Source organism: Salmo salar, chromosome 27 (genome assembly GCF_965601325.2).
Source record: "Salmo salar chromosome 27, fSalSal1, whole genome shotgun sequence".
In the NCBI taxonomy this organism is placed as follows: domain Eukaryota; kingdom Metazoa; phylum Chordata; class Actinopteri; order Salmoniformes; family Salmonidae; genus Salmo; species Salmo salar.
The window spans coordinates 8102861-8174949 of record NC_138317.1 but is presented as its reverse complement, the minus strand read 5'-3'; the positions used below and the strand labels follow the sequence as shown (position 1 = coordinate 8174949).

The 72089-nt window shown below is 42.1% G+C and overlaps 1 protein-coding gene across 2 annotated transcripts; it reads left to right on the top strand.

Annotated features, from left to right (window-relative positions):
• Positions 1 to 14084: 14084 nt before the first annotated feature.
• angpt1 (angiopoietin 1) lies at positions 14085 to 69398 on the top strand. 2 transcript variants are annotated; one of them, XM_014177605.3, is made up of 9 exons: positions 14085 to 15200; positions 38152 to 38307; positions 39863 to 39984; positions 41269 to 41501; positions 46250 to 46374; positions 47364 to 47465; positions 49750 to 49916; positions 61253 to 61383; positions 66917 to 69398. In XM_014177605.3, the coding sequence occupies exons 1-9, from the start codon at positions 14778 to 14780 to the stop codon at positions 67078 to 67080; spliced, it is 1623 nt and encodes a 540-aa protein (XP_014033080.3). In that variant the 5' UTR covers positions 14085 to 14777; the 3' UTR covers positions 67081 to 69398. The 2 variants fall into 2 exon arrangements, with proteins under 2 accessions (XP_014033080.3, XP_014033078.3); XM_014177603.3 differs by having other exon boundaries at positions 14094 to 15200; positions 46247 to 46374.
• The last annotated feature ends 2691 nt before the right edge of the window (positions 69399 to 72089 follow it).

The window sequence follows — 72089 nt, the reverse complement described above, 5'->3', positions numbered from 1 at the left end:
GTGAGAAGGTGACAACATTTGGTGCAATTATTCGCAAATGGAAGAAACACAAAAGAACTGTCAATATCCCTCGGTCTGGGGCTCCATGCAAGATCTCACCTGCAATGATCGTGAGAACGGTGAGGAATCAGCCCAGAACTACACGGGAGGATCTTGTCAATGATCTCAAGGCAGCTGGGATCATAGTCACCAAGAAAACAATTGGTAACACACAACGCCGTGAAGGACTGAAACCCTGCAGCGCCCGCAAGGTCCCCCTGCTGAAGAATACATATACATGTCCGTCTGAAGTTTGCCAATGAACATCTGAATGATTCAGAGGACAACTGGTGAAAGTGTTGTGGTCAGATGAGACCAAAATGGAGCTCTTTGGCATCAACTCAACTTGCCGTGTTTGGAGGAGGAGGAATGCTGCCTATGACCCCAAGATCACCATCTCCACCGTCAAACATGGAGGTGGAAACATTATGCTTTGGAGTGTTTTTCTGCTATGGGGACAGGACAACTTCACCGCATCAAAGGGACGATGTACGGGGCCATGTACCGTCAAATCTTGGGTGAGAACCTCAGCCAGGGCATTGAAAATGGGTCGTGGATGGGTATTCTAGCATGACAATGACCCAAAACACACGGCCAAGGAAACAAAGGAGTGGCTCAAGAAGAAGCACATTAAGGTCCTGGAGTGGCCTAGCCAGTCTCCAGACCTTAATCCCATATAAAATCTGTGGAGGGAGCTGAAGGTTCGAGTTGCCTCGAAACCTTAATGACTTGGAGAAGATCTACAAAGAGGAGTGGGACAAAATCCCTCTTGAGATGTGTGCAAACCTGGTGGCCAACTACAAGAAACGGCTGACCTCTGTGATTGCCAACAAGGGTTTTGCCACCAAGTACTAAGTCATGTTTTGCAGAGGGGTCAAATACTTATTTCCCTCATTAAAATGCAAATAATTTTATAACATTTTTGACATGCGTTTTTCTGGATTTTTTTGTTATTCTGTCTCTCACGGTTCAAATAAACCTACATTTAAATTATAGACTGATCATTTCTTTGTAAGTGGGCAAACGTACAAAATCAGCAGGGGATCAAATACTTTTTACCCCTACTGTAGGTGTCTGGTTAGACTATAAACTCTCCTTCCAGACTCAATCAAACATCTCCAATCCAAAATCAAATCTAGAATCGGCTTTCTATTTCGCAACAAAGCCTCCTTCACTCATGCCGCCAAACTTACCCTAGTAAAACTGACTATCCTAACGATCCTCAACTTCGGCGATGTCATCTACAAAAAAGCTTCCAATACTCTACTCAGCAAATTGGATGCAGTCTATCACAGTGCCATCCGTTTTGTTACCAAAGCGCCTTATACCACCCATCACTGCGACCTGTATGCTCTAGTCGGCTGGCCCTCGCTACATATGAAGCATAGCGGTGGCAGCATCGTGCTGTGGGGATGTGTTTCAGCAGCAGGGACTGGGAGATGAGTCAGGATCGAGGGAAAGATGAATGGTGCAAAATACAGAGAGATCCTTGATGAAAACCTGCTCCAGAGTGCTCAGGACCTCAGACTGGGTCAAAGGTTCACTTTCCAACAGGACAACGACCCTAAGCACACAGCCAAGACAACGTAGGAGTGGCTTCAGGACAAGTCTCTGAATGTCCTTGAGTGGCCCAGCCAAAGCCCGGACTTTAACCAGATCGTACATCTCTGGAGAGACCTGAAAATCACTGTGCAGCGACGCTCCCCATCCAACCTGACAGAGCTTGAGAGGATCTGCCGAGAAGAGTGGGAGAAACTCCTCAAATACAGGTGTGCCAAGCTTGTAACATACCCAAGAAGACTCAAGGCTGTAATCACTGCCAAAGGTGCTTCAAGAAAGTATTGTGTAAAGGGTCTGAATAATTATGTAAATGTGATATTTCTGTTGTTTATTTGTAATTAATTAGCAAAATAATCGAAAAAATGTTTTTGCTTTGTCATTATGGGATATTGTGTGTAGATTGATAAGTAAAAAAAAACAATATAATACATTTTAGAATAAGGCTGTAACGTAACAAAATGTGGAAAAAGTCAAGGGGTCTGAATACTTTCCGAATGCACTGTACATGTGCGATTGCCATTTTTTTGCAGAGAACAAATGTGTACATTTTCAGCACATAAAACATGATATAAAATAGCAGTTTGTGGTTAGCGTTTTTTTTAGATGTATTACAAGTCACTCCACAGGTGTTTGTTTTTTAAATGGGCTTTCATAAGGGATTTCTAGTTCAATAGTGAAAAGGGTTTGTGTAAAATTGTCTAAATGGCCCTTTTTTTCTTTTCTTTTTTTCCACACAGAAGTGAACTACAGTGGCTAGAAAAAGTATGTGAACCCTTTGGATTTACCTGGATTTCTGCATAAATTGGTCATAAAATTTGATCTTCATCTCAGTCACAACAATAGACAAACACAGTCTGCTTAAAGTAATAGCACACAAATTATAAAATGTTTCTTGCCTACATTGAATACATCATTAAAACATTCACAGTGTAGCTTGGAAAAAGTATGTGAACCCCTAGGCTAATGACTTCTCCAAAAGCACATTGGAGTCAGGAGTCAGCTAACCTGGAGTCCAATCAATGAGACGAGATTGGAGATGTTGGTTAGAGCTGCCCTGCCGTATAAAAAACACTCACAAAATTTGAGATTGCTATTCACAAGAAGCATTGCTTGATGTAAACCATGCCTCGAACAAAAGAGATCTCAGAAGACCTAAGATTAAGAATGGTTGACTTGCATAAAGCTGGAAAGGTTTACAAAAGTATCTCTAAAAGCCTTGACGTTCATCAGTCCATGACAAGACAAATTGTCTATAAATGGAGAAAGTTCAGCACTGTTGCTACTCTCCCTAGGAGTGGCCGTCCTGCAAAGATGACTGCAAGAGCACAACGCAGAATGCTCAATGAGGTTAAGAAGAATCCTAGAGTTTCAGCTAAAGACTTAAAGAAATCTCTGGAACATGCTAACATCTCTGTTGACGAGTGTACGATATGTAAAACACTAAACAAGAATGGTGTTTACTGCTATCCAAATAAAAACATTGCTGCATGTCGGAAGTTCACAAAAGAGCACCTGGATATTCCTAAAATATTATTTGGACAGATTACACTAAAGTTGAGTTATTTGGAAAGAACATACAACACCTTGTGTGGAGAAAAAAAGGCACATACCAACATCAAAACCTCATCCCAACTGTAATGTATGGTGGAGGGAGCATCATGGTTTGGCGCTGCTTTGCTGCCTCGGGGACTGGACAGCTTGCTAGCATCTACGGAAAAATGAATTCCCAAGTTTATCAAGACATTTTGCAGGAGAATATAAGGCTACCTGTCCACCAATTGAAGCTCAAAAGAAGTTGGGTGATGCAACAAATCAACAACAGAATTGCTTCAACAGAAGAAAATACGCCTTCTGGAGTGGCCCAGTCAGAGTCCTGACCTCAACCCGATTGAGATGCTGTGGCATGACATCAAGAGAGCAGTTCACACCAGACATCCAAAGAATATTGATGAACTGAAACAGTTTTGTTAAGAGGAATGGTCCAAAATTCCTCCTGACCGCAACTACAGAAAACGTTTGGTTGAGGTTATTGCTGCCAAAGGAGGGTCAACCAGTTATTAAATCCAATGGTTCACATACTTTTTCCACCCTGCACTGTGAATGTTTACACGGTGTGTTCAACAAAGACATGAAAATGTATAATTGTTTGTGTTTTATTAGTTTAATAGATTATGTTTGTCTATTGTCGGGACTTAGATGAAGATCAGATTAAATTGTATGACAAATGTATGCAGGAATCCAGGTAATTCCAAAAGGTTCACATACTTTTTCTTGCCACTGTATGTTTTCATAAATGAGGGGCTTTGTAAATGAATGATGTTTTAGGAAGCCTTAACTCGCAGCTTTTCAAGTAAACGTTTATTGATGAACAACATAACCCCAGAAGATGGATAGGATGGATATCATAGCCCTTTAGAAACATTTAATCACATGAGAAGAACAAGGCTGGAACATCTTGCATATTAACTTCATGGCCTTGCTACAAGAACGACATTATCTAAGTAGCATATATGTTTTATCAGATCCAAACAGATCTACAGCAACATAACCTGTATAGTTGTTACATCAACCACAGTTAAGTAAGATGCGTCTGTTGTACATGAGTCCTCATATTGTACGTTTCCCGACATTGTGAACATTTATGGGCTCCCATTACCCCATTAAAGGATTACCATGGTGACAGAATCAAGAAAAAAAAACATGCTCTGTCTGGTGTTGGCTGCATCTTACGTCATGATATCTGCAAACAGCCCCTAATAGGTGATGGCTGGAGCAGACCGAGAAACAGACAGGCTCTGCCTTGCTCAAGGCCTTATCAGATTTTCTACCGCCATCATTCATGTGTTGGAAGCCAAAGAAGGGGAGTGTACTGTAAGTAAACCTGAGATTTACCCATCCCTATTCCTATTAATCTCAGGGGGTTGATAGACCACCATGTATCATCCTGCTTCTCTGAGTGTGTTACGAAAACACATGCATGCTCTGCCAAGAAAACCAAGGCTTGGGAGAACTAGAAGAGGATGAACACGCACATGAACTCTATCTGTGGCTAATTGTGTGTGACTTCCATGTTTCAGCACCACTTCAGTGCTTTCATATCCCAGTAAGTGAACCTGATAGGGAACTACATTTGAGTCCGAAATGGTTGGATACTGATTGAATAGACGAAAGGCAAAGTGCTATAGGTGGACACATTTATTGCTCTCGCGTAGGTGATCTCATCCACCCTCCCACACACTCTTTGACTTGATATGTGTTGTTGTTGTTCCATAGGTAGTGTGAGTCAAGAAAATAACCATGTGATGATGTCATGCTCTTTTCCCATGTTAGAACGACCAGTCCCATTAGTGCAGAAGAAAATACAACATGACAAATGGCAGCATGGTGGCTGCATTCGAGATTAAGAGTGCAAACACAGCTTTCCAATGGGGAAATTAGGAGAGTAAGTAGAAAGATACCTTGGCTTGCTACGTCCGTCTGATGAACACGTTGGCCAATGCATCAGAGGCTGACAATGACAAAAAGCTTCCCGACAGTGACTTTGGGGCACACACATCATGACTTGTGTCAAACAATGGTCCAAGAAGCCAGCTAAATGAGTTAGGGCTAATTACGGCTGCATTGCTATCTATTCCCCATAGTGGATCAGGTTGCAGGGTTGATAATGTTGTGGAAGGCTGACAAACACTAGGGACAAAGAGTAGTAGGCTATATAGACAATCACACAGAATAATCTCGGTGTATTGATGAAGTGGATGAATGAAATACTAAAATTAAGGGGCTACAATTAAGATTTCTTTGTTAGAATATTTTTTTTACAGGTAAAGGAAGTCTGATATCAACAGGTATCAGCTTTCAGCAGGTGCCAGTTGCACTTCGTGCATGCAGTCCATTGCTATAATCATGGAGATGTCTTACCCAAAATGTCCCTTAAATGTGACATTAACTCAATGCAGAGGTATGAGGTGGGGTCCTCTTGAAGCAGACCTAGACTATTGAAGTGTAATCTCTAGAGATCGTCTTTATGGCCGGTGTATGAGGTAGGTCGGCATTGGTTTAGGCACTGCCCACTGGGCACAGACGTCAGTTCAACGTCTAGTTTTGATTTACATTTGGTTGAGCTGTCAGTTAACGTGAATTCAACACGAAATCCCCCCCCAAAATCCCCCCGTCAAAAAGTTGGGTGAAAAAAAGACGACATTCCCTTAAAGTTGATGACTTTTTGCAAATCCAATCAGTTTTCCACATTGATTCAACGTCATCACATTTAATTTTTGGTTAAAATGACGTGGAAACAAGTTGATGCAACCAGTTTTTGCCCAGTAGGAACCGGAAGTGGAACTGGAAGTAAAATCTAGGGGGACATTAGTTGCCTTGTTAGGTGTATGATCTTCTGTAAACACATCTGAAGGCTCCCTCCACCCTTTGCCGAGATAACTGCATTGCAGCACCGGCCACTTGTTTAAATACAAGCCAGATCAAGCAGATTACAGAAGCTAACGGCCAATGGGGGATCTAAAACAAGTTTGCTCTGGAAACCCAATCACCCTGGAAATGCAGTGATTGTCCACACTTCAGTGAACCACCTGGAACCTTCTCCGGCCAGGCTAACCTGCAGACAAACATTGTTTAGTGTTGACTCTGCTTTCCAAATTATGGAGGAAAGAGTAGCTGTATGACATGGCAGATATCTCTAAGTAGCGCCAAATTCTACTTGCCTCGCAACAAGCAGCAAAGATCATATTCTTTGTTTACGCATTTGTTTGCGCACGGGGTCAGTCAACCTGTTGATTGCAAATTAAAAGCCAGGCTCGTGTTACATAATGTAAACTGCTATGTGACAATCCTGATCAAATTGATTTGTAAAGAGTCCTATGAATGCTGCAGAAGTCTAAGTCTTCAGAGATAGGCTTTAGTGCGCTACAGTATGTACATGCTTTGTATTGTGAGGCTACAGAGCACATGTTTGTGTTATGTGTACAGGTGCTGTAACAAGGTATTTGCAGAATTATAGCTGAACTGACATGTTAGCATCAGCATGCAAAATACTGTAGACTTTTGTATCTTCTTAGTCCTGAAGATGAATGACTACTTGAACTTTCAGTTTGCTTTAGCTACAATGCTAAACTGGTGAGTTGTAGGGGAAAGTACTCATGAGGTCTACTCATTCCATGGTTTTTCTTTATTTTTACTATGTTCTGCATTTTAGAATAATAGTGAAGACATCATAACCATTGAATAACACATATGGAATCATGTAGTAACCAAAAAAAGGATGTATTTTATATTTGAGATTCCTCAAAGTAGCCATCATTTGCCTTGATGACAGCTTTTCACACTCTCGGCATTCTCTAAACCAGCTTCATGAGGTGCAGTTCAAGAAAGAGTTAAGAAAATATTTATAAAAAAATGTGTTTGAGCCAATCAGCTATGTTGTGACAAGGTAGAGGTGTTATACAGAAGATAGCCCTATTTGGTAAAAGACCAAATCCATATTATGGCAAGAACAGAACAAATAAGCAATGAGAAACGACGTGAAGGTCAGTCAATTCTGAAAATGTAAAAAACGTTTAAAGTTTCTTCAAGTGCAGTCGCAAAATGGCGCTAAGCCACAGCTAATGGAGCTACGGGTGGGTTTCCCCGTTGACTGTTATTCTCTCATACCTTACATTCCTCCTGTGACACTGCCACATCTGGGCACCACCAATGACAACGAGAGGAACTAAGGTCTCAATCAAGAATTACAATAAAAGAGCGCTTTGTAAAAATTGACAGGCAGGGACTTTTTACCTTTCTGTAAACTTGACCTGAACTTTGCCATCCGAGGAGGATCGGGGAGATCCGGCTGCTTTGACACGGGACAGAGCCCAGTGCCGGTGTTGAGTTTGGGCTCAAGAGTGGAGGGGATAACTAGGAATGGCAGCACGTTTGAGTTAATGGCTTGGGGGAGTCACTCGTCGGGTCGTCTCACCCTGATGACATCATCCCTCCAGGCAAGTGCCACGTTGGGCTGTTTAAAGAATCAATCAAGTCATCTGCTGCAGCGGGAATTAGTCCAAGGTGCTATGAGGCAGACTAAACATGTCTGTCTGTCTGTCTGTCTGTTTGTCACTCTCCTCTGGGGACATGTTATCCATGGTGCAGGCCCAACCTGTGACAAGATGCCCGCTTTGTCTCTCGGCTGTTCTTTTCTTTCTCGTGTGTTGAGTAAACGACTTCTATCCTTCCTTAAGTCGTTTATATGCATTCCCTTGCAAGTAAATCCATGAGAGATTGAGTCGCTTCATTTGTTGCCTCAAGGATTTTGAGCTTACATTGTGAGCTCATTGTACTGTAGGCCTTGTTGAAGTACCCTTATGGATTTAGTTACAGTTGAACAGCTCTCCTCTCTCAGCATACCACCCTGCATACCACTGCTTGCTTGCCTCTAAAGCTAAGTAGGGTTGGTCCCTGGATGGGAGACCAGATGCTGCTGGAAGTGGTGTTGGAGCTCCAGTAGGGGTCACTCTTCCCTCTGGTCTTAAGATTGAATCCCAATGCCCCAGGGCAGTGAAGTGGAAATTGCCCTGCGCAGGGTGCCGTCTTCAAGATGGGATGTTAAACGGGTGTCCTGACTCTCTGTCAGTAAAAATCTCATGGCACTTATTGCAAGAGTATAGGGGTATTAACCCCATTGTCCTGGCTAAATTCTCAACCTGTACCTATTTCCATCATGGACACCTAAATATTATTGTTATTATATACTCAAACACATAGCTACTCACATTCACACCAAGACAAACACACACACATCTTCATTCCTTAATTCTCACCTTACAACCGTCAAGTGTGAAAAGTGAAGTCTGCACGCGGAGTCCTGTTAACACAGCCATTGTGTGTATGCTTTACGGCCTCCTGAGACCACGGAGGGACTCGACTGTGGGTATTTCAGTAGGAGAATATGTAGAGCTCACAGGTCTGCCCTGGACTCAGAACTCCAAACAGGAGAATAATACACTGTTATGACCCGCATTAGCACTTGCAATGAATGGTATGGACGCTGGCGCAGGTTCAGCGTTGCCATGACAAACCTGAGGATTAGGGGCTAAAGCCTCTTCTCTGTCCTCATAGTGTCAGCACCACAGTGGAACTCTGACTGGATTGCACAACTATGTAATTCATTCAAATATGCCTCGTTAAAGGAGCAGGTAAGTACGAAGGGTCTTAAGCTATTGAAGTGGGTACGAATTAGTTGCTTAAGTCTCTATTGGGAGATAACCCTGAGTTAAGTTCAACTCACTTTGTGCATTTTGTAACAGTTTTCTTTCTTCCATAATATGAAAAGACAACAATGTGCTATTCATGTAGGAGGCAAATGTGATGTATAGTTGTCATCTGGAGAAAATGTAATATGACAATTGAAACTTGTCTTTCATGTGTAACAATACTTTTTTAATGACATTTTATCTTTTAAAATCTTACTATTTAAAGACAATTCAGCAGTCTCAATTTGAATTGTCTTACATTTACAGTTGAAGTCGGAAGTTTACATACACCTTCGCCAAATACATTTAAACTCAGTTTTTCACAATTCCTGACATTTAATCCTAGTAAAGATTCCCTGTTTTAGGTCTGTTAGGATCACCAGTTTATTTTAAGAATGTGAAATGTCAGAATAATAGTAGAGAGAATTATTTATTTCAGCTTTTATTTCTTTCATCACATTCCCAGTGGGTCAGAAGTTTACATACACTCAATTAGTATTTGGTAGCATTGCCTTTAAATTGTTTAACTTGGGTCAAACGTTTCGGGTAGCCTTCCACAAGCTTCCGACAACAAGCTGGGTGAATTTTGGCCCATTCCTCCTTAGAGTGCTGGTGTAATTGGGTCAGGTTTGTAGGCCTCCTTGCTCGCACACGCTTTTTCAGTTTTGCCCACAAATTTTCTATAGGATTGAGGTCAGGGTTTTGTGATGGCCACTCCAATACCTTGACTTTGTTGTCCTTAAGCCATTTTGCCACAACTTTGGAAGTATGCTTGGGGTCATTGTCCATTTGGAAGACCTATTTGCGACCAAGCTTTAACATCCTGACTGATGTCTTGAGATGTTGCTTCAATATATCCACATAATTTTCCATCCTCATGATGCCATCTATTTTGTGAAGTGCACTAGTCCCTCATGCAGCAAAGCACCCCCAAAACATGATGCTGCCACCCCCGTGCTTCACGGTTGGGATGGTGTTCTTTGGCTTGCAAGCCTCCCCTTTTTCCTCCAAACATAACGATGGTCATTATGGCCAAACAGTTCTATTTCTGTTTCATCAGACCAGAGGGCATTTCTCCAAAAAGTACGATCTTTGTTCCCATATGCAGTTGCAAACCGTAGTCTGGCTTTTTTATGGCGGTTTGGAGCAGAGGCTTCTTCCTTGCTGAGTGGCCTTTCAGGTTAGGGCGATATAGGACTCATTTTACTGTGGATATAGATCCTTTTGTACCTGTTTACTCCAGCATCTTCCCAAGGTCCTTCACTGTTGTTCTGGGATTGATTTGCACTTTTCACACCAAAGTATGTTCATCTCTAGGAGACAGAATGCGTCTCCTTCCTGAGCGGTATGATGGCTGCGTGGTCCCATGGTGTACATACTTGCGAACTATTGTTTGTACAGATGAACGTGGTACCTTCTGGCATTTGGAAATTGCTCCCAAGGATGAACCAGACTTGTGGAGGTCTTGGCTGATTTCTTTTGATTTTCCCATGATGTCAAGCAAGAGGCACTGAGTTTGATGGTATGCCTTGAAATACATCTACAGGTACACCTCCAATTGACTCAAATTATGGCAATTAGCCTATCAGAAGCTTCTAAAGCCATGACATCATTTTCTGGAATTTTCCAAGCTGTTTAAAGGCACAGTCAACTTAGTGTATGTAAACTTCTGACCCACTGGAATTGTGATACACTGAATTATACGTGAAATAATCTGTCTGTAAACAATTGTTGGAAGAATTACATGTGTCATGCACAAAGTAGATGTCCTAACCGACTTGCCAAAACTATAGTTTGTTAACAAGAAATGTGTGGAGTGGTTGAAAAACAAGTTTTAATGACTCCAATCCAAGTGTATGTAAACTTCCGACTTCAAATGTATATTTGGCTTGTATATGTACACATACATTGATAAAATCAACTGACAACCAAATAAATGTTGCTCATTTCTTTTTCAAAAGCACAACATGAGCCAGATACTGATTTAGAACAGCTGTATTCGGCCTTGAAAAACTGACACAATCCATTCTGTGCTTCATTGCCATAAGTCAGCCATTTTGTCAAAGAAAGTGTTATGGCGAAAGACCAACTTGGGACCTCAACAGTTAAAAAAATGACGGTAGTAGCTTTGAAACCGCGTTTGTTTTCTCAATAATGTTTAATGTTTACATTCCTATGAGAATTAAGATCTGAGATTACACAACTCAATTAAGATGATGTAAATACGAACAGCTTGTGTATTATGGAAAGGCAGACTATGCCAATACAAGCTGGAATAAAAGGAAGTTGTTTCTGATATGACCATTTCTACATCGTAATTTTATAGAGTACACATGTATTGGCATGTAGGCCAATGACTGCATGGCCGCGCACGAATCCAACACCATCATTAAAGTTGCTACACAGGATTTATTTATATTTTTGCACATCGTAATTTCAGAAAATGTCTGTAATATATCTGCTGTAATAGTGGAATGATATTGTTTCATATTATTACAGTATTGCTACTTATTCACCCACTGATTTCTCCTGCCGGAGTGGCATCTGTGGCTATGTTATCTAGTGGAAATTGCTGTGTAATTTCCTGGTTGCAAAAATTCGACACGGTTTGCTCAACTTCAGTTTATGTGAGAAAAGAAGCACTGAATATTGTAGAGAATCATTGTACCATCTAAATCGTTGTAAATATATATTCAATAACAAAACGTTTTATTTCTACAGCTGTTTGAAGCTGCTGGACCAAAACCATTGTCTTAAGGTGGTGGACCAAAACAAAGTCAGAACAGCTTTCCCATTTTGACAACAGATGACTATCCGGTGGGAGAAACCATTGGGCAAATATCACACCCAATCCCAACACTGCTGGATAAGTAATACTATGAAACATTATCATTCCACTATTACTGGCAGATATATTATGTACACTTTCTGACAATGCAAAATGTCCCAAAAATTCTATGTGTAGCACCTTTAAGTTAGCTGATGACACGACGGTGGTTGGCCAGATCACCAACGACGATGAGACAGCCTATAGGGAAGAGGTCAGTGACCTGGCAGTGTGGCGCCAGGACAACAACCTCTCCCTCAATGTCAGCAAGACAAAGGAGCTGATCGTGGGGTACAGGATACGGAGGGCTGAGCACGCCCCCATCCACATTGACAGGGCTGTAGTGGAGAGGGTTGAGATCTTCAAGTTCCTCGGTGTCCACATCACTAAGGAATTATCATGGTCCCCACACACCATCACAGTCTTGAAGAGGGCACGACAATGCCTCTTCTCCCTCAGAAGGCTGAAAAGAGTCAGCATGGGCCCTCAGATCCTCAAAAAGTTATACAGCTGCAACATTGAGAGCATCTTAACTGGCTACATCACTGCTTGGTATGGCAATTGCTTTGCATCTGACCCCAAGGTGCTACAGAGGGTATTGCTTACAGCCTAGTACATCACTGGGGTCGAGCTCCCTGCCATGCAGGACCTATACGACAGGCGGTGTCAGAGGAAGGCCCTAAAAATTGTCACCCAAGTCATAGACTGTTCTCTCTGCAACCGCATAGCAAGTGGTACTCATCCACCAAGTCTGGAACCAACAGGACCCTGAACAGCTTCTACCCCCAAGCCAGAAGACAGCTCAATAATTAGTTAAATAGTTAAACCAAATAGCTACCAGGACTATATACATTGACCCTTTTTGCAATGTCTTTTGAGTCATCACATACGCTGCTGCTACTGTTTATTATCTATCCTGTTGCCTAGTCACTTTATCCCTACCTATTGTATATGTACATATCTACCTCAATCACCTCGTACCCCTGCACATTGACTCGGTGCTGTTACCCTGTGTATATAGCCACGTTATCGTTACTCATTGTGTATTTATAACTTATATTATTATTTTTCTATTATTTCTCTTTTTTTCTTTATGCATTGTTGGGAAGGGCCATTAAGTAAGCATTTCACTGTTAGTCTACACATGTTGTTTATGAACTGTGACAAGTAAGCATTTCACTGTTAGTCTACACCTGTTGTTTAGGAAATGTGACAAATACATTTGATTTGAGAGTGAAAATTTAGAAAATTCCTACATTTTGTAACTTTTGAGATATATAGTTTCTCCTTTTCAGTTTATTGAGAAGTCATTGAAAATAGACGGCCTTTTTTCAATAATTGAATTGGAATTTCAGTTTACTTCCTGAATTGACTTCCTTCCATTCAAATTGAGCCCAACTCTGGGCTGTGGACTGTTTGATTGTATATCTTATTTGACAGCATGGCATTTAAGCTAATGTGTATGGCAGTGCTAGTAGTTTTGATTTAATACACTCAAGGACTCTCTGGTTCATTTGGACTTCGTAACAGGCACCCATGTTTTAGGACACCAGCGAAGTACATCAACTGTACCCAGTTTTCCCAGAAATGTTTGCACATGCTTTGTGTCTTGGGTAGCCAGGGTTTGTTATCTTGGGTCTCCTCCATGCATTAACTCACACACCCCTCCTTCTCCCACACTGTGAGCCCAACATTAGGTTGTATCAGCTATCACAGAATACACACACTTTATCACACACACATCAGGGTGGTTTGGACCACAGTGAAGTGATGAGGGCCTGGTCATTTCTATCTGTTGATAGCCTTCCCTGAATCATAGGGATGTCAGGACACTGTCCATAATAGGGACTTGACCTTTGACCCTGGGCCTTTCACCACACTATTCCCTTGGCTTCCCTCGCTGGCTGCCGATGAAGACATTCCTCGGTCTACTCTTGGATTTCGGTTTTGTTTTCCTTAAAACACGGAGAGCTCTCCCGGATTGGTATTTTGACAGCTTTCGCAGAGTTTCGCACCATGTTGTGGCTATTTTTGGTGAGAGGAGAAGAATTACATTAGATATGATATATCACTTCACTCAATATGATAAAGTATGTAAACATTGAATTCTATTACCACCTAAATGGGATAAAACTCGATTTACTAAAAACCATGGAAATACAACACAGCATTGTGAACCCCTGTGTTATATAGTTGAGTGGTGGACAGTGAGAATCCTGTGGCATCTGCTGTGTACTGTAGCGCAGGGGAGACGGGAACAGACTGAGTGTGTACAGGGGCAGGGCTACCACACAAGCCTCAGGTCAGAGAGCGTGTAAACCAATCCTCGCAGTCTGAGCACATCCTCTGTGCTTGGGGTCCCTCTCTGCCTTACACACACACACACACACACACACACACACACACACACACACACACACACACACACACACACACACACACACACACACACACACACACACACACACACACACACACGAGAGAGAGAGAGAGACTTGTCCATAAACACACATTCCTCTGCAGTCTCTGTGAGGGGCAGGCTCAGAGTGTGCTGGAAGCCTGGTGCTGTTCTTTAGTGAGCCTCGCTCCAGTTGTTTAGTCACACAGGGAAACCAGAGCAGAGACGGAGGAGGAAGAGCAGAGCAGTCACACAAGAGGAGGTCTGACGACACTATCCGTATGCACTGACCCTTGTATTTAACACATGTAGACATACATGCACACGCGCATGCTGCATTGATACAGTGTAAACAAGGACCATCTATATAAACACACAAGCTGTCACGGTGCAACACGTGTATGCGGCGAGCCCTGGACAACTGGACTTCTGGCTGACTTCTGACCGGACACATAGCGCTCCAGCAGCCCATTACAAGAGTGTGTGTGTAAGTGTGTGTGAGCACACCGGAGATGCCCTCCAGACCTTCTCACAGTAGGAGGTCCAGCACGGGGATGGATGACACATGTTCTACATCGACTGGGATCCTTACAGCATTCTGATCCACTAAAGGAAATACTGGCCCAAGACTGACCGCTAAACAGAAGAAAAGTCATCCAGAAGCCAACGATAAAAGGACTTTACTTTTCAACCTTTCCCCCAGGCTGGAATGATGTTGTGGAACAAGTTTGCCTACCACTTGCTTTCGTTGGCAGCCCTACTGGTGGCAGTGGGCTGCAGCGGAGGGGAGCATAGAAAAGGGACAGATGGCAGTGCCAGCAGCACAGGACAGGGCAGCACAGGTGGCAGCACGGGTAGCAGTAGCAGCAGTAGTAGTAGTAGTAGTGAAATTAGTAGCAGCAGTAATCGGAGGTACCACAGAGTCCAGCATGGACAGTGCACCTACACTTTTATCCTACCTGAGGGCGATGGCAGCGGAGGGAACTCGTGCCGACAAGGGAAAGCAGCGACGCAGTTTAACAGCGCCAATGCGCTGCAGAGAGACGCTCCACCACTGGAAGAGGACTTCGCTTCCCAGAAGATCCAACACCTGGAGCACGTCATGGAAAACTACACTCAGTGGCTGCAGAAGGTAAGGGAGAACTGGTCACACTGTCATAAGCAATGCAATGCAGTGACTGGAGTCATAGTTGAAAGCTTGTGCAGGTGGTCTTTTATGTTTACTTTCTGAGTATGCATTGAAGCTGTCTGTGTTTATGCAAAGGGCTGTGTTGTGTCTGGCTCTGATGGTTTTTTTGTGACCCCTTTAAATGTATGTGTGTTTGAGAATGATGTTCTCTGGCTTTCAGTTGGAGTTTCCTTGTGGTTGTCTTAATGAAAGTTCTTACAGTATTGTCAGGGATACATCTGTGTGCTGTACGGCTGGAGCTGTGTTCTACGACTCTGGTATTCATGGTTTAAGATCTTGGAGAGGATCTTGAATTGATGAATGATTATTATGACAAATGTAAAACTGTGAACAAATCTCATGAGGAATCTAGTTAAAAGCCTTTGTACGGCTGTCCCATACCGACAAATAACCAACATCCATAAACAATTTACATCCACAAAGCTGTTTCATTACGTAACTGTATATATTAACCATTGATCTATTTGTGTAAGATCAGTACTCGGTACTTCTTCGAAAAACTCTGTGCTCCCTGAGCAAGTTCCACAGATGTCAAGTTACGTTCCACGCTGCGTCCGTCCCAATGCGTTCTCGTTATATGTCAGTCCTCCAGAGTTCTCCAGTTTGCTGTCTCTTTAATGACAGGAAGCCTATAAGGACCACTGCTAGAGTGTGACGGAAGAATGCTCCCTCTATGTACTGCTCCCCAGGACTTTCCATTAGTCCACACTCTAGCTTTAGAATATAAAGAAAGCAAGTTAATAGAATCATCAGATATTTTCTAAGTAAAGGACGTACTAACATGAAAGACATACTTTTTTATGTGAAAACGTACTGATTATTGGGAATAGACTAGTTAAAGGGAATAGATCTTGCATTTTCTGTTCTGTATCTTTTGCCTTGCAAAAATGTGTATAAACCTTTATTTAAATAAATGTCAAAGCTCTGTATATTTTGCATGGGTAACCTTCAAATTGGATATTCAACAGGCAAGGGCAGTTGAAGTTTTAATACTTAATGTGACTTTACAATTGGGTAAGGTACAGTATTGCGGGAAACAGAAATAATGATTTTGCAATGCGGTGCTCATTGAATTCAACTGGGAATACAATCAACCAACAAATGTACTTGTCGATAGGCTTGCCAAGAATTGTAGGCAAGGGAACTAAGCAAATGTACTCTCTATCAGGGGTTTAAGAGACAGATGCCTGTGGTGCATACGACTCCGTCACATCCTTTTCCTCCAACTTGTAAAGCCAGTCAGGTGTTTAGGACCAGGAATATGGTTTCACTGTGACATTAATGAATTGTGAGGCCATCACTGATACCACTTGGCAACTGAATTGTTAATCTTAGCTTTGAGACTCCTTATCGCTGAAAAGATAAACTATCTCTCTGAAATGAATACATGAGTCAAATAAACAAACTCTAAATTCGGGAAAAGCAGCTCTGCTGTACTTTTCACAATAATGTGACTTTACAAGGAGATTAGGACGGCCAATCTATGATGAATTGCTTAAACACACAATCGTTTATTTTTGTCTGTAAAATGTTGGCACAAAGCGAACAAATAATTGCACGTAATGCACAATAGATTTGATAGTTTACTCTGGAATTGTGGTATTCATTTAACTGAACATCATCAATATCCGTTAGCATGCTGTGCTCTCTGCTCACTAGTAATTGGAGCACCGTCTTAAAAGGTATTGGGGCAAGTTTCTCAACAGTATAACTGCTTTTCATCTACCTCCGAAATGTATTCTTTCCACTTCTTTGGTTGTGAGAAATGGTCGTTCTTTATAAATGACCCAACATTTCATTCCAATGAACTGTTGATTGAGTTTGTAGTTAGGAAAGTAGTAGAGATATTATTCCTTCTTACTGTATGTTGTATCTCACACTAGTAAAGCACAAACATAGAAGTATGTACATATCAATTCCCAAATAAATGGTTGGCTTTTGCTCAGAAACTACACACATCACCATACATCACTCGGTTTATCTCGTATCTGGGAAGAGGAATTTCCATGGTAAAAACTGCTCTAAAACGTGAGATAAGCTGTGGGCTGTAAATGGTTGTGGGAATGATGACCTATATAGATTAAGAAAAACTATTGGCATGCAAAAGATTGTTCAGTGGAGAAAAATTACATCACATAATGAGGACCATGACTATACATTGTAAAAAAAAAAAAAAAAAAAAATGTTGATTCAATGTACAATGTAAGTCAACCAGCTGCATTAGGATTGTGAGTTTGCTCAACATTTGGGCACATTTGGCCTTATAGCTGAACCAACTTTGAGAAGAGTTTGAGTACATAGCTCAAATTCTTGTCCTTTTGAAGTCCAATCAACTCGCGGAATAAGGCTGATTAAGCAAGTTGGCTTTTTTACAGTGTAGGACTACTGTAAGGTCACCCTGAGTAAAAAGGAGTCTGAGATGAAATCACACGGACATTGAATCATACTGGTTTTATTTTTGTTCAGTAGACTTCAACAGTCCATGATGGTACTATATAAACAGTACAGCAGCAATTATAGACTGAATTCTAGACTTAATGAGACCGTTGGAATAACTTTTCCTCAAACGTAAAAATGGTAGTGTGTGAAAGCATCTGCCATCACCACTAATACCATCGTGTTTCTTCCCCGACACAATTGCATTCTCTGCAGACCTCTGACATTTTTTCATCTTAAGCGAGAAAGACAAGGGAAACAACAAAGGGAAAAAAATCCTGCATCCAGCATGTCTTCAATATTCTGAAAGAACAATATGCAATAATCGTGTCAACAGTAAAGTTGATTGATAATAGAAGTTACAGTAACCAGTTGACACCAACATAATAAGAATTAGAGGAGACGTTTTAAGAGGCAGCACACAGTGATAATTCAGCCCAATTATGGAGGTGCGGGAACATCAGGATGCAGTTAACATTTTTCATCAAACAGAAGATTAAGTGTCCCAGCCAGTCTATCTATCTTAATCACGTAAGCCTTGACTGCTTGTCAAGAGGAGAGCTGTCCCTAATGCTACTCCAGCCACCCCTGATGAAAGAATCCACAAGGGATTCCACACACTCCTCAATGCATGGGCGCTTAACTGTTGGGGGTAGATGCAGCAAGCAGCTGTTCGGGAATTATTAGGCCGTCCCAATCACTCCCCTCCGTGGAAGTCTGGTCGGCCCAGTGAAGAGCAAGCACTGATAACATTCCTGCGCAGTCAAAGGTGGCTTCTGTTTGTCCAAGGATTACTTCCCCAGCAGGCCTGTAAAGAAGGGGGAATTGGACCAGATTGCCTGTGATCTTTGGGTATTTGTTGCTGTAAAGTAGCCACTTAAATCATCCCCACTCCATTCCATCACTGGCTGGTTTGTGAAAGTGTGCATGGTCAGTTGTAGAAGAGAGATCATCCAGTTTGCCTTTTTTTTTTAAACATGAAATCAAAGTTAAAATAACTTAGGGTGAGATGTTTCGTATCACTCACCTGATCACTTCCAGATGCATTCAACATTTGAATGATATAAATCACCTACAGGAGAGATACACTCAAGATCCCCTTTCCACTTCCTCAATATTTCAAGGACAACTCAAGTCATTGAAACTTGGACCAAGGTCCATTTCAAGGAGCCAAAAAAAAAAGCCTGCTCCTCGGGAGTGAAAGTGATAGATCCTCACACTTTCACTTTAGTGCAGAGCGTAGAAAGGGTTTCAAACCAATGTTTCTTCAGAGGGAGGCATTGCCAGAATAAGCTGTTGAAGTTAAAAGAGGAGAGACAATATCAGTGTTCACAGTGCTATCCCTGTGAAATTCCCATTGCTCTGCCTTTAAACTGAACATGGCCATGCTGGTTAGTGTAATCAGGATGCACAACATGGGTAGTTCCTAGTTTCCCTTCACCCCTTGGGGTTAATACATCAAAAGGGTGAATATTTCTTAATGCTATCAGAAGGCCACACAGCCTGCCTAAGAGCCAAGGAAAGACTAATCTATTTTAGGGGTGACTTCCTCTGTATCAAAGCTTCTTTTTGCAAATAATGCGGGCCAAAACTAACAAATCGGACGATGCAGTGAGCTAGTGGACGCACAACAGACTGAGGAGCGCTTCCTTCCTGTCCCTTGCAGAACTTGCAAGACCACGAAAATAGCAGAAGGGGCTTTTGTACTCTGCTACTGCTTCCATAAATGAATCTTTGCCTCACTTGCACTAGCAGAGAAGGTGAAAAGAGAACAGAGCTTTCTTTACAGCATGTCAAGGGAATATATAAGGAAGTCCATTACGGCAATGTCACAGTATTCCCACATGGATGTGAACATTGAGGCCGACATGGTTATTGTTCTTTTCAGGAAATGGGCATTTAGTATGTTTGTCACGGTCAATATGGCAGCTCACTTAGTTTCAAACTCTTTTTCCAGAAATCGTATTTCATTGTGGTCGTTAGCTTCGAACCTGTTAGAACTTTTGATATTGGGCAGAAAAGTATTTTTAACTCTACGCCACGGTTATGCAACCAAAATGAATAGGGGAGTTAATTAATGCCCACGGCCTTGAGTCTCTCCAGTTTCTCTTGAGTTTCTCTGAGGCATCATGTGTACATGTGGTTAAACGTCCATCATTCATTTCAATGAATTACCCTCCAGTGGGCACTTTGTACAGGATTTATCTAGCTTTAATTGCAATATTATTTTTGTATTTGCTTAGGAGTGCCAGTCATTTGTTATACACCGCTCAGAAGACATTTTACTTACTGCTCTGCACTCACCAGTATGTGTGTGAAATAAATTGAGAAAGTCCTGTATTTTGTTTGGGTTTCCTTGTGCCCCAAGTATATTCATTTCTTCAATGGAACACATTTTTCTTCCTGGGATTACCACAGGTATTATAAATAAGAGTGAGTGTGCTGCAGCATGTCACTCAGGTGATATAGATAGCTTTACCATAGGCCTATACTGTATGTCAGGGAACTGATATTTGGATACTTCTGTTCTCAATGACATTTGACCTTGTTTTGAATAATGGTTAAGTATGGTGTGCCTTTATTAGGAATTAACATAACTTGGGTGGCAGGTAGCCTTGCGGTTAAGAGCATAGGGCCAGTAATTGAACGGCCGCTGGTTCAAATCCCTGAGCCGACTAGGTAAAACATTTGCCGATGTGCCCGTGTGCAAGGCAGTTACCATCATTGCTCCTGTAAGTCCCTCTCGATAAGAGTGTCTGCTAAAGTCTCAGTCGTTATGCTTGTCTTTAGAAGTTATAGCTCGCAAGCATTGCCAAACGTACAGCATACAGTGCGAAGCCTGTATGGGTGAGTGATTCTGACCCAAATATAAGATAGTAGCCATTGTGGAATATTATACAACACTATAAAAACAGATTGTTCAATCAGTGGTCCAATATATGCTGCTATCACAGTGTACTACAACATATCGTTGAAATCCAGCTGTGATTAGAAAGAACCCAATGGTATATCACTGCTTTCTGTTATTTATATAAGACATAGACTATAACTCATGTCATAATTTCTCTGGCTTGTTAAGTTTCTGTCATATTTCTCTGACCTGTCCATCGGGGAGCCCGCTTGGGTTCATTTCAGCCCTGTAAAATTCCACGAGGCTCTACAAGACTCTGCCTTTAAATAAATGTGTACCTTCAAATTTTACTGCTGTTTTTCTTCCAGGGACAGCGATCACAGGAAAGATATGTAGGCCTATGCTTTCTATTTCTGTTTACTGGCATGCGGCGGGAATAGAAGGAACGTACAGTAATGTTATGCCGTTATTTCTTTCTAACTTTTTTCGGGTCCAGCCAATCTTCAAGTTCACTGTAGCATTTATCCTCCACAAATTCCATCGGAATCCTGTTCCATCTGACAATTATTAATCTGAGAGATAAGGCTGACTGCGTGGAGTTTGGGGAAATTCCTAAAGCATCCCAAAACACTACCATTGAGCCCTACTCCCCTTAGAGGTTGTGTCCTACAGATGTTGCATTGTGAGTGGTTGCTTTAGTCTGTCAGCTCTGGGGCCACTTGCCAAAGTTCCAAAGGACACCATTTCACCTCATCTGAGAGTTCAGCTTCTTCAACTTTTCCATGATTACAAATCAAAACATCACAATTGGTGATGAAAGAGAGCAATGGAATAGTTTCTGTCAAAGTGAGAGGCTTTGAATAAACAAACAGAACAGCAGATAAATAACAAGTAATAAAAGCACCCGCCGTGAGGGAAAACAAATGAAGAGAAGCAAGTGAAGGGGGGGAGAGAGGGAAAGAGTGTGGGAGATATTGGGTAACAGATAAGCAGTTTCACTCCCTCACAGCCGGAGTTGGATCAGTAAATGAAGAATAGGCGAGTTTTCCTTCTCTTACTCTGTTCTTGTTGTGATCTGGGCCAATCGCACATCAGGCTTCAATGTCACACTTTGCAATAACCTCAGTAATTTCTTTGTTCTATCTTTGGTGTTGGTAAGGCTTAGGGAAAAGTTGCTGTAGTCCATATCTCATGATATATTAACATACGGTCTGGAACTGCACAACATGGTCGGCCACTCACGACTCCTTCCAGTGCGCTGGGTGGTTTTGTCTTGTGTGTGGGACGTGTTTGGGTCCCGGGTTAACGGTTTAGAGCTGTGATCGGCGTGGCACCTCATCCACACCCCTCACACACACACACACAAACACACAGACATTGGAACAGCCCTGGTGAATGTCTTAACCCTGTCCAGCACTGTGTTTGCCTTGTCTGGGACCCAAGCCAGGTTTCTCATATTCCACACAATACCAGGGCTGTGGCTGGCAGAGCCAACTGGAGATGACTGGTGAAGATGTCGATAGTGTGCTTGCCCCCCCCCCCCCCCTTTTCTTTCCTGTCACATCATTTTCGACCTCTGCTTAAAATTGGAGTCAAAGGTCAATCCACCTTACTCCCTGACCTTTTAGAGAATAACTGTACTAAATGTAGTCTCAATTACCCTTATGATAGAGCCCTAGCAAGCTTTGTTGGGTCAGGATAAAACTGACCTCTTGTACTATGATACTGTAAGTGTTTCTACTAAATTGCAGGGATAAAGGGATCGTTCCAACAAGAGGTGTAACTGTTGTCGAGGGTAGAAATTCAGTCACTACCAGACTGATGCAGACCACGACCAGAGAATCACTCAATGAGACAGCCCCAGGACACATGCCTGTAGCTGGAAAACGAATGGAGCTTTACGCCTGTTTACTCATAAATGGGTGCAGATGTTTGTTTGAGTGGACTTTACTGCCAGTGGGAGCTGCAGGCTGGGGTTGCGGGGGTTAATCCTCAGCAGGTCTGGAGTGGTTGTGTTTGGATGGACTGGAGGAGCAGGGGATGAGATTCAGTCTGACTAATGGTGGTCCATAGATGGTCAGGTGGGATCTGATTCTGTAGGCGAGCTTAAAACATTATGCATTAAGTTCTCAAACTTCTTAATGTATAGTATTGTATGTCATAGTGTCAATCCATGATAATCGAAAATTTCAATAAGAATTTCTCAACGGCTGGCCATGCCTTCCTCCTGGCTACTCCAACCCCGGCCAACAGCTCCGCCCCCCCTGCAGCTACTCGCCCTAGCCTCCCCAGCTTCTCCTTCACCCGAATCCAGATAGCAGATTTTTTGAAAGAGCTGCAAAATCTGGACCCCTACAAATCAGCTGGGTTAGACAATCTGGACCCTCTGTTTCTAAAACTATCCGCTGCCATTGTTGCAACTCCTATTACCAGTCTGTTCAACCTCTCTTTCGTTTTTTCCGAGATCCCTAAAGATTGGAAAGCTGCCGCGGTCATCCCCCTCTTCAAAGGGGGTGACACCCTAGACCCAAACTGTTACAGACCTATTTCCATCCTGCCCTGCCTTTCTAAAGTCTTCGAAAGCCAAGTTAATAAACAGATCACTGACCATTTCGAATCCCACCGTACCTTCTCCGCTTGTAAGGGCTGTCTGAAGAGAGAGTGGACCAAAACGCAGCAGAGTTAGTGTTCATCATTTAATTGAACAACATGAACACTATACAAAAACAAGAAAAGAGAAAACCGACAGCCAACAGTCCTGTCAGGTGCAAACACTAACAGAAACAATTACCCACAAAACCCAAAGGAAAAACATGCTCCTTATGTGTGACTCCCAATCAGCAACAACGAGCTTCACCTGTGCCTGATTGGGAGCCACACACGGCCCAAAACAAAGAAATACCAAAACATAGAAAAAGGAACATAGAACGCCCACCCAATGTAACACCCTGGCCTAACCAAAATAAAGAACAAAAACCCCTCTCTATGGCCAGGGCGTTACACCGCTGTGCAATCCGGTTTCCTAGCCGGTCACGAGTGCACCTCAGCCACGCTCAAGGTACTAAATGATATCATAACCGCCATTGATAAAACTCTGTCAATCACCGTATTCTTATCGGCAGACTCAATAGCCTTGGTTTTTCTAACGACTGCCTCGCCTGGTTCACCAACTACTTTGCAGACAGAGTTCAGTGTGTCAAATCGGAGGGCATGTTGTCCGGACCTCTGGCAGTCTCTATGGGGGTACCACAGGGTTCAATTCTCGGGCCGACTCTTTTCTCTGTATATATCAATGATGTCGCGCTTGCTGCGGGCGATTCCCTGATCCACCTCTACGCAGACGACACCATTCTGTATACATCTGGCCCTTCCTTGGCACTGTGCTAACTAATCTCCAAACGAGCTTCAATGCCATACAACACTCCTTCCGTGGCCTCCAACTGCTCTTAAACACTAGTAAAACCAAATGCATGCTTTTCAACCGTTTGCTGCCCGCACCCGCCCGCCCGACTAGCATCACCACCCTGGACGGTTCCGACCTAGAATATGTGGACCACTACAAATACCTAGGTGTCTGGCTAGACTGTAAACTCTCCTTCCAGACTCATATTAAACATCTCCAATCCAAAATCAAATCTAGAATCGGCTTTCTATTTCGCAACAAAGCCTCCTTCACTCACGCCACCAAACTTACCCTAGTAAAACTGACTATCCTACCGATCCTCGACTTCGGCGATGTCATCTACAAAATAGCTTCCAATACTCTGCTCAGCAAACTGGATGCAGTCTATCACAGTGCCATCCGTTTTGTTACCAAATCACCTTATACCACCCACCACTGCGACCTGTATGCTCTAGTCGGCTGGCCCTCGCTACATATTCGTCGCCAGACCCACTGGCTCTAGGTCATCTATAAGACTATGCTTGGTAAAGCTCCACCTTATCTCAGTTCACTGGTCACGATAACAACACTCACCCGTAGCACACGTTCCAGCAGGTATATCTCACTGATCATCCCCAAAGCCAACACCTCATTTGGCCTTTCATTCCAGTTCTCTGCTGCCAGTGACTGGAACGAATTGCAAAAAACGCTGAAGTTGGAGACTTATTTCCCTCACCAACTTTAAACATCAGCTATCTGAGCATCTAACCGATCGCTGCAGCTGTACATTGCCCACCCTATCTACCTACCTCATCCCCTTACTGTTTTTATTTTATTTACTATTCTGCTCTTTTTGCACACCAGTATCTCTACATGCACATCTTCATATGCTCATTTATCACTCCAGTGTTAATCTGCTAATGTCACAGTTGTCTTCGTCTTCTGACGATAATGCGAAATCGTCATCAGAAAATGTGGACCAAAACGCAGCAGGTACGTGAATGCTCATCTTGATTTTTAATTAATCTCAAAAATGAACATACAAAATAATAAAACACAAAAAACGAACACTCGACAAATAAACAGTCTGGTAAGGCACAAGGCTATACACAGAATAATCACCCACCAATCACACACACAAACACACCCTAATATATGGGACTCTCAATCAAAGGCAGATAGACAACACCTGCCTTCAACTGAGAGTCCCAACCCCAATTAACCAAACATAGAAACACACACACCAGACTAACCATAGAATACAACCACATAGACCATCCACCAAAAACCCAGAAATACTAAATCAAACACCCTTTACACAAACACAACACCCCGAACCACATAAAACAAATACCCTCTGCCACGTCCTGACCAAACTACAAAAACAATTAACCTTATATACTGGCCAGGACGTGACAGCTAAATTGTAATTATTTGCTCCTATGGCCTATTTATTGCCTACCTCCTCATGCCTTTTGCACACACTGTATATAGACTTTCTTTTTTCTACTGTATCATTGACTTGTTTATTGTGTTATTGGCTTGTTTGTTTACTCCATGTGTAACTCTGTGTTGTTGTCTGTGTCACACTGCTTTGCTTTATCTTGGCCAGGTCGCAGTTGTAAATGAGAACTTGTTCTCAACTTGCCTACCTGGTTAAATAAAGGTGAAATAAAAATAAATAAAAAAGAAAGAAATAGAAAAATACTAACATAGTGTTTTCTTTGACTTTACTTTACCTTACTTAATTTTTTACCTATTTTTACCTATTCAGGACATTGTAATAAAGCTATATTGTAGTTGACTACTTGTAGTCACATGTTTCCAATGTAAGAGGAATCAATTAAAAAATTGGGCTCTCAAATATCACATAAGGATTTTGGAGTATTGTATTCTATAGCATACTATAATATGGTAACCATAGTCTAGCAGAAAGGATCCCTAAGAGTCCCTTATACTTCAGCTCAGCCGGGGGATGATGGCCCTCCAGTACTTGTCTTTGGGGCGCGCTGGTTTCGATCATTTGATCTCTCCCCTGCTTGTCACTGTGTGTATACACACTTCTTTTGCACTTCAGTCTGAGAAAGCAAAAATAAACAGAGGTCCAGCCAGATGAAAGCCTAGGGATATGGCGACATTGTGCTGCGTATGCTCTGGTCCTCTGCTGCTCCGCTCGGGGCCCGCTGAGGAGTCAGAGCTGTAAGTGACTGGAGAGGACCACGCTGGGTTATGATGATGTTACAGGGTTCAAACCGAGCTCTACTGTTCAGGTCTGGTCTGGTCTGCCTGGGGATATTCCATATGATATGACTATGAGCTTCCACAGCTCCAAGGGTTGGGTTTTGCTTGAAAGTAACTGCTTTCTCTCCATGTTGACATGTGGATTGCAGATTAGGAAAAAAAACATATTATTATTATTTATAATTATTATTTTACACAACATGATCTCTGGGTTGTTGGTTCGGATTTGAAACTAGCTATACAATTGCAGGAACAATGGCATATCTTATGATTTGTGAAATCTTTTGATTGTGTAAATAGTGAATATTATAGACATTTCAACCTATGAAAGAGACACACTGCCTCAGTAGCCATTAGCATCCATTTTCCCTTCATTACACTGGTATGACCTGAGGTCAGACCAAAGCAGTCCCATCTGGTGAGGGCTACTGTACCGCTTCCTGCTGCTTTGTTTTCATTCCACTGTTGTTCAGTAGGCACCGTAACTGAAGAAAAAAGGGCCTGTTTCCAGTGACTGCCTCTGCGGCCTCCACACCGTTGACACCCCCCCCCCCCCCCCCCCCGTGCTGCGCCCCTCCACCCCGTACTGCCCCGCGGCACGATGACTACCGCTGTCAGCACAGACGCATGACATCAAAGCCCCCTGTCCAGAGTCTAGACCCACACAGCTGCAGATGATACATTGTCCAGTCTAGCTGTGAGATGGGGATGAGGAGGCAAAGAAGAAGGGTCTCATCATTTAGACCTGATGTAACAGTGTGGCTGGTTGTGTGATGTATCCATAGCAAAAGGAGGGAAGGGGGGCCCTGGTTTGACTTGGGAGTTTATATAGGAGGTTTTTCTGTTGGCGAGGGTAACCCTGGATGACTTGAGAGTTTCTAAATGATCGCCTCTTCACTTAGCGGGATGCTAGGGGGAAAGATAAACACGGACATGACGCTGAATGTAACAATACCTGGCATTAAATGGCCGTTAATTTGAATAGAAGAGGCATGTTTAGCTGGCGCTGGCAGTGAGGGAATATAGTGGTTATTATTATGTGATGAGAAAGGCCTACCATATTCACAAACTTTGAGATTGCACACATACCAACTTTATTATGGCTTCCTTGAGGCAAACTAATTCCATCTATGTCTGAAATGTGCTGGCAGAGATAAAGATACCCCAAATATTTGGATCCAATCACCCACGTCCCGTGGGTTGATATTCCTGTGTGTTCTACGGCTAGGAAGATTGAAACGGCAGTGCCGAAGGGTTTACTCAGCCATTATCGGCCACGTTCCTACTTGGATGAAGCCCAGTGGAAACGTTCCCATGTTTGAGAGAATGACAAGCTCAATTCCTCGGAAAACTAGAAAACTAGGGGTCCAGTACCAGGGCAGTTGAATTTGTTGAATTTGTTTTGTTGTTTGGTATGTTTCTCCATTCCCATGTCTTGGATGAATGCATATGTTTCCTCTCCCATACGTCCAGATACACATCATTAATTGGGGTAATTTGAGGGCCTGCTTTGACATAAGAGAGCTCCTAGAAACTCAAGGATTTGTGAAAATAGACATCCACACACAATCACGGCTGCAAAATCTTTATTTTCACTCTTGATGAATTCACATGAATGATGCTAGGTGACCTGAGCTCAACAGAAGGAAGGAAACCAGCAATATATGGTTATTACTATAATAGCCTACAATTCAATTATGTTATGAGTTATTAATAGAATATTACGGTTCTTTATCTAGTTTTTCGGACCAAGTATAGAAAACTCAGTAGTAAAGGATTTTGGAGATTCATCAGTGTATTGCTACTGGAATATGGTCATATAAGATAGCCAAATAATCCTTGTCTAGACCAACTCTAAAAAATCATTTGCAGAATCTTGATTGCAATAACAAGCAAGCCTTCCACATAACAGCACCCGAATCTGAAAGAGAAATGTAAACATTTCTGTTGGACGAGATCCCTGCGGTCTTTCCCGAGAGGAGAGCTGAAATTCAAAGCAAACACTTTCTCCGTCCCTCTTGTCATATTTCGAGTAAGTTCATGTTTATAAGACAGGATATCAAAAATTAATTGCTTCTTGGTTATGTTAACTTATTTTGGGCTTTCTTGTGAAATTGGCTCCTTTCTTAAACGTTTTACCCGTCTGTCATGGTCTGTACATTTTTAGTAGCGCGTTACCTTGGTTGCTGAGGATGTGTTTTGTTTAATACATGATACCAACTGTTGAAGCCCTTGAATTGATGTGTGAGATCTCTCTGACATTGGTTAATAATACATGTATAGTAGATGGATAGGCAAAGTATTCGAACCAGATAAATGATTCCAATCACATAAGAATTAATGTATCTGATGGATGAAGTAAGATCAAATTTCCCATAAAGAACAGAAAACTGTTGGCAGTCATGTTCAGATATAGTTTTACTTTTCTCAGGCTTTTTTCCATTTATAAACGTTTGACCTTTGTCTTTACAAACTTTTGAATCATTAATCTGTTTCAAGTTATGTGAAATGTTACTGTTCAAGTGAATGATCTATATTTTGCATTACTAAAACATACAAATTATGTTTTGTGTGACTAAATATTTTGTGTGACTAAAACATAAATAAATAGCTTTGACTTAATACTTTACATGTCCCACCAAGGAATATGCTAAATGTATCAAGTCTGGATTCAATCCTTCGGTCCAAAGATAAATAAAGTGTTGTATAATTGATATTTTGATCAAACGTGCTATCTATACTTTTCTCATGATCGTTTTGTTTACATAATTGTACTAATGCATTTTATGTAGGATATCTCCAGGTATTGAAACATGCACTGGCTGCTCTGTGCTTGTCCTTCAGAGAAATGTACTGTAGTTTAAACACAATGATTCAGGTATGAGCTGTTACACAACAGTAATACATGCCAACCTACACGCTCACTTCGTTACACCACTGTAGGCCACCTTGTCATCCCAAGTCCAAGCTCCAGAGCTTCAGTGACAGGGCCTTCTCCAGGGTTTCTCCTAGGCTCTGGAACTCCCTCTAGCAATCCATGACTCTGAGTCCATCACCATATTTCTGCCCTCCTAAAACCCCACCTTTACGACATGACCTACCGTTAACCCACCCTCCTGGTAAATGGGGAAGAGATTTAGAGTCTTAAATCAAATTGATAAAATTCAGAATTTTCCACATTAGTTCCTGAAAATGCCATTTGTTTTTGATCATTTCAAATATTTACCGCTTTCCCTTACAGGGCTTCAGTGATGAGACGAAGCACCGGACCTCCATTTCAGCCGACCATTTCAAATATTTTCCTCTTTCCTTACAAAGCTTCAGTGATGAGTCAAAGCATTGGACCTCTATTCCAGCTGACCAGGGGCCTATTGATCGATCCCCATTCTGTCACGTTAAGGCAGAGGACGAGAGAGAAAGAAAGAGAGAGCGAGCGAGAGAGAGAGCGAGAGAGAGAGAGAGAGAAGTAGCGTCACTATTTGGTAAATGCCTCGTAGCTAGCTGTGAGGGTAAAGGATGTAGAGGAACTTTGAGTTCAGTCTGAGTCGCTCTCCTAATTCGTATCGTCTCATTTTGAATGGAAATAATCCATTTAGATAAGTCAATTAAATTGGAAAATCTGCATTTGCCCAAAAGCATAGAAATAGCAGCCAATTGGAATTTGAATGTCCTTATTTTCCTTACTGCACAATACTCTAAATCAGATAGATTTTACGGAGTTTTGGAAACAAAAGAAAACGCCAAGTCTTTAGAGTTTTCACCAGTGGGCACGCTTCTCACTTTTGTCAATTTGTTGAGCCTAGGAGCTTTTGATGGACAGAAAGTGGTGTATTGGCTCTACTTGCTAAATGATTTTGGGCACTGGTTTTATATGCAATGATTTGGGTTGGAGATGGTTGGTTTGGTTTCAGGTTGTGTACACAAGACTAACTATGTCCTTGGAAAAGGATAACGAAATGAAATCAACACAACAGCATCCTGACAGAAAGAGAGAGAAACAGAGAGGACAGCTTTGGGTCCTGGCAGTGAACTGGTTGGATAGAGTGTGACTCCCATTGGACTCTGGTCAAAAGTAGTGCACTACAGTATATAGGGAATGTGGTGCCATTTAGTTTTGGTACATGGCAGTCACACTCTGTCCATGGATGAGTTAAGCCCTGAAATCAGCACCCAGCAGTGCTTCAGTAATGAGTCATAGCACTGGACCTCCATTCCAGCCGACCAGGGGCCTATTGATCGATCCCCATTCTGTCACGTTAAGGCAGAGGACGAGAGAGAAAGAAAGAGAGGGCGAGCGAGCGAGAGAGAGAGAGAGAGAGAGAAATAGCGTCACAATTTGGTAAATGCTTGGTATCTAGCTGTGAGGGTAAAGGTTGTAGAAGTTAACTTTGATTTCAGCCTGAGTTGCTCTCCTAATTTGTATCCTCTTAGTGTCTCACTCACTCTTAGTGTCTCAAAGTGACTTATTTACAAACAACCCACTACATTTTGGCTGAAGCTGGGGCAATGAGACAGAGTTATATTCTATATGTATGCTGTCTGTAAAGAATTATATGCAACCTCAATTTAAGCAACCCATAAAGGTCCTGGGCATTGAGTGAATTATAACCACAGGTTTCAGAGAGCGTATTAAATCCCCCCTTCACTGTCCTTTGGCGAAAAGAAGGCATTAACACATTTGCTGGCATCAGTCTCAAGGTGCCCTGTGCTGTAGAGTGAGGTGCTAATCGACAGTAATAGCTCCTTTACCGTATCCACTTGAGGCTTCTCAGATGATTGGGTCTCGTCAGTGGGAAATGCAACCCAGACACCCACAGAGCCAGAGATAAGCTAGGCTACAACAGAGCACATACGGTCTGTTATAAACTGGGTGGTTCGAGCCCTGAATGCTGATTGGCTGACAGCCGTTGTGTAACAGACCGTATACCACGGGTATGACAAAACATTTATTTTACTGCTCTAATTACATTGGTAACCAGTTTATAATCGCAATAAGGCACCTCAGGGATTTGTGGTATACCTCAGGGGTTTGTGGTAAGGGCTGTATCCAGGCACTCCGCGTTGCGTCGTGCTTAAGAACAGCACCCTTAGCCGTGGTTTATTGGTCTTATACCACACCCCCTTGAACCTTATTGCTTAAATATACCACGGCTATCAGCCAATCAGCATTCAGAGCTCGAGCCACCCAGTTTATAAAGGGAAATAATGCACACGCTAGAATGCCCTTCAAGCCAATCAGAAAGGAGTATTCAACAATGCCATGGTATAAGTAAGCAACAAGCAATGCGTAAATCAATCACACAACCTTTACCACCTTTCTACTCATGGCTCTGATAATGATCCACAGTCCAGGTAAGAGGTTAAACCTGACACCACAGTTATGGCTAACCTTGACGGATTTGGAGTGACCCTCAGCCGATGGGCTGCGTGTGGAGTTTAACCAAGTCCTCCAGCTGCTGCTAAGCCAAGCTGAACTGGTCCCAAACATGGTTCCTCTGACTCAGATAATAGCCCAGATTCCTCTCTAACAAACGTGAATTTTGATTTAAAAAATCAGAGTGATTCATTGGCCTACAGCTATTTGTATTTGTCTGCTGTATTTAGATGGAAAATATTTGCATTTTTTTGTAGTTCCCATTCAAATTACATTGCATTGTTTCAAATAGAATTTTAGTGCATTTTTTGAGATGACTTATGTTTTTTGTCTGGTCAGATGTCCTGGAAAATCAGACTTTGGCATTTAACCAACCCTCATGAGAGTGGAGCACACAAGCACTGCATGCATATCATGCACTTTTATGTATTTCATCATCGCTTTCCCAATTCCCGACAAGGGTATGCCTCTCTACTCACTTTCTACCACTGAAGGACACTATTTACTTTCTCCTGCTTTCTAATCCTGTGCTGTTCACTGTCTGGAAAAGCACAGCCAAATAACTTAACACCCACATTGGGCTACTTTGCTTCTTCCCATGTGGTATTTTTACATGATGGGCCGTGTTTGTTTAATCTTGTTTCTCCTTGGTACTTTCCGTTTATGACCCTCACCAGATTGAGTCCTGAGTCAGGCACGTTCCCTGGGAGACTGGCCATATGCCGATGAGTGCGGAGCTTAAGTTTCTGGAGGGTCACCGGTGTCACTTCCACCGGGGTCTCTCAAGGTGACTTATGCAGGGTGCAAGCAAGGCATATCAGACAACATTTACACCGATTCGTTTTAACGGATTGGCAAACTGCTATAAAGAGTACAAGCTGCTTGTGAAGCATTGGAGAGTACTACAGTATATCACCATTAAAGGCACAGGTCTCCAAAGATAAATACTTGGCATCTAAGTCGTGCAATGAGCCTGAGGTTATCGATTCAGACTGTTTCCATAGTTATAATATCGGTGTTCCGAACCATGTAGGTTCCAGACTTTTCATGTTCTTTCCAAACTCCTGTACCCTAGTGTGACACTTAAATCAGTCTGTTGTACTTCACAGCCAAAGGAACTCTATTGTATCTGCTAGTGGGCCTGAAACAACGCTACACTTAGCTTTTATATGAACGCCAAGACAGGGATATTGCACTGAAGGACTATTTCCATGTGGCAGACATTTGCTGATGGCTGACGGGTAGAAAGATGTCACAGTTTTAGGATTGAAAGGAACTGTCTCTGCTCTGTCTGTGTTATTGTACTGTATGTTCACGAAACGTTGAAATCCATCCTTTATATAGGCAAGCAATATGGCAGTTGAGTATTTCCCTATTTATAAGTGCCAATCTTTTGAATATGTTATACACATTAAAGTGATTTCAAACTCTCAGCATCAGCCCTTTAGACGCCAAGATAATTCTAGAATGCTGCTGTAGAGTACTGGGAATTTTCATGATAAAGCAAATTTTCTCACACATTTCAAACAAACAGACATACAGTAGCTCAAAAACAAAGTACAAATGACAATTACAAGTTAACTTAGTTTTAGAGCCCAACTTCTTCTTTAATACGACACCACATTCATGTCAATAGCAATAACACTCATTTTGTCAACCATTGTGTAGACGCTCACTGTCAAAAAACCATTAACACAAAAACAAAACGTTTTTAAAGTTGTAGTACATTTTACTAAATGACTCGCTTAAAATGTACCAAGTGTAATATATAATACTTATAAATATTATTTACATATCCAAAATACGACCAGAGGACAATATTCAGAAAGTATTTCAAAACCCACACAAAGTAGGCTAGTGTAATGACAACGTTTCTTACTTCTGCAACAATGTAAAAATTCAAACAACTATTCAGAGACCATTTAAAAAAGAAATGCAACCTCTCTCAATAAGATTTAGTAGAGACCAGGCCTGACACAAAATGTAGAAATTGTAGCCTACTTTGACAACAATTCAGTGAATGCAGTATTAGATAAAGATAAAGAGAGACGCTACAAAACACAGCAACTGTTCCGAGATTTGTAGGACAAATTCATATTTCACACTGTCACTTTAGTGTTTGCATTTGTCTAAATGTCATGGAACTTCTGGAAGCACTGCCCCATCCTGCAAATTGGCACAGAACACGTAGAGCACCGAAAGGAGGTTTCTACACATCTCCCACTCTTTTCCCTGCGTCCACTCCGAATACACCCCCCCCCCCCCCCCCCCCTTGCGCCCTTCAAACTTCACCTGCTTTCAAATGAGTTACAACTCAGTCCACACGCCCTGGTGCCACAGGCTTGGCTCCCCTCTTCCTGCCACTGTAGCCATATCACAAAGTGAATGGACAAACTGCATTTTCAATGCCTTCGGGGGCCAGCGCCTGCGGTTTCTGGGAAGGGGTCTTTGCAGGGTCCCCCACACAACATATGCATTTACGATGGCAATGTTGAGCATCCCCCAAAACACATACTTCCACTATTTTCTGCCTGTGTCCTACATTGTAATAGTTCCTCAGTTGGTCAAGATGGTCAACCCCGCCTATTTTCTTGTTGTAATCCATTACAAGCTCTGGAACAGATATAAGTTCCTAGCACTTTTAAAAACAACTCCAAAACCCCTGCCACTTTCACTTTAGGCCCAGGCTGTGTGGTACAAGGGTGAATGGTGGGACTTGGGGCAGACATACGCCATGGAAGGCTTCCCTCTCGGATGTGCTCTCCCTCTTCCCCTCCCTCTTCTTCCTCCTCCTCTCCCTCTAATTCCTCCTGTCCCTCGGCTTTGTCCTCTCCCTCCTCTTTTTCATCCTCCTCTCCCTCTCGCTCCACTCGTTTCTCCCTCCTCCTCACTCTCCTATTCCTCTCTCCGCTCCTTCGCTCTCCCTTCCTCTCTCCCTCCTCTTGCTCTCTCTCTCCCTCCACTCTTCTCTCACTCCCCTCCTTGCTCCACATCCCTATCCCTCCTATCATCTCTAACTCCTATTGGTCCCTGCCTTTTGCTCCTGAGCCCTGACTCTCCACATCACTTCCTTCGCTTTCACTGACCTTGAGGAACAGAGGGAGAGGAGAGGAGCAACAAATAGGATACAAAGGTGGTCAGGAACATAATCTCTCTCTCCCTCACACTGTCTCTCTCTTCCTCCCTCTCTTTCTTTTTCTCAACCATACACATACTCTCTTCCTAATAAGGGGTTTCCATAATAAATTGTCTGATACAGTTACAAGCCTCCCATTCCACACGCACACACACACACTCTCTCTCTCTCCTCCAATCAACTCTTGCTTTCTTGCCTGACAGACTAGCTACAGAGTTCGCCAATGTTAGCTGATTAGTTACGAAGCTGGGACAGTTTCCAAATGAATTGCATTGGTAGAAACAGGATAGAACAAGCAACTTGTTAGCTGGCTATGTAAACAATTATAAACTGGGTGGTTCGAGCCCTGAATGCTGATCGGCTGACAGCCGTGGTATATCGAACCGTATAGGGGTATGACAAAACATGTATTTTTACTGCTCTAATTACGTTGGTAACCAGTTTATAATAGCAATAAGGCACGTCAGGGGTTTGTGGCATATGGCCAATATACCACGACAAAGGCTGTGTCCAGGCAATGCGTTATGCCTAAGAACAGCCCTTAGCCGTCGTACATTGGCCATATAACACACCCCCTCGTGCCTTATTGCTTAAATATCCAAATCATCATATAAAGTTCCAATGCACAGGCATTTACTACCCTAACACGATAGCTAGGCTGTCAAATAATAGCAAAATGAGGCCTATAAATATCTGCACCTAGAAAACATGACAACCCATGTACTTGCTAACAACAGGTTGTTAGCAAGTACATTTTGCAATATTGACACAGATATTACTGTTAGAAAAACAAGGCCATTGGCGCCACTACAGTAATTTAAAGAAAGGCCGTCGACGGCCGCTATGGTTTTATCACTCTACTGATGCAGATTCAGTCAAATATACTTATGTTTTTTTAGCGAAATACATATTTTCCATTTTGTCTATTTTGTATTGGGATTGGCTTTGCCAAGCGATTCATTTACTGTTTTGTTCCTCTGCAAACCATTTATTATTTACAACTGTGGGAATTCAAATATGTTAGTTTTGTGCACATTACAAACCGTAATTGAAGACACGCATAATACTCTTTTAATACCTTACAGTCTGTAAAGTTGAAACTTCTACAATTTATAGCCCTTTACAAACATACTGTACCTGTATATGGGTTACGTTATAAATGATGTCAGCGCTCAGGCTCTGAGCTTTACAGCGCTTTATGGTCTTTGACTGAAAGCCATTCTGAATTTGAGCACCGCATGAGACAAGAATTTGCCCCCATCCCTCTCTCCCTCTAATTGCACAACCGTTGCACATGTTGTGTTGTCTCAGTGAGGGAAATGCTGTAAATTAAGAAGACTCTATGTATTTAGAAAGACGAGGCGTTGAGGATCATAATAAATACCACTTTGATGTCATACAAGCAAGACAAACACCCATGAGTCCAAATGTGCACTCCACATTTCCAAATCATAAAACTCATGTCACACCCAGCGTCCATGTTCATGATCGCTATGTTTGACGTACAATTACAAGACGACATGGGTTGTTCTGAACAGAACGAGATGACGATGTGTTTCTCTGAATTGCCCTGTGAATCTCTAACACTGCAAGATGATATTTTATATCTTAGCTAGTCATTTTGGCAATAGAACAATCACGCAGATGATGCCCACCTGACCCAGATTGCGATTTATAATAGGCCGTTTTTAGATTGCGTGAAAACAACAGTAATTGTGCGATGGCGGGGATACAGGGTTGTGTTCCGGGGAAAGAACTACTACAAGTGTGCTTGCTCTAGTTCCTCAACGACACAGCTAGGAGAGCTCCGCAACAACAAAAAGCACCTTATAGTTGAAGATTCTTCTTTGAGTCATAAAAGCGCATTGAAATGACTATGGAACTGTGCCCACTTTGTAGAGATGGCCACTTGGAGACACCAGATAGTCCGTTCACGTGTCTTATGTTGCACCTACCTCACATTTTCCAGAAATATTCGTATCATGTTACTGACTATATCCAGAGTGTTTTCAGGTTTCGTTATCAACAAATGCAGCAAAACGTACAGTAAATGTAAAATGAACATAAAATCAACAGTGTAACGTTTGGATTCAGTCTTGTGCGAGGTGAACTGTTTCCACAATCTCCAAATGGTTCCCTTTCAATTGCTACCATGCGTGTACATATGCATTTCATATTTCTTCTTCGTGAAACATTTAAATGTATCCATAAATGTTCATTCCCACATGTGTAAAGGGTTAATGATGAAACTTCTACGGTCTTCAAAGTTTAAACTATCACTCATGCACTAGCTATAATGGGCATGAAATCCAACATAAGGTCTGAGCATGAATGTCTAGACTATCCCAGTGCCTGTGTTTTCTAGAATAGGACTAAGGACCTTTTAACTTGAGTCATTCAGGTCCCTGGATGCCACACATGAAAGGTTCCTTTAACCATGTCGTCGTAGGGTATCATCGGACATCACGGCTAATGTGACAATAGAAACAATCTGTATTTTCCGAGGGATGGAAAAATGAAGTGAGAGACTTTAATGTCACAAATGCTTTCTTTAAGAGTCTCACGGCAACAACATAAATCCTTCACACTTCGAGTGAGTAGTGGAGTTTGGCTGGTGACGTCTCCATGTGTGCTGTTCTTTTCGTTCAACGAAGTGTATGTGTACCAGGAACGGTTGCTGAGTAAGGGCATCAGCGCATGCGACACTGTAATGTTTGGAACTGGCTGGTGCGTTTCTGAAAATACCCTATTAGATAGTGAGTTCAGAAAGGCCACTGTCAGATTGACCAAATCAAACACGCCATCTAGATTATTCGTGAATGTTTTCAAAAGTGTCAGTGCAGATGGTGAAACGTAACAGGCCGAACATCACCGCAGGTGCATGAACTGACGTTGAATAAAACCCTGTCCCGGCCTTGTCATCCGTTCACTTTTGGGGGATGAAAGAGTGCTCTCAAGATAAGCACCAGTGAGTATCTGGCCATCTCTGCCTCTTCCTTCCCTAGCTAATTACCTACATTTGGATCCACCTATATTCTGAAGCTCATTGTTCACTTGGTGGTTCACCAAAGAAGAGGTTTTGTGTTAGAATAATGTGGTGGAAAGACAGAATCAACTCAGTTATCTATGACATAGAGATACTGATAAGAAGGCCTTAGAAATGTCCACGTGAGGGAATGTTACAGTGATTACAGAATGTATGAGATTTGAATCTTGATCAATGTGGATGGTAGCCATTTGTCAGGCATGTTCTTTCTTTCAACTGTAAAGTGATTGAATGCCGTCTCTCAACTGTCACTGTTTTCAAACGCATCTCTATTTTGTTGTGTCTGTGTGATTTACAGCGTCTGTTTAACCTCTGCTACTTTCGTTTTTTCAACATACCCCAGTTTTGTTGAGTCTGCATTATGGGCCATCTGTTTTAGTCTGTTTCATGCTCTGTGTCTCATCCATCCTCTCATAATCTATCTTCAGATTGAAAACGACATAAAGGAGAGCATGAAGACAGAGATGGCCCAGCTGCAGCAGAGTGCCGTTCACAACCACACGGCCGCCATGTTGGAGATGGGCACCAACCTCTTGTCCCAGACGGCCGAGCAGACCCGCAAGCTAACGGATGTAGAGACGCAGGTACTATATCCCCCTAAACTCCTCTCACTCCTGCCGGGAACAATCTCACGCACCATAGACTCAGCTATTCCACATTAAACCACCCCAAAAAGGCAAAAAGGGGAACTGGCCAAAGAAAATATGGATGACATGTAAATACCTACTGTCACGGTTGTCGTAGGAAGGAGCGCACCAAAGTGCGTGTGTGTCGTTCCACATTTTATTTTCACTGTGAAACTTTGCAATCCATACACAATAAACTAAACGAACAAAAACAACAAACCGTGACGCAGAGTAGAAACATACACTAACTCAAAACCATTCTCCCACAAACCCAGGTAGAAAAAAACCCTACTTAAGTATGATCTCCAATTAGAGACAACGAGGACCAGCTGCCTCTAATTGGAGATCATCCCAAACAAAACCCAACATAGAAATACAAAACTAGAACATGACAACATAGAAAAACTAAACTAGAAAAAAAACTGTCACGCCCTGACTTACTCTACCATAGAAAATAACATCTTTCTATGGTCAGGACGTGACACCTACGCTCTCTTTATGTGATGTTCATATCAGTGGAGGCTATTCAGAGGAGGAAGGGGAGGACCAACCTCCTCAGTAAATTTCATAAAAATAAAAATGGTAAAACATTAAAAAAGTTATACATTTTAGATAAAACTATACTAAATATAATCACATCACCAAATAATTGATTAAAACACACTATTTTGCAGTAGCCTCAACAGCCCTTTGTAGGGTAGCACCATGGTGTACTGTAGCCGGAGGACAGCTAGCTTCTGTCCTCCTCTGGGAATGTTGACTTCCACCCAATCGAAGTTATCAAATAATTATTATAGTACTGAAAGCATAAGCTACAGCTAGCTGCAGTGCATAAAATGTGGTAAGTAGTTGACTCAAAGAGAGAGAAAGACAACAGTTTTGAACAAATGCATTTCTTCCAAAATGAAGGAGAAGCAAGAGAGAAATATGACATGGCTGTGTGTTTACGCGTGATCAGGGTTGTATGCATTCTGCTGATCCTGTTGAAAAATAGATTAGAAACTCTTGTTTGTGTCACTGTGTCCATTGTAGCAACCTCCTAATGGGTATAAGGAAAATGTTTGTATCATGTAGTAGCCTAAACCTGTCGCTGTTACATTGAACTGGGTGAATGGAATATGAATGACAGTCATCCAACTTGCTGTAATATAAATAAGGCCATGCTCATGAAAAAATAATCGTCCTCCCTCATCTTAAACGGCACTGACTGCCACTGGTGCATATGTATGTTTAGGTTTCAACTTCTCTTGATACTTGGGGAGCTTTAGAAGGAAGGGGACAAAAGTGGTTCTTGTGGGGGTAGATTTTTGTTGATGTTCCAAAAAAATATAGGTTTGCTAAGCAAAATCACTGAGTAGTACCATGTGTCAGAACAACCTCTCTTCATGCCAAACCTATACTTTATTACCTCTTCCTAAAGAGGAGCTGATGATTTACATCTTACCTACATTTTGTTTTGCTGGAACACCTCTATAAGGCAGGATACCGCTAACCTATTTCTGTCTTGGGACAGGTTCTGAACCAAACCTCCAGACTAGAGATTCAGCTGCTTGAGAACTCCCTGTCCACCAACAAGCTGGAGAAGCAGCTCATGGTGCAGACCAACGAGATCAGAAAGCTCCACGACAAGAACGGGTAAACTCACAGGCAGCTAACACAATGTGAAACTTCATTGAAAGACACCCTGCCTTTCATGACTCCAGACACAAACTCATGTATAGACAGATCAACTCAATATGCAACAACACACCCAATCCCCTGATGTATAACAGTATGAAGTTCATGAGGCCATATTTTCCTACATGAGCTGGTCTTTGAAAGATGCACTTTAATGATGTTGCAATGGGAGCAATTGAATGTGGCTTTTGGATGGCTTTTCAGAGTCCAGTTTGTTGATTGGTCCGGTGGGACTGTCTCTCATCGTCCGCTTAAAAGCTCCCTCCCATCCCCAGTGCTTACTGTAAATACAGTAACACAGCTGTACTGAATCCTTCCATTCATATGTCTTCTGAACAAAATATATATATATACTGATTCCTATATTTGAGAGCTGCACTCAAGGTTTATAGACATGGGTTCCACAAGAGGTTGGTGGCACCTTAATTGGGGAGGATGGGCTCGTGGTAATGGCTGGAGCGGAATAAGTTAAATGGTATCAAATGCCATTCCATTTGCCTCCGTTCCAGCCATTATTATGAGCTGTCCTCCAAGAGCAGCCTCCACAGAGGATTCCTTTACTGAGAGCAATTTTCAAAGATTGTGCAATTATGAAATCACCTCCCATTTAAACATTTTATTTTATTCATCAATTTAATGCAAGCGGAGTAGTTCTGAATTTGTTCATCAATACGACGTCAGCCTGTATCATCTTTCAGACTATATCATCTTTCAGACGTTATTTATAAAATGGAAGACCATAGGATACAGTTAGAGCTTAAATTAGTCTGCAAAGTGTCTGATGAAATGTATGTATATATGTTCATTGTCTGTGTGCAACTCATGGTGACTGAATGCACTGACATAAACATTTGCATTGCTATTATGTCTGTGCGTAATGTATATAGTTGGCTTTCCATACCACATGTTGCCACGGATACAGTTCAGAACATGTTTTAGGGTCGGGAGAAGGGGATATGCCGGAAGCGGATTTGGTATGATGATTCACTTGCTTGATCTATCAAAAGAAGGCTCGTAGAAAATAACTTAGAAAGTGATGGAATTCGACTGTTTTTGACAATCACAAAGAAATACCAGTAATTATTTAGTAACTATTATGTAACTACCATACAACTAAGTAAGCACCAAATCACGAATAGAGGACTAATCCGAAAGTTGGTTATAGCTTTAGTTTACAGTCATCTATAAACTAAAGCTATAGGTCTAACAAACCTTCCTATGTCGGGTCTTCCGCCTCCCAAGGTTCATGGAGCAGAAGATGCAGGAGATGGAGTCTCGACACCGGGAGGAGCTGGGGACGCTGCGGGAGGAGAAGGGAAGCCTGCAGGCTCTGGTGGGGAAACAGAGTGGGGTGATCCGTGAGCTGGAGACCCAGCTGACCAGGGCCACGGGCAACAGCACCGCCATGCAGAGGCAGCAGCAGGAAATGATGGACACAGTGCACAACCTCATCAGCCTCTGCAACAAGGACGGAGGTATAGTAGCTAAGGGTCTCGTGTTGACAGACTTCACACTGTGTTGTCCTTCAAGAAGATGCCTAGTTTGGAGCTACACCCTGAAGAGAAAAGTCAAAACATGTGCATGTGTGTTATTACAGGTGCAAGATTTAAAAAAAAAAAAATGGATATGTTATTTAAAAGAAGGTGCTTGGAAACTGTTTGGGCTCCCAAAGATGAGAGAGAGGAAGAGCTGCCATGATGCCAATACGATAAACATGGTTCCATACAGAGAGGCACAGTGATGCCCTTAACCTCTGCTTGAGGGAGAAGCCAAAGTGGTCGTTCTTTTCCCAGAAGCACTCACCACTCTAGTTGCTCGGTGTGGTGCTCTCTTTACGGTAATGGCTTATCACGCTTCACCGTGACAGCTTAGGCTGTGGTTATCGCTTGAGTGAAATGTCAAACAGCCACCATTTTGAGTAATCAACTCTTTTTCTTCGTTCGTGTCTCCCCGTGGCGATGATAAGGGACCCTTCGGTCCACCTCTTGACCCTGACAGCAACATGAGCCTCATGTTTAGTCAATGCAGTGAACTCATTACACCCCCTCCATCTCAACACAACAGCACAATCCCAAACCCACTTGATCCCAAGCTTCCCTCGATCACATTCAGTCTCAGGAGATTTCAAGTAAATGTGTGTGCTGGGATTGGTGGAGTGTCTAGCGAGAAACCTTGCACTCTGTTCATGTTCCCTACTTCCTGCTGTGACGGCCCATGACCCCCCCACTGCTTCCTGTGGCTGTTCACCCGTATAACAGGAAATGAGCAGGCATGAATAGATATCTAAGACATGGAGAGTAGATATGTGCATGACATGATTATCACGTGCTACTTCATAGCTTTATTGTTCTATGCAAAAAGACTCCCTATCGGCTTCATTTCATAGCTGTGACAGTAGGAACATTTTATGGCAGATGGTCCTTTGAGTGTCGTTAAAGCTGTCTACTGATTGGGTCATATTAACTAATCCCTGTGTATTAACTAATCCCTGTGCCGTGCCATATTGTGACCCAAATATGTTATTAGGGTTTCTTAAGTCGCTAAAACTGTTCGCCAAATGAAAAACAAGTCATTAACTGACCTGGAAAGACGTCCACGTCTGCCATGTTCCATTAGTTGCCAGCAATCCATTTAGTAAACACCTCTGCAACTTTGTCACCTAGTCAGCCATGTTATCTCCCTGTCAGCTCGGGGTGTTTCTTTGGGTCACTGGGACATCCAGCCTCCCAACTTGATTGGTGGCTGCTTTAACAAGAGGAGAGTGAAATTAAACAATGAACGCCCTGGCTCCGTGGTTGGTCCCATCCTCCTCCATGGTGGCAATGAGGGCTAACCGGGCGCTGGGGTCACCTCTTCACCCCTGCCGAATAATTCAACCTGTAATGGCTCCTAGGGGAGGTTGCAGCACTTCCGTTCCCCACGGTGTCTAAATCTAGATGCGATGACGCTCCGTTACAGGGGAGGATTTTCCTGGGGAGGATTTGTTTGTTTACCAAACAGATTTGTGTTTTCGTTCGGGGAGGGTTAGCTTTTCGCGTCTATTCGAGTTATGCTCTGTTTTGAAAACTGACCCTTAGCATTTCCTTTAATGCTCAGATTCAAATCATCACTGACAGTTACTATGGGGAACACTTTAAAAAGGGAGTTTAGATGCTAAAATGCCCATAAACATTGTTACTGAAGTTTGTCAAGAAACATACTTCTCAATATTAAGGCTTATTTATACTGAACAATAATATAAATGCAACATGCAACAATTTCAAAGATTTGACTGAGTTTCAGTTCAGTCAATTGAAATAAATTAATTAGGCCCTAATCTATGGATTTCACATGACTGGGCAGGGATGCAGCCATGGGTGGGCCTGGAAGGCCATAGGCCCATCCACTTGGCAGCCAGGCCCACCCACTGGGGAGCCAGTCCCAGCCAATCAGAATGAGTTTTTCCCCACAAAAAAGGTTTTATTACAGACAGAAATACTCTTCAGTACCTTTTCCACTGTACTATGCTCTGAACTCTAATCCAACCATCTCTGATGGAGCCAGATGCCACTGAGCTCACGTTTGGGTCGTCATTACTACCTAAATCTTTAGAGAGAGCATTGAGCCAAATACCGTTAGTAGTGGTAATTGACCTCAGTGTTGGAACGCTCTTCAAAATCTTTGGCCGCTAAACATGATTTTCTTTCACAGTATTCTATCATCCCACCTAATGAATGCCATCAATCATTTTGACAGCCGGGAAAGCCATGTCTGGAGAGAATATGATCTTATTTTAATTACCCGCATTTAGCTCAGAGTTCTATGAAATGCTTCAAAATGGCATTTACAGTGTTGATTGTACATAGTGTACAGTAAATCATCAGATCTTTTCTATTAAGGCCTTTTATGATTAAACTATGTTCATGTTTAGGCATACTAATTTGTCTTGAAGTGACACCTGACGCTGCAAAGATACTCTGGAGCAAGTAGAGAGAATATCCATGAGGTGTGTAATGGCACCATCTATCATGGACTTATTCCAGACTTCTATTGACCCTATTTTGGTTTGCTTGTCTTTCCCTCAGATATTTGTTTGTGGTTTTGAGTCAATTTTATTTGGTTTTTAACATCCTTTCACATTTAATTGAGTCTGCTAGATCTGTCACAGTCCATTTTGGTTCCTTTGTGTCCACGTGTGTCCATTTGACTCCATGAGGTGCCTTCTGGATCCACAGTGAGATGTATAAAGGGACCTTTTCAATCCCCAGGGGTCTTTGAGGGGCCTCTCGGGTCTGTATGGGTCCATGTAGGTTCATGAGAGTCTTTTTAGATCTGCGTCACAGCCTCTCTGGGTCCATTTGGGCTCATTTGGCAAGGGTACTGATTTATGCAAACACCCAGCCCTGCTGTCCTTTTCACATGAACCTCCTGCTGAATACAAGTCTCCACTGAACCACAAAATATTTGTCTGTAAATAAATATTGGGAAATACCTCATATTTTCAGAGCCAGGCTGCAAGCTCTTCAAGGGTGCCTCTCCTATAGCAGGGATCCACCAGTCTCTGGTAGACTTTGACTGCGCCGTTTATTGTGAAATTTGTCCTCACTGTGACAGACTGCGAGTCAGAAGGTTGCCCTTTGACACCGAACTCTCCCACCTCTCTAATGCGTCCTGCCATCTCCCCGTATGAGGTAAATTGCGTCACGACAGGGCCGGCCTTTAGTTGTGTTAGAGTCCGCAGAGCAAGGTCCTACTCTGTCAACCTGTCACGGTGGGATATTCTTGTCGCTGACACTCAATACTTCATCAAAATGGCCAAAATAATATGCCTAACCTACAGCTTGTGTCTCCACTGACTGTTCAGCTGAGGAAGGGGGATCAAAGTGGAGTCTAAGGATCACTGACAAGTTTCGCTTTCCAGTGACATCCCCTTTGCGTAAACAATCCCAATAGTAAAAACAATGGTGTGAAAACTGAGATGCGCCCCCTCGTTTTGGAATTGGAATTTCCATCGATATAACAAGGACTTGGAGGGTAAATATAAACCACTTGTTATAACAGGAACTTGAAATGTATAGCTTGTAGTATTTTGTCCTAGGCCCCTTGCTTGGTTTCAAAAATATTGCCGCCATAATTATATACAGATGGAAATAGACACAGCTGCCTGTTTGAACAGGCCTGTCAAAGTCAGATGCCCTCTCTCTGGGCGGGAGATCATCCACTTGACAAACTGCTTTTGTCTTGCTAATAAGCCATCCAGTCACCCTCTGATTTTATCATGAGCTATATGGATATCCACACAGAGACCTTGTAGTTTGGCTTCTGTGTCACTTTACTTACATATTCATTTTCTGGAATGTAAAGATGGTAATCATGATCAATGGACAATGCCGGTTTTGATATTACAAAAACCCCACTGCTTGATGGCTCATATGTGACATGAAACTAAAGGTAGTCAATTATTTATTTAAATAGCGGGATCAAAAATGACATACTTGTATATACACTGAACAAAAAATATGTAGTGTGAAGTGCTGTGCCATGTTTCATGAGCTGAAGTAAAAGACATCTGTCGTATTTTGTTGTGTGACAAAACTGCACATTTTAGAGTGGCCTTTTATTGTCCCCAGCACAAGGTGCACCTGTGTAATCATCATGCTGTTTAATCTGCTTCTTGATATGCCACACCTGTCAGGTGGATGGATTATCTTGGTAAAGGAGAAATGCTCACTAACAGGGATGTACTGTAAATGCAGCCAACTTGACACAACGATAGGAAGCATTTGAGTCAGAATGGGCCAGCATCCCTGTGGAATGGATTCGACACCTTGTATTGTCCATGCCCCGACAAATTGAGGCTGTTCTGAGGCTGGGGGGGTGAAACTCAATATTAGAAAGGTCTTCCTAATGTTTGGAATACTCAGTGTATTTTGGTAATGGATAGATAACAGTACCCAAGTGCTGAACACAGGGCTTTTAATAACCTCATTGACACCTGTCAGTCAAATATATAATTTGAAAATAAAGACATATGGAAGTTGCTTGTTGATACTTGTTGATAGATTGTTTGACAGTCTGAAGGCAATTTAACTGTGGCAGTTTAACATTCCAACACCACCTCTGAGCGACTACATCTGAGCGACTGTTTAGCTTAGAAGTACTATTTAAGTCTTTCTAGTACCAGCCTGAATTTCCACAGCCTGAAGTTGTGATACCAAATATGTATCTCATGTTTCCTCAGTAGTCCCAAACAGCACGAAGCGGGTGGACGAAGAGAAGAAGTTTCGGGACTGTGCCGATCTGTACCAGGCTGGTTTCTACAAGAATGGGGTCTACACCATACATATTAATGCCCAGGAGACAAAAAAGGTGGGCAGCCAGTCAGAACTTCATATAGAGACTGCCATGTGAAAATATCTACCATTTCATCACTTTAGGCAGCTCTTTGATGGGTGTTTAATGGAGTTTAGCGTGTTTTTGTTACTAGAGTGAGCTTCAACTCTGTCCAAGAAAGCCAAAGACATTGACCCACTTGAGAGTGAAGTGGGGCTATGATAGCTATTGGCTGCTTCAGTGCTTCAGGAATAATCGAAGGCTGAAAATATACACTTGGCAGCCTGATGAGTGCCAGGGTTTACAAGAGGGTGGCGGGGGAGTGGGGGAAACAGGTGTTCACCACCTCCACAGGGTGCTGCCAGGCCTCAGATGGATGGCAGGGAGGTACGAGGGGGAAGGTTGGCAGAGGAGTGAGCGATGAGGGGGAGAGAAAGGAGAAAGGAGAAAGCCTCGTGTCTGGTTTCGGAGAATAATTCTGTCAGGGGGTATACCTACTTAATTATACCCAGACTGGGCACTGTGTGTTCAGCTGGGGTCTTGTCCGAGGTGATAGACCTCCTCCAGACCTTCTCCACTACTCAAACAAATAGCACCACAGCAGATAGATACCACTGTTATCAGCTTACACAGCGGCCAAGGGTTAAGGGTCATGTTCCATCCAGGTGTCCACTGGTATGTGTCCTGCTCCACTGGCCCCGTCCACTTGTATCCGCAACAGGCCTGGGATTGGGGTCACCTCCTGGGAGTTGTTGGAGGATCAGGACACATTGATTACATTTGAGGAGGACTCACAATACTTCGCCTTGATGATACATGAGAAGGACTGTGTCCTGGAACCGATGATTCATAGAAAGGAATCACTACTTAGGCCCGCTGTACTTTAGAATGATGCAAATTGATGATGATGCAAATTTAACCTATCATGTCTATATTTGTGCTCTAAACTGTAAGATAAGAGCATGTAGATTGTGTTTGTAGGCAGCCTGAGAACTTAATGACCGTCTGTCAATGTGTGCTTACAGGTGCATTGTAACATGGAGACCGCTGGCGGTGGATGGACGATCATCCAGCGAAGAGAGGATGGCAGCGTCGACTTCCAGAAAACGTGGAAGGAGTACAAGACGGTAAGACGAGAAGAATAACAAACAGCCCAACTCTAAAGCACCACACGCACAAGATAAAGCCATGCATGAATGAGGAGTCTGTTTCCAACACACATCCTCTGTTACAGTAAATTATAACAAATGGGTGTACTCTCGCCTCTCTCTCTTTGATTTAACATGTTGAAAAAGAGTGAGGTAGGATTCCCTTGTATTCTCAAGAGTGGCCAGGCCCGTGTGGAACACTCCTACAAAATGGGTCCTACCCGGCATCACCAGCTGTATCTCTGGTACATCTGTACACAGGGAGGGATTCCTCGGCCCTCATATTAGAGACTCTAGCTTGGGTGTCGGAGGCTGGCACGAAATCTAACCCAACCCTGGGCCTGACACACTGTTGTTCTTCATTTCAAACAGGACAGCAGTAGTCCAAAAACGATACATTTGTTTAGTCTTACGTAACAGTGCAAGGTGTTGAGATCATCATCGTCCATTCGATACGGTGTACTAAGAGAATAAGCTCTGTTTTGCTTTTAGGACCGATGAGCTACCCCATTGCCATTCCAATTAGCTGTAGCGTATACTAACATAACGTAGGTATCACAGCAGCTGGAGACCAGATTAAATATGGAGGTTTTAATTACCAATCTGAGCAGATGGTAATAGATGATCTGCAGAGGGTAAATATGGATTTGACAAAGGTGAAAAGGTTTGGGCTCATTTGTAGGGTAAAGAGGTACGGACAGAAAGTCCAACTGGTTAGAAGCAGTGAGGGAGCCATGGCACCCCTCTAGCCAAGCATGGAGAGCGTGGAATACAAGTGGCAATGGAATCAGCACAGACCCTAGCACCGCCACCGAATACAGGCACACCATCGGTGTGGTCCTTTGCCTCCCTCAGAGACCCCTCCTTGAAGAGCCTGAAAGTGATTGATATTGTTTTATTGTGTGATTCAATTCACTGCTGTTGGTCTCTGTGGGCTTTTGCACGTAAATTCAAATTCACTTGAAGGATTCATAAATCTTTTGGGCGAACTTCATTGGGCTATTCCTATTTTGTGGGAGGATGTAGAGCACTCTGGCAGTGACCCCTACTATTAGTCGTCAAGTATGTGATCTTATGACCGTAATGTTTATAATTACATTAGCAGTACTAGATAGAGTATATGTAGCAGGATAACAAATGGTGCATGCGTTCTTTAACCGGTATGAGACACAAATCAATTTGACAATTTGCAATACCTTATTAAGTAAGTACTTGTCTAAGTTAGTATTTGTCAGAATGTATGGCAAACTTTATGAAAGAGCACTTTCTATCAATCTTTATCGTTTTAAGAAAATGTTTACTTCTCTACCCAACAATACTTCAAACCTCCTCTCTGAAATTCCTGGTAGATGCATTCAGCCACATTTGCATGTGAATGAACACTCTGGTGTGGAACTATAAGGGGGAACCACTACTGTTTGAGTCCAACCATCCCAACCACAAGCCAGGTTTCCAGAGGTGAAACGGAATCACAAGGGGAGGCCTTGGACAGGGCTTAAAAGGCAGATCGGTCGGAAGTCAGATTGAGTTAGGGACGTGACCCAGCCACTTTCTCCTTCCACCCACACAGCAGGACATGTCTCAGGCTGGAGGAATGCCCCATGTTTACTTTCCTCCTTCAATTTTCCTAATCATCACAGGCTCTCGGCACATCTCCCCCTTCAACCCACCCCCAACCCTTCCGCAAATCATTAATGGAACAGTCCAGAGCTCCAGACCAGTCTCTTTGAGCCATCATGTCATCCTAGTTTCTAATTCTCCCCATTGCAAGTTTGTTACCTCTGCTGCTGTCAAAAGCACTTTGTCTACAATGGGAGTCATTGTGATCATATCTAAACGTTGTAATTGTTCAGAAGGCATACGTGGCGTTGTGTGCATCTGTTGTCATTCTTATGGACTGTGTAATAAAGAGGGTTTATTACGCGTCTGGTTTGGTTGGGGAGAGGAAGGGTGGAAAAGGTGCTTTGTGTGCCTTTTTCAGCTGGTCCCAATTTACGCTCTCATAAACAGGGAGGTCTATTCATGTGCGGTTTCATGCTTTGTGTTGCATTTGTTTAGGCGTCAATTCTGAAGTAGTCATTGATGATGACATCACAAAAATGTTATAAACAAATTCCATGGTGGAAAGATTGCATCTTTTCCAGGAAGACCTTGGAAGGGATCGGGAATGACTTCTATCCTGTATCCCGGAATTTACAGTAAGATTCCTTATGGGCCTCAGTGATGACTCTGGCCTCCTCTTGCTCTTCTTCTTCTGTTGCAGGGCTTTGGGACCGTTTCTGCAGAGCACTGGCTGGGGAATGAGTTTGTATACCTGCTGACCAGCCAGAGGCAGTATGCCCTTCGTGTGGAGCTCACCGACTGGGACGGACACCAGGCCTTCTCCCTGTACGACCGCTTTCACATCGATAGTGAGAAACGCAACTACAGGTACTATTAAAGAGATGTATCTATGTATCTTGATTAGCCTCGAATTCATGTTGCCACTACTGACTGATATCTAAAATGGAGACATTGCTGACATTATCCAGTCCAAATTCCTTCTCATTTAATGGTATCATATCATAACAGATATTTTCGTTCAGTAAAGTGTTCCCGCAACTGATACTTGGTCCTTGAATAAGGGGTTAAACTTTTTGCTTCTTCAAGAGCGCTAAATATGCTTCAAACTATGGCAGACGCTTGGATTCGTTAGATTTGGAAAACTACTGGAACATTCCAGAAAGTTCCGAGCAATCAAAGGTCTCTGAGAGGAGATGGTCTGACAATTCCAATTGAGGTGATTCGTCAGATTTGTAGCCCCTTCTGATAAGAAGGTACTTCAGTTTCTAAATGTCCTTTTTTCAACTTCAGATGGATTTCTGTTTGTTTTCCGAAGACGTTACAGCCATTTATGCTGCCGGGAAGGGTGTTTCGCAGCGTTCAGATTTTTGGACAAAATGGTGGTGTCGGGTTGAGAGTGAGGCGATTGTCATATCTAATTTGTGGAAACGTCTTGGATTATGTGACGACAGGATTTACTTTACGAAATCCGCCTCTTAAAGTGTTAGGACCTGGTGCACACTCTCCAGGTTTTCTCTGTGGGCTACAGAAACTGATTTTACGGTAACGCTATAGGGAGAGGTCAACCAATTTCTTTTGTTATGCGCTGAGACTAAATTCGGGTTTATATGTCCTATTGTGAAGATTGGATAACTCCATCCCTTTTTACATCTCAGAGTTTAATACTGACCGCTCAGGCACTGACTTCCTTCTCCCTATAGTCGGTATTTGACAAGGAACGATTTGTTAAGTGCAGAGAAGGACCATGTTGGATACGGTTCAAGGGGGGATAATGCAGGTATGTTTATCTACACTGTATGTAAAAGGACACTTGAACAGGGATAGTGATTTATTTGCACTCAAAGTATTCTCCCTCCCTCTCTCTCTTTCACTGTTTCTCTCTCTTCCTCTCTCTCTCTCCCTCACACACACATACTGTAACCTCCTGCTATTTCGATGGGGGAAAAACAGTGGTTGTTTGTTTCTTCAGGGCAGGAAGAGGCGTCTTTGGGCCTACAGTGGGCTTTAGTTAAGGGAAGGAAGGCTCGTCGGCGCTCGGACTGCTAGATTCCTGAGTGGAGAAATCTAATCGGCCTGCTGTTCACTATAAATATATTTTATCTCTCAAATAGTTGTGTGATTGCTTCTCAAGAACATTGGCCAAAACCAACCAGGCCACAAACAAAGCTGCCATCTCTGTTCTGTTCTCCTCTGCTTTGGCACCTCCACTTCAGAATCCCAAACAATCTGCGACATGTTCTTCAATTTGTATTTGTTGTACTGAGAAGCAACAGATTGTAGCAAAAGATAGCATGACGTTTTGGTTTGGTTTTGGATTATTTTGGGCATCGGTGGTGGGGGCTTTACTGGAATAGTACAATCTACATTGACGCAGACAGACACGTTTGTTAAGACTCGTAAACGAAAGTAGCACGGTCATACTCATACACACACACACACACACACACACACACACACACACACACACACACACACACACACACACACACACACACACACACACACATACACACTCACACACACACACACACACACACACACACACACACACACACACACACACACACACACACACACACACACACACACACACACACACACACACATAGGCCCATAGACCTACACGCACCCATTGGATACCGCAGATGGTAATTTAAAGCTGTAGTCCACTGATGCACAAGTGTGTCCACTTATTATAAACAATGTCGAGCTTTGCTAGGAAATGTTTGCTTTACTGCCAGCTCCTTGGTTGCGTCTAAATATAAAGCCAGACGGAAATGACTTGGTTTGAAAGAAGTGCAATTATTTCCCAGAGAAATATAGGATTCTAATCCATGATCTAAATCATATACAGAAAGGACTAATTGTCACATTTATTACTGTCCCCCCTATTTTAATGATTTCCAAAGCACAGAGGCTGAGTAAGACTCACCAACACTGTTTTATTTAGTATCCAGACAGCATAATAAATACAATATAATAAAGCTATTAAATCAATCCATCGCAATGTAGATCTTGGTTATTCAAAACATATTTGTGAGTAAGTAGTTGGAGAAGTAAGTAAATTGGCCTGGTTCTCTTCTCATGGTGTGACTAATGCCGCGTTCAAGTGCTAGTCAGAACTAGGAAACTCTGAAATTTCCGACCGGCAAACTGGTTATAGTTATACACGTGCAGCTTGCAACGAATCAGCAAGTCAGAAATTCAGAGTTTCCTAGTTCCAACTAGCATCTGAATGCGGCAATAGTCATTTCCAGATGACACAGTATTATGGGATTGACGCAGATGTCTTGGAGAGTCTGTGCAACTCTTCCCTTTTTTTTGTGTTGAAGCTGTGCTTAAGGATGTTTGTACTGGCAATAGCCTGCATCCATATAAACATGAAATAGCATCTTAGTATCAATTTTACAGCAAGGGAATACAGTGTTTGTGAAAATATTTTCACTTGTTCTGTCTTTTAAATATGAGTCAGTGTGTGCAGCTAACTTTCTTGTTCCCTAATGCTTTTCTCCGCCTTATTTTCCCATTATTTAATGTCTTATTTTACCCCAAAAGGACAATGCCTACCATGCCCATATTACAATATACTTTAAACTGGCGTCAACAATGCTGCTCAACTTATACTTTACAAATACCGTTGACATTGCTGAAAGAGTATTTACGGGCTGACTCATAACTACACAGCTCCCACTGAACCGTGCTTGAACAGGCTTGTAAAATTTGTTTTCTTGGTTTTCGCTCCATTGTGAATCACGTTTCCGTAATTGCTATAACCTATGTCTCTCTGCAAACAATACAAAGGAACAGTCTATAAAATGGACTGAAATTGTTAGCTTGGTGAAATAGTGGGTTGCAACTGAAATAGTGGGCTGTACAGTAATTTAGTCATGACCTGCAAATTACACCTAATGACCTCCATCAACACATTCGATTGATAACACTAATTTATCAACATTTACAGTATGGGCCTCAAAATGAGGCCTTAGACCCTGTTAGGTATCTTATTAGAGAAAGATGGAGGGAGGAAAGAGCAGGAAAGGAAATACAGACTGATAGAAAGAAAAGAGAGAGAGTGATCAGAAAGATGGGAATAAATACATTTTTACTGCAGAGGGGCAGGGAGGGGAATGGAACAACCACTCACACTGCCAATCTGTGGACAGATCTTATTCATAATAGATTTGTGTCTAATCTTATTTAATAAGATCATTTTGAAGGATCGAAGAGGGCGAGGAAAATGATAGTTATGGTTGTAAGTTGCTGAGAAGGTTTGCTGTGAAGCAAGACATCAGTGTTGTTGCAAAGTTTAACTAACAAATGGATGGGGACTTTTGTTTCCAGAACTGGTGTGTGTGTGTGTGTGTGTGTGTGTGTGTGTGTGTGTGTGTGTGTGTGTGTGTGTGTGTGTGTGTGTGTGTGTGTGTGTGTGTGTGTGTGTGTGTGTGTGTGTGTGTGTGTGTGTGTGTGTGTGTGTGTGTGTGTGTGTGTGTGTGTGTGTGTGTGTGTGTGTGTGTGTGTGTGTGTGTGTGTGTGGCCTGGGTGGTCAGGGAGAGTGTTTCCGGGGGTCGGCCGGGCATGAGATAGTGCCAGACACATGTTATTTCTCAGGGGTCAGAGCCATCAGTCAGGGGTCAGAGTTGATTACATGACACAGACTACAGAAGGGCTTTGACCAATGACTTACATCCTTTTCAACATGGATCTGAGTAGTGGCCCTGTACCACAGTGGTCCAGGGGGAACATTTGACATATTAACAATGCATATTGAAGTATTGAATTATATAACTGTTTAGTCTACTTGTTAATCCTTTATAAGCTATTTAGACTTTCCTTAACTTTCAAATGCCCTTAGGTGTACTAACTACAGTATAAGTTATGATTATTTATTTTACTACATTATGAATAGAATCTTTGCAAGGATTCAAATTTCATGTTCGTTTCTGCTTGCATGCACCATGCTGTATTTGGGTCAGTAAATGTGTGTCTGAGTATATTTCATTGCAGTTGTGCTTTAACGTTGCATGTGAGGATTTAAGTATTGAATAAAACCATAATCTCCAGAACATTTTGAAATAGAACTATGTTAAAAAGCAGTGTGGGAGTTACTGAACATATGCACGAACACAAGTGAGGTTTACAGCTCAACGCTCTTCTTCTCCGCATGTATGCCGAAATCCTCTCCGTTGGAGAAAGGCCCTATTATGTTCAACTGACTGTCTTTACTAAATAGCCTTCCTCTTCAACCAGCCAAGTTCCCTAAATCCTGGGATTTCTCCATATGGTAATGGAAGATCCCTGGTGGAATCAGACAGTACCCTCAGATGTATTTGACGTGGGGATTTGGAGGAGGACTTGGCCAAGTAGGGATTCTCTAGCTCGGCTGTGACCCCTCTCTGCTAGCCTCACACTGAGATGGGATCCCTGTTACCCCTAACTCATGAAGCTCAGTTTACTCATCCAACACTCATCCGCACTGCATTCTGACTGAGGGGAGGCAGACAGAATACTGTCTGTCTGTAAATCAAATGCTAAGGTAGCTGTGTTCAACGTTATGTTGTGAATCTAAAATCTAAAGATGATTTAGGTGAGAGGCAGTAGTATTATTCTGATATTTTATTAACCTTTTGTTGGGTTGCGGTTTAAGGTTTTAGTTTAAAGAAATTAACAGGGAAGCATACAGTATGATCTACCTCAGTGATGATAATCATTGACAACTTGTAAAGTAAAAAATGGTGAGTGTGTGTGCACATACGTGTGTGTGTGTCCATATGTTCGTCTGTCTCCATGATGACACCCAGCGGCAGGCGAGCGAATGGGCTACAGCCAGACACCTCTGGGTAGGACGTGGTCCATTGTGCATGGTGATTAACCTCTGCTATGAGCCAATCAGGCTGCAGTTCAGCAGGCTAATGACTGCCAGGTGTGCGACAGCATGCGCTGCCTGGACCTCAGCAGGTTTGGTCGTCTCCAAACTCCTTCTCAGACTGGGATAAAAGCAATGAAGCCAGCATGCTAGATTGAACTGTGTCAGTCAAGAGATGAAAGAAGTCAATTTGAAAGACTGCCACAATTATTTCTGTCACACACATACAAAATAAACTTTTGTACAAGCAGACATACTGTATATAACAAAAGTACACATGTAGGTTACAGGTCAAGGACAAAGTTGTGGAGAAGTACAGATCAGGGTTGGGTTATAAAAAAATATCAGAAACTTTGAACATCCCACGGAGCACCATTAAATCCATTATAAAAAAATTGAAAGAATATGGCACCACAACAAACCTGCCAAGAGAGGGCCACCCACCAAAACTCATGAACCAGGCAAGGAGGGCATTAATCAGCGAGGCAACAAAGAGGCCAAAGATAACCTTGAAGGAGCTGCAAAGCTCCACAGCGGAGATTGGAATATCTGTCCATATGACCACTTTAAGCCGTACACTCCAAGGAGCTGGGCTTTACGGAAGAGTGGCCAGAAAAAAAGCCATTGCTTAAAGAAAAAAATAAGCAAACACGTTTGGTGTTTGCCAAAAGACATGTGGGAGACTCCCCAAACATATGGAAGAAGGTACTCTGGTCAGATGTGACTAAAATTGAGCTTTTTGGCCATCAAGGCCAACACCTCTCATCACCCCAAGAATAACATCCCCACAGTGAAGCATGGTGGTGGCAACATCATGCTGTGGGGATGTTTTTCATAGGCAGGGACCAGGAAACTGGTCAGAATTGAATAAATTATGGAAGGCGCTAAATACAGGGAAGTCCTTGAGGGAAACCTGTTTCAGTCTTCCAGAGATTTGAGACTGGGACGGAGGTTCACCTTCCAGCAGGACAATGACCCTAGGCATACTGCTAAAGCAACAGTCAAGTGGGAAACATTTAAATGTCTTGGAATGGCCTAGTCAAAGCCCAGACCTCAATCCAATTGAGAATCTGTGATATGACTTAAAGATTGCTGTATACCAGCGGAACCCATCCAACCTGAAGGAGCTGGAGCATTTTTATCTTGAAGAATGGGCAAAAATCTCAGTGGCTACATGTGCCAAGCTTATTGAGGCATACTCCAACAGACTTGCAGCTGTAATTGCTGAGAAAGGTGGATCTACAAAGTATTGATTTTTGGGGGGTGAATAGTTATGCATGCTCAAGTATTCAGTTTTTTTGTCTCATTTCTTGTTTGTTTCACAATAAAACATATTTTCCATCTTCAAAGTGGTAGGCATGTTGTGTAAATCAAATGATACAAACCCCAAAATGAATTCCAGGTTGTAAGGCAGCAAACCACTCACTGTATGTTGTGTTGCTACAATGATGTGTTGTTATGTGTTGCTGCCTTGCTATGTTGTTGTCTTAGGTCTCTCTTTATGTATTGATGTATTGTCTCTCTTGTTGTGATGTGTGTTTTGTCCTATATTTATACTGTATTTATTTGTAATTTTTTATCCCAGGCCCCCGTCCCCGCAGGAGGCCTTTTGCCTTTTGGTAGGCCGTCATTGTAAATAAGAATTTGTTCTTAACTGACTTGCCTAGTTAAATCAAGGTTTAATAAATCAAGTCGAAAATCTACTGGCAAATCCTTTTTAATCCTTGTCATATGAAGAGAAATAATGAAGAGAAATTATAGAGAAAACGAATCGGTGCTCATCGGCCATTGGATATAAACATTACACAACAAGTTGGAAATCACAAATTCAACAATGAGTGGTTTTGAATCCGTGACTAACTGCAAGCGTTGCAAATAAATCACTAGCCTGCTATTCAGTGGAGTGGCTGTGTGGTCCCAAATCTGGGATTAAGCTCTTCTCCAAGTTTAAAATGATAAACATTCAACATTGGCCATGATGTCAATGAATCATGATTTGTACCTTGCTCAAAACAACTGTTATCTCAGAAATGCGAAAACTTGACTTCAGTGAGTTCAAGACAACTGGGAAGTCGGGAATAAACAAGCTCCGACTGGGAAAACACATTTTGAACCGTCATCCAACTTGGAATTGTAAATCCGGCCTCTTTCTAGAGCTACGACCTGAAGATCAATGACGTCATCATGATTTGACCTTGTTTTTTTCCGAGTTCCCAGTTGTTTTGAAAGCACCATAAATCCAGAGAATGCCAGACTTTGATGACAAAATTTGCCCACGAAGGACCGCCGCACCACCTTCCTGTTCAAGTGAGCACAGCACAACAAGGTGAGTCCAAAAATGTCTTGTATGCTTCTGCATAAATGATGTAATATACCAGGGCGATATGCATACTGTAGCAAAGAAGGTAATACTAAGTGTGTGTTGTGTAATAAGCCCATGTGCCTCACCCTAATAGTTTGGTCTATTTTCCCCTCTTAATTTTGCCTACTGTTCCCAGTCCACCTCCAGTTTCAATTATTCTGCCTGTGGCTATGGAACCCTGATGTTCACTGGAATGCTACCTTGTACCATACCTGCTGTTTTCGACTCTCTCCACCCTACCCCCCCACCCCACCCCACCCCACCCCACACACACATCTGCTGTCTCGACCTCTGAATGCTCGGTTATGTAAAGCCGACTGACATTTACTCCTGAGGTGCTGACCTGTTGCACCCTCTACAACCATTATTTGACCCTGCTGATCATCTATGAACGTTTGAACATCTTGAGGAACAATCTGACCTTAATGGCCATGTACCCATATAATCTCCACCTGGCACAGCCAGAAGAGGACTGCCCAATCATCAGAGCCTGGTTCCTCTCTAGGTTTCTTCCTAGGTTCCTTTCTTTCTACGGAGTTTTCATAGCCTCTGTGCTTCTACATCTGCATTGTTTGCTGTTTGGGGTTTTTGGCTGGGTTTCTGAATAAGCACTTTGTGACATCGGCTGATGTAAAAAGGGCTATATAAATACATTTGATTGATTGATATAAATAAGGCCATGCGCCAAAAAAAAAAAGAACGTCTTCCCTAATCTTAAACAGCACCGACCGCCACTGTGTCTCTCAACATGGTGTTGTTAGTTTGCCGACTTTGCGCTAATGATAGTGATGCCCTCATGCATTCCCTCATGCATATTGGAGTGGACTAGTCGATGCATACCGTGTAGTTTAGCACAATAGAATCCTATATTTGAAAATAGATGTAATTGAATTAGTTTGCCAAGGATATATTTTGGGAAAGCTTGATAATTGTTCAAGTTTCAAATTATCATGTATTATCATAAAACAATGATCCTTAACTGATCCCAGTTTTGGTAATTTCCCACTTGTACTCTGCAATGCTCCAGAGTCCTTTCCTTATTGCGATTGAAATCAAATCTACAACAAAGCGGTAATAATGATGTGTAGTATTAATACTATTAGCATTTGTATAAATGTTTTATATATCCAACATCCAGCAACGAAATAACACTAACAAACCACCATCCCCTATGGATATGAGCAGAATGACATGGCAGGACACCAACACTTCTTCCTTCAGGCTGTCATTGAGAAAGCTCAAAACAATCCCCCACAATCCAACATTGTGTTTATTAATGAGCCTTGGCCAATCTAATTTGCTCGAGTTATTCCAACAAGAGCCAATCAGATCGGCACAGTTGGCCTTCAAAGTCTGTAAGGGCCCTCATCGGTTGCGCAGATGTTTGACCCTGGAGATGAAATACAGCCCGTTACATGACACACTAAACGTTTCTGCCGAGAAACAGAGACAGCAGAACAACTGTACTCACGCAGGAAAACCGTATTTTCCTCTTGAAGACTGCTGCTTCGGATCACCCTACTTATCAGTTAAGCACATAATGGACTTGACATGACAGGATGCAGATGTCAATTGAGGTGGATTATCTGGTAAATTGTCTGGTAAATACACAACACACCCAGTAAATACAGACAAAACCTATTTTAAGGTCGGACGAGTGTCATGCGGAGAATCCCTCTTTATGACGTGTCTTGGCGATGTTTCTGTGTGCGGTCGAAAGGCTGTGTAAATGTCTTCTAAATACACAGCTTGTGTCTGTTCTTTATCAGAGCAGTAGCAGGCTACATCCTGGATTGTGTGGGTCAGGAATTAACAGAAGTTAAACTGCCAGGAACTCAAGCTGTGTTTTGTGATACGAGAGTTATAGGCCTACAATAGAGTATCTGCAAGAACTTCTGTAGTCTTAAAGGGTCAGAGTCGTTCTTCAGCATGTGTCACAGATGAAGACTCACTACCCCCAACCTTCCACTACCCACTACCCACGCACACACACACACACAGCTGTGTTTTCGTGAAATTTCAGGACTTTTTGAGTGTACATTTTTTTTTTTATCCTATTTTCCCTAACCCCAAAACCCTAACCCTTAAGCTTAAAATATATTTGAACAAATTCAGGACTTGTTTTCCTAACTTTTCAGGACATTAAGGTGAAATGTTACGACATTGGGGTCCAGATAATGTAGGAAAACAAGTGCACACACACACACACACACACACACACACACACACACACACACACACACACACACACACACACACTCAACTCCCTACATTATTTCATCACCCCACTACCATGTCTAATTTCAGCATGTTCTATTCATCCAACCCACCTTTGATTCAGATAAAACCACCGATTAGAGCTATGACTCTCCACTACATAATACAGTATTGGTTTAGTGGCTTAGTTGAATTCCCAACAGTGACATAGTCACTTCTTTCCGCTTTCGCTCCATACAAATCATCCATTTACACAGCTGTCTAAATACAGGAGTCATGTTCATGTTAAAAGACTTGCTCCAAGAATATACACCACTGACCAGTGTCTCCACTTCATGAATCTAACCTGAATCCACACAGTTACAAGCAGACGTGTCAGTCAATTACAGTTTGAGGGACATCAGAATGTAATATCTTTGCATTCATTAGTTGTACACATATTTTGTAGGCTACATTTCACCCCACTCACGTTCAATGGGCAATGGGAAATTCATTCCAGGTGGCTACCTCATGAAGCTGGTTGAGAGAATGCCTAGAGTTTGCAAAGCTGTCCTCAATGCAAATATAAAATCAAATATAAAATATATTTTGATTTGTTTAACACTTTTTTGGTTACTACATGAATCCATATGTGTTATTTCATAGTTTTGATGTCTTCACTATAATTCTACAATATAGAAAATAGTACAAATAAAGAAAAACCATTAAATGAGTAGGTGTGTCCAAACTTTTGACTGGTACTTTATATAGATATATATTTTTAAAAGCCTTTCCAACCTTTCTCATAGGAAAAAACACAACTTGACTGAGACTTGTTACCGCCTACTCCCCTGTCCATTCTGATTGACGGCAATGGGTCTCAGGAAATGATTTTGCTTAACAGAACATGTTTCAGAGCACAGAGCAGACACATTGGCATGGTCCTCTGACAGAGTTCCTTGGCTCTGAGAGTCCATCTTTGGTGAGAGAAAACTCTTAGGCGTGTGATAATGTGGGTTAGAGAAAGGCAGGCCACAGAATGAGCTCCTAATGATGCAGGTCACAGCAGGAAAGAGAGGATTGACACTACAGCATTTCTGCTCTCTTACCAAGAGTGATTTCACAATTCACAATGACACACCCTCAAGTGTGTTTAGGCACACCTACTAGTTTTTTTTTTTAACTATGTTCTACATTGTAGAATAATAGTGAAGACATCAAAACTATAAAATAACACATACGGAATCATGTAGTAACCAAAAAAGTGTTAAACAAATCAAAATATATGTTCTATTTGAGATTCTTCAAAGTACCCACCCTTTGACTCTCTTAGACCCTATTCAATTCCCAGTGGGGAGAATTGTTAGGGGTTGAGTGGTGAGAACGATAGTGATGATTGGATCTGACTAGGACCACTAGGACCAGTGGGAGGGGAGTTATGTAGCCTACATGATGGTGCCTCATTGGGCTGTACCTGGGTCAGCCCTTAACGACCTGGTCGTTGGTCTCTCTGCTCCTGTTATACTGTAAATAACACCTGCAAGCTCTGAGGCTTGCAGGTGCTTCCCAGACAACTTTGTCTAAACTTCTCTCTCTTTATTTCATTCATGTTGACCCAGGCGGAGAGACTGTTTGCAGATCAAATTTACTCAGGAAATCACTGCTGAAAATGTAACTTTCTCGGGAGGTCTCTTACAGTGTGTTATGTCTTCTTCTCTCCCTCTAATCGCCCTCTTTTATTTTGTCTTCTTTTTCTTGTCATCCTCTACCTCCTCCTCTCAGACTGTTCCTGAAGAGTCACAGTGGGACAGCAGGCAGGCAGAGCAGTCTGGTGATCCACGGGGCAGACTTCAGCACCAAAGACATGGACAACGACAACTGCATCTGCAAGTGTGCCCTCATGCTCACAGGGGGTAAGTACCAGTGTCCCCATAATGCACCTTACTGCAGTGTTGACAATATAGTTTACCAAGCTACCAATGACTTCACAATGGAAGAAGTTAAGCAAAAGTAAAGCTACCCTTAAAGTTATATTGAAAAAGTAACTACAAAATACTTAGTGATAAATTATCATATCTAAATCTGAATGTCAGACTACAAATTGCAAGACCATATCACTCTGGGGTCATATGTTAACAGAATGTGTAATTTAGCCTATTAAACACACAAACTATATTTGAAGTGAGAATTAGGCAGGTCTGATGCTGAATAAAACAAAAACCTTCTTGCCTACTTTACCCATATTTAATTTTATTTTTGGCAAAAAAATAAGTGTGTATAGTTCCAGTAGTTAGCTACACTGCTACATGGCAAAAACGTAATTAACTACTGAAAACACTACCAAGATTTGAATTGAGTTCAACTACCACCAAGCTACTGCATGTAGTTAAATGTAGTTAAATTACTAGTTGAACTATACTGAACAAAGATCTAAACGCAACATGCAACAATTTTAAAGATTTTACTGAATTAGAATTCATATAAGGAAATCAGTCAATTTAAATAAATTAACTAGGCCCTAAACTATGTATTTCACATGACAGGGCTGGGGCGCAGCCATGGGTGGGCCTGGGAGGACATAGGCCCATCTACTTGGGAGCCAGGCCCACCCACTGGGGAGCCAGGCCCAGCCAATCAGAATTAGTTTTTCTCCACAAAAGGGCTTTAATACAGACAGAAATGCTCCTCAGTTTCATCAGCTGTCCGGGTGGCTGGTCTCAGTTAATCCCACAGGTGAAGAAGCCAGATGTGGAGTTCTGGGCTGGCGTGGTTACACATGGTCTGCGGTTGTGAGGCCGGTTGGATGTACTGCCAAATTCTCTTAAACGATGTTGGAGGCGGCTTATGGTAGAGGAATTAACACTCTATTCTCTGGTAACAGCTCTGGTGGACATTCCTGCGGTCAGCAATTGCGCAATCCCTTAAAACTTGAGACATCTGTGACATTTTGTTGTGTTACAAAACTGTACATTTTAAAGTGGCCTTTTATTGTCCCCAGCACAAGGTGCACCTGCGTAATGATCATGCTGTTTAATCAACTTCTTGATATGCCACACCTGTCAGGTGTTTGGATTATCTTGGCAAAGGAGAATTGCTCACTAAAAGGGAAGTAAACAAATTTGTGCACAACACTTGAGAGAAACAAGCTCTAGGATCTTTTATTTCAGCTCATGAAACATGGGACACTTTACATGTTGTGCTTGTATTTTTGTTCAGTATACATACAGTTCACTACTCCCCAACACTGCCACACTGTGACATGGTACAAAGAGAACCCATTAATATACTATTTAGTGATGTGGTAGGGGAGACCCAATAATGCACCACACTGAGAAATGGCACAAGAAGAGTCCCCACAAACCACTACATCATGGCAGAAAGGAAGATTTATCTTTGTAATGCATCCTGGTCAAGTGTCTAGAGAACTTGGTTCCACTACAAGACTAGCCTGATTCCTCCTAGCTCAAACCCTGAGACTGGGTTGTGTCATTTTAACACGGACCTGTGCATGTAGCATTGTACCACAGTACAGAGTAATGAGGCGTGTGTGCAGCTTACTGCATCTCCTAACTTCTGCACTCCCACTACAGCACATTTGGGGTTTCAAATTAGCACCATAAATGTCCATGGGCCGGGTACCAAGTGTCAGGGAGATTCAAAATGACTCTAATTCTCTGGCTGTGTAAGTGGAGCAAGGTGACCCTACTCACTGTATGACAGTTCCCCAGTGGAGGACTGGGCTTGTAAACCGTTTATGGTCAATGGCAAGAGAAGACAATATCGGGAGATCGGGGAATTCTGTCCAACCCGATCTAAGGACTGCGTATTTCCCCTAATTCAACAAGTCAGTCTCACAATCCAGCAGTGTGTTAGCACTGACATAGATTGTTTTTACCATATTCACTGTAATAACATGTATATATGATCAGTGCAGTAGAAACAGTAAGAAAAACAACAGTAACCAAAGAGGAGAAATCAAACAGAGCCTTCAGAAAGTATTTTCCACGTTTTCCACATTTTGTCGTTTTAAATTCATTTAAATGGCTTACTTTTGGATTAAATTGAAATTTTGTGCCACTGATTTATACACAATACCCCTTATGTCAAAGTGGAATTATTTGCAAATTCATTAAAAAATCTGAGCTGAAACGTCTTGGGTCAAGAACTATTCAACCCTTTTGTCAGGAGTAAAAATGTGCTTAACAAGTCACGTAATAAGTGGCATGGGCTAACTAATTATTGTGTACAATAATGGCGTTAAACGTGATTTCGAGCAGTGAATTTCAAGCACAGATTAAACCACAGACCAGGGAAGTTTTCTAATGGTTCGCAAAGGGCACCTATAATATATATATATATATATATATATATATATATATATATATATATATATATATTAGACATTAAATATCCCTTTGAGCATGGTGCAGTTATTAATTACACTTTTGATGGTGTATCAATACACTAAGTCACTACTATGATACAGGCCCCTTCCTAACTCAGTTGCCGGAGAAGAAGGGAAGTGTCACGCCTGCTCCTGCTCTCCTTCTCTGGCGCTCGAGGACGCCAGGCTGCCCAGCACTACGCACTCCTGCCACCATCATTATGCACACCTGTTTCCCTCGTCACGTGCATCAGCGATTCATTGGACTCAGCTGGAGTCAATCACCTGTGTTATTACCTCCCCTATATCTGTATGTTCCCCAGCTCTGTTCCCCGCTTCTGCATTAATTGTCGTATGTCGTGGTGTTACCCGGTTCTGATGCTGTTCCAGTCCTATGTCTGTGCAAAATTAAATGTTCACTCTCCATACCTGCTTCTCATCTCCAGCGTCGGTTCTGACAGGAACCCCTCTGACAGGAACCCCTCAGGGATTTTACCATGAGGCCAATGGTGATTTTAAAACAGTAACAGAGTGTAAGCCTAGTGGTTAGGGCTTTGGGCCAGTAACCGAAAGGTTCATTAGATCGAATCCCTGAGCTGACAAGGTAAAAATCTGTCGTTCTGCCCCTGAACAAGGCAGTTAACCCACTGTTCCCAGGCCGTCGTTGTAAATAAGAATGTGTTCTTAACTGACTTGCCTAGTTAAATAAAAGAAGCCTGTACAGAATAAAAAACATGGATCCTGTTTGCAATAAGGCACTAAAGTAATACTGAAAAATATGTGGCAAAGACATTCACTTTTTCTCCTGAATACAAAGCGTTATGTTTGTGGCAAATCCAACACATCACTGCGTACTACTCTTCATATTTTAAAGCATGGTGGTGGCTGCATCATGGAATGGGTATGCTTGTCAGTTTTCTTTTTTGGATACAAATAATTGAAATAGAGCTAAACACAGGCAAAATCCTAGAGGAAAACTTGGTTCAGTCTGCTTTCTAACAGACTGTGACACTCATCATAAGGAGTAGACCAAGGTGCAGCGTGTTGAGTGCTCATGATAAATATTTATTTTAACTCAGACCACTAAAGCAAAAACAACAAACAACGGAAAACGAACGTCAGGCTTTACAGAGCTGTACAAAAACAAGATCCCACAAACGCAGATGGAAAAAAAACCTACTTAAGTATGATCTCCAATTAGAGACAACGAGGACCAGCTGCCTCTAATTGGAGATCATCCCAAACAAACCCAACATAGAAATAGAAAACTAGAACCTGAACATAGAAAAACACCCCCTGTCACGCCCTGACCAGTCTACCATAGAAAATAACAGATTACCATGGTCAGGATGTGACACAGACACTGGGAGACAAATTCACCTTTCAGCAGGGCAATTACCTAAAACATAAGGCTAAATATTTTTGCTTACTAAGGCAACATTGAATGTCCCTGAGTGGCCTAGTTACAGTTTTGACTTAAATCGCCTTGAAAATCTATGGCAAGACATAAAAATGGCGGTCTAGTAATGATCAACAACCAACTTGAAAGAGCTTTAATTATTTTTTAAAGAACAATGGGCAAATATTGTACAATCCAGGTGTGCAAAGCTCTTACAGACTTTCCCAGAAATATTCACAGCTGTAATCGCTGCCAAAGGTAATTCTAACATGTATTGACTCAGGGGGTTGAATACTTATCTAAACAAGATATATTAGTGTTTTATTTTCCAGTAATTAAAACTATGTTAGACTTGTTCTTCCTCTTTGACATTACAGAGTATTTTGTGTAGATAATTAAAGAACAAAAAACAATTAAATCCATTTGAATCCCACTTTGTAACACAACAAAATGTGGAAAAAGTCAAGGGGTGTGAATACTTTCTGAAGGCGCTGTACACACAAGCTCAGTCACAATGAACAGACCATTCCAGTCCTACTGTATGTTCACTAATGTACTGAGGTGACAATGACAATAGACTATCCAGTTCTGGAAACAGATCACCAAGTGTTTCTAGCAGGGGCATCTGTTTTTACAAGAGAGTAAAAGCTCAGCACTGGAAACACAGAGGATACTGATCAAATCGGAAATAAATCCCCATGGATTTAGTCACAAAGAACCAATGGGAAAACCTTTGCCACCCTGACCACATGCCAAAGACAAGAGCAACAGTACTAACTGTGGGACTCAGTGGGAGGTCTTCTGTGAAATGTCACAGCTCACACTGGCACTGGTATTTCAGACCTGAGGGGAAAGGCTGTGCCCCACCATATATCACCCATCAATTGACACATGTCACACCAGCCACACTGTGCCAACCTGAAATTAGAATATTTGTCTTGCTCATTTTCATGTGCTCTTTGGTGCTAGAGGTAAAGCAATACATTACCTTTGAGAAAGGTAATGTAAGAGGATAAAAAAAAGTGCATACAACAGCATTATATGCAGGGAATTTGTCTTCTGAATGTCAATCTCAACAGAGCTTATTTGAGCCCATGCACATCTACTCTTTCTTTAAATACCACTGAGAGTGAACAGGTCCTTAAAAACTAACCTCTCAAGCGATTCATGATGACAGAAGTGAGTGCTACGGGGCGATAGTCATTTAGTTCAGTTACCTTTCCTTTCTTGAGTACAGGAACAATGGTGGACATCTTGATGCAAGTGGGGACAGCAGACTGGGATAGGGAGAGATTTAATATCTTTGTAAACACTCCAGCCAGCTGGTCTGCGCATGCTCTGAGGACGGCATCTGGGCCGGCAGCCTTGCCAGGGTTAACACGCTTAAATACCTTTGTAATTATGTCTAAACAACTGCTCCATAGCTGCTGTTGGAGTTCACTGTAGCATTCTGTCAAGGTTCAACATTGCAGGACCAGAATAGAGAAACTCAATGTGACGTTTACGGTCTAAGGACCGTCTGGTATAAAGTTTCCGCTTTCCTTTAGCTTTAAGCAATGGCGTTTCATACACACTAATGTCTGTCTTTGGTTGTTTTAAACTTTTTGTCATGGGGGCTTATAAAATGATCTAATTCTCTCCGTCTGTTCTTTGCTCTGCCCAGGTTGGTGGTTCGATGCCTGCGGCCCGTCCAACCTCAACGGAATGTACTTCACCAAAGGGCAACACATCGGGAAGCTAAATGGCATCAAGTGGCACTACTTTAAGGGTCCCAGCTACTCGTTACGAGCAACAACCATGATGATTCGTCCGCTGGACTTCTCATAGACATCGAGTGCGTCCAGAATGGCACCCTATTCCCTATATTATGCAATACTTTAAATTAGTGCACCATATAGGGAATAGGGTGCCATTTCAGATGCAACGTTAGAGTTCCACTCCACACTCTCTGTAAGGCCAATGGGACAACTATATTAGAAGGAATGCTTCCTGCTTTACCCTGTTACTATCGTTTCACCATAACAACTTTGGAGTTTGTCCGGAGGGGAACTCTACACCACCTGGCTGTTGCTTGGTAACGTTACTCCAGGAGTCAGCCTGGAAGTGTGGTTGGAGAGAAGAGGGCTTGTGGAATGAGAGAGGGTCTCGTCTTATCATAGAGCTAAACTGTGAGTGATGAACTCCTTGCGAAGTTGGAGGACAAACTGCTTCGCTCTTTTTTTATATTTGACGCATGAACTCAAGTAGAGTTCAGCTCTCACCCCAGGCCTGTGGACTCTCACCCCAGGCCTGTGGACTCTCACCCCCAGGCCTGTGGACTATTGGGGTAGACTTCTCTCCTTTTTGGGAACTGACTGCAACATTGCAGCTTTGTCTGCATATGTAGGCTACATGACAGACTACACAACTACCCATAGACTACATGACAGACTGCGTAGATGCCTTCAGACTACACGACTCCCTATGTGCATCTGGAATGTTCTCACAACCATATGGGAGATATAGGCATTTTTATAGAGGTGTTGCACCAAGACATTGAGACATTGAACAATGTTTTGTTTTTCATGCTTTTTATTTCTATATAGCCTAATACATTTGGAATGACATGATGTTTTTTCTACATAAGTCACTCTGGATCGTTTCTGGAGAGGAAAAGTCACAAGTCACAAGGTCACCTTCAGTATAAAATGTCTTATATGTACTACGAACTCCACAGGCAGTTCTGAGAACAAGTCTGGCTCAGTCAATGGTTTGCTGCCACTTATATAGTTGTTGTCCTGCCAGAGTGTGCTGATTATTTTCAAAGTTCAAAATGCCACGTTATTATTGGATTTGGCAACTGACGGAGATTTATCTGCATTTTGTATTGGCTGATAACCAATGGCTGCCAAGGCTAAAAATGTGGTGATGTTCTTTCCTCATTTAAATATGAAAAATAATATACTGTAATGAATACAGATGCATATTATATATATATATATAATATTAAAGCATTGCCATACAGTAACTAGTAAAATTGTGTATAAGAAGGACAACATTATTTGTTACACCAAACCAATTGAAGGTAGTGCACGTTATGCACTATTTATCTCTACTAGATGTTGTATGAATATGGTAAGTTTTCCATCTCAAGTATTGCAATACATCTACCCCCCTAAAGCGTAAAGAAATGGTTGGAGTTATTATACATTTTCTGAGAGTTTTTGGAACCCTTTGAACATCAGATTGTGATTTTTCATTTGAAAACACTGTACAGTATACAGTATTGGGGTACAGCAAAGTGTAGATGATCTGAACCATTCCGACCACATAAAAAAAAAACCTACCTAGCCATTGTGTGCGCTTGGATCATAGCTTCATAAATGTTCCTTTCAAATGGTACTCCTCAGTTTGCTTTGCTTTAGCAATGGGTTTTTTTAAAAAGGGGAAGAGGTTATGTTATGAATAATCACCTTTTTATGACCGGAGGTGGCTACAGGGCCTTGACAGAAATGTGGTCTGTCCATATTTTGAAACTCTAACCACTGACCAAAAGATAAGTCCCATTTTATTGGAAACACCCCACAACGTCCTTCGAATGTGTCTTTGCTTAGACATACAACCGCACTGAACCCCAGATCCAGACAGGTTTTTCCTCTTTCATCATTTTAGCTTAGAAACGGTTGTTTTAATAACGTTTGGCTGAGGCATAAAATGGAGGATTCCTTTAAGTGTACTGTGTGTACTTGTAATGCATTACTACCAGCATGAAACAAGAAAGAATGTACGGTTTAATATACAATGTTACTAAAGGTGGGCTACATGTTGAGGAAAGACACATGGAACTTGTAAAACTATGAAATGACATGTTTATTAACATACTAAAATTGTATAATTTAAGTGTATATGTAAAATAACTTTCCTGAGGAAAGCCACTCCTTTTTGTTTTTATTCCTCCAGAACCACAGTGGTGTTTTAACGTTGAGCATAAACCACAGAAGTAATAAAAATAAGAGTTGAGAAACGTGCCTTAAATGACTCTGCTTTTACCTCATTAAACTGTAGATTTGATATTTTAATTAAACTACATTTTTTTTGTAACAAGTGGATCGAAATGTCAAGTTGTTAAACTAAATAAAAAGCATGTGATGCAATAATGTTTTCAATCTGGGTATACATTGGCCGTTTTTTTATGTACGATGTGCTGATTTTGAAACAGACCGCTTTTGGGGTCACATTACAATGTATTCATTCACAAGTCTCTCTCACCACAACATCCTTTGACACATACACACTCAGGTCCCAATGGGCACACCCTGGTTGAATCAACGTTGTTTCAACATAATTTGTCAGCGTATTGTGACATGGAATTTTATCTCAATATACCTCTTTATTTAGGTTGATAGCATTACGTTGAAACAATGACATTGATTCAAATATACCATTTTATAATCAACATTGAAACCTGGTCAAATAAAATATGTCTAATTAAACATGAAATTCAACACAAATTAAACCACCTAATATATTGAATATAGCATAAAAAATATTGATGTTTTTATGTGGAATTTCAGACAAAAATTCAATGTATACATAGTTCTTATGATTATGTGGAAATTAGATTGATGTAACAACCTGTTAGTCAGGTTTGGCGCTAATTTCAATGTTTACAACGCTGGTTGAAATGAGATGGAAACAGTACTGGTTGACAACTTAAAAAAAAAAACTAATGCATTTCTCCACATTAATTCCACGTCACAATACACTGACAAATTACTTTGAAACAATGTTGATTCAACCAGTGTGTGCCCAGTGGTGTCCTACATTTCTACCAAACAGAGGCAATTCGCAACTCTCTCTTATGACAATACCTTGACTTTCACACCAAGTCAAATAGAGGAGAAACACAGAGGATTGACACACGAGTGAGTCCTCCTATTAGGCAAATGGTGCTGAGATTATGAGGGCCCATGTGCGCAAGGCAGCTGCCTTTGTCTCCACCTCAACTCGGCCCCTTAATACACTGCTGCTCTCTGCCATGACAGATTGCAGAGGTGTCAAATGATGCTGCCGAGACCGTTGGTGTCTCTTCATAGTTTACATTTCTGGGGCCTAATCAGAGGTTGAACAAATTACGTCTGCCTGCAAACAGCTGCTTATCCCTTAGCTCCTGGGCTGACTTGACACCCTTACTGGAATGTCCTCCATACAGGGGTTAGGGTGGGGTGGGGGGGGAGGGTCCAGACACACAACGAACAGGAGCAATGAGGTCAGCTCCCTCCACTATAGAAGTGCAGGATACAGGATGGACGATGAAGGATGGGGAATCATTCCCCATAATACTCTGCAGGAGGCATGGATGTTTTCTTCAAAAAGAGGATTTTGATGTCTTCTGAAGTAGACAGAAGTAGAAAGAAGTCCAACTAGGGGCTCACATATTCAGGATGTTAGGTGAAGTGTAGTCTGACCCTAGGCCCCCCTCTTAACGCTCCCAACCTCCTGCCTCCACAGCCTGTTAGCTGTGCTGAAGATGGATCATTTCCTGTTTTCTAAGGGCGGGCGAGGGAGTTGGGCGCCGATGGGGAAGTTTGCTGTGCCTGGGCTGCAGACAGTGCTGGGCCCAGACCAGATCAGATAAGAGGAAAGACAGTACCTGCAGTGTGAACACAGAGAGGCATCTCAAGAATATGAAAAATAAACGGAAAACGGAAATTGAGACATCTGTATGAAAACCAAGGGTGAAAGTAAGTAAGGCGGTCTGGTACGGCGTCCCGACAAAATAAATAGTGTGGGTATGAGCCTATCACAATAATTAAAACAAAATGTCAAGAAAACTGTAGGCTATAACCGCATGTTAGACGAATAAAACATTTGCAAATGGACTTGAAAACGGATTGTATAGCCTACGCTCCACAACATGATGTGGTTAGATGAGAACACTGACATTTTGCCAAGGCAGAGATGAGTGGCCGACACGCGGGGACAGCAGTGGACGTATAAATTCTGGCTTAATGACGATTGCCAAATGTCATTACCCTTTTTGTGTAAAAAAAATGTCTCTTTCCATTCACCACTGTTTGGAGGCTGGAAATAATTTGCGAGTGGATGAACGTGTGTGGGTAGCCTAGAGAAGGAGCCCTTTGAAGTGATTGTTTGACAATCAGATAAAAACATCATGACTGTTTGTGTTTATGCCACAAAAAGATAATACATTTTAAAAGTTAAATGACAAATCTTTAGGAGAACCCACAGAGATCCTATTGAATTAATAGGGGTTCTATATGGAATTCTATGATTAGGCCCATAAAAAAAATAAGAAGAAATTAAATCTACTTTCACCCCTGATGAAAACAAAATGTGTCTGTTGGCCTCCTCATTAACTTTTTAGAAGTCAAAATTCCTGCTAACTTCCGACTTAGATTTCAATCATTATTAGAATGGATATGTCATTGAAGGAAAAAAAAACTGAAAAGTTATGATGTTCAGAATACTAAGAACCACTGGTATTAAAACTCAGAATGACTGGGTTTTGGAAAAAAAGTTAAGATAGCTACAGAAGTTTAGAGGACTTTGCTGTCATAAGTGACAAAACAAATGGAGCCGCTTGCTGTTACATGCTTACGAATAGCCTTTTTGATGTGTTCGCCAGTTTCTTTATACGGATTTACCTGGAGAAGAACCCTTTTTGGTTCAAGGTAAAAACCCTTTTTAGTTTCAGGTACTTAAGGTATCCAAATAGGGTATAGCCAGTTGGATACAATAGTTGGGTGCCTTCATGTTTGAAGGGTGTGAATAAAAACTATTCATTTACTTTCTTGGGGGAAATCTATACTGAACAAAAATATAAACGCAACACT

What these genes read in the sequence shown, in the direction of transcription:
- angpt1 (XM_014177603.3), top strand. Translation starts at nt 14,778, where the DNA reads ATGATGTTGTGGAACAAGTTTGCCTACCACTTGCTTTCGTTGGCAGCC. An exon ending in TAACGGATGTAGAGACGCAG is followed by an intron (nt 38,308 to 39,862) that starts GTACTATATCCC and finishes GTCTTGGGACAG; the next exon opens with GTTCTGAACCAAACCTCCAG. An exon ending in AAGCTCCACGACAAGAACGG is followed by an intron (nt 39,985 to 41,268) that starts GTAAACTCACAG and finishes CCGCCTCCCAAG; the next exon opens with GTTCATGGAGCAGAAGATGC.